Source organism: Sorex araneus, chromosome 11 (assembly GCF_027595985.1).
Source record: "Sorex araneus isolate mSorAra2 chromosome 11, mSorAra2.pri, whole genome shotgun sequence".
Lineage (NCBI taxonomy): Eukaryota > Metazoa > Chordata > Mammalia > Eulipotyphla > Soricidae > Sorex > Sorex araneus.
In genome coordinates, this window is record NC_073312.1 from 27173686 (window position 1) to 27229031 (window position 55346).

General features: G+C 48.4%; 1 protein-coding gene across 2 annotated transcripts; it reads right to left on the reverse strand.

Moving 5' to 3' along the window:
• Positions 1-2364: 2364 nt before the first annotated feature.
• Positions 2365-45245, reverse strand: ENTPD7 (ectonucleoside triphosphate diphosphohydrolase 7). Of its 2 annotated transcripts, none has more exons than XM_055119575.1 (13): positions 45108-45245; positions 44714-44872; positions 43033-43212; positions 31689-31894; positions 31333-31483; positions 29612-29715; positions 27075-27131; positions 23652-23785; positions 19726-19892; positions 17028-17352; positions 14371-14456; positions 11854-12015; positions 2365-9738 (listed from the first exon to the last, which is right to left on the reverse strand). In XM_055119575.1, the coding sequence occupies exons 2-13, from the start codon at positions 44719-44721 to the stop codon at positions 9507-9509; spliced, it is 1812 nt and encodes a 603-aa protein (XP_054975550.1). In that variant the 5' UTR covers positions 44722-44872; positions 45108-45245; the 3' UTR covers positions 2365-9506. The 2 variants fall into 2 exon arrangements, with proteins under 2 accessions (XP_054975550.1, XP_054975549.1); XM_055119574.1 differs by having other exon boundaries at positions 44714-44809; positions 45108-45218.
• Between the last annotated feature and the right edge of the window lie 10101 nt (positions 45246-55346).

Genomic DNA, 55346 nt, shown 5'->3' on the forward strand with positions numbered 1-55346 from the left:
TGTATCTCCAACTGATAACAAATCAGCTAAGTACAAGTAGTAGAAAGCCCCTCAGGCTAAGGCCAAAAGGGTGGTCCTGTGGAAAGTCCCTATTATATAATGTTATGGTATCAAAGCCCCTCACTTTTGAGACTCGGGGCCGTTCGTTCCTAGAAGACTGCCACTGTGTCAGTGAGGCAGACGAGGGCCCTAGCTCGAGGTAGCCGAGCTAGCCAATAAAGACCCTTTGCTTATTGCATCACAACTTGTCTTCGTGTGATTCCTCTGGGGGGATCTCGGCCCAGTTTAACAACTATTCTCAAAACAAGTAGACAGCTTGTCTTTGACATTTAAAAATCCCAGGTCCTGGTGCTAGAAGTGATTTCCCACTCATCTGATTCCAGACCTTCTTTAAATTCCAAAGCCCAAGCATCAACTAAGACTGGTCAAGTCACCATCTGTAGCAATGGTGGAGGTATATTTCTCCCTTCTTCCCTTACTTTGTCGTTGCAGTGACTGGTGTTACACGCAAGCTTGATGGGGATACCCAAGCACACAGCCACAGTGCTTGCTGGGTTTGGGGGTGTCTCACCCTTCCTCTCTGCTGCTACGGAGACTGCACAGCTGTGGCTCTGCACAGCCGAGCTGCCCGGGCCATGCTTGGCGCATGTGGCTGGCACTGGGGATCAAACTCTTGGCCTAATGCTCGCAAGGCATAGGCTGGTGAGCTAGCTCTTGGGCCTTAGGTGCATTTTTAAGTTCCCCAGGTGATTCCAAAATTTGAAGACAATTTTGGGAAGCACTGATCTAGCTTAGTTACCTTAGTTTACTAATGTAATTCCCATCGCTTCTAAATTTTCATCCCATTTAATTTCACAGGTTCTCCTAATTTTTTTAAATGCTTTTTTTTTGGGGGGGCGGGGGGAGAGGGAGCTTTCTCCTGGCTCTGTGCCCAGGGCATCACTCTTGGTGGTGCTTAGGGGACCATCCACAACACTTGGGATGTGGGTTCACTGTGTGCAAGACAGGCCCCTTGACCCCAGTACTCTCTCTAGCTTGGGTCTTTTGTTTTGATATTCTATGTTTAACATACTATGACCTTGCTTAGACAGAATTTTCTTTGGCGGTGCTGTAGCATGAACCCATAGCTTCATGTTTTCACAACATGCACTCAAGTACTGAGCCACATCCTCATCCCAAGCCAGGATTAGGTAAAAGAAATGTTCCCGATTCCATCCTCAGTTCCCAACTGAGGTTGTCCTTAGTAACATCTCAGCCAGCAGAGGGCAGTATGGTCTAAGACAGAGAATCACACGCTGACGCTTCTACCGGTTTCCCCCAGTAACATCACCAAAGGACTCATAAAGTTCGAATTTCAGGTGTTTTACTTAATTTTTCTTTTATTAAAGATGATGAACAAAGACAACATATCAGGTTGCATTTAGCAATATAACTAATTATGCAACAAGCTCCTGGTGGATGGAAATTATCTGAATTTTAAGATTGTTTTATTCCCAGCACCAAATATTGCATGAATGAATGGAAAATAGACTGATGCTAGACTGATATTCCCAGACATCAATTTCGACATAAATCATCAGACATGTGTAAGATTAAGTGAACTTACCATATTTTCAAAATGTCTTAACAATTCCATTATTTTTTGTTTGGGGGCCATACCCAGGAATGCTTACACGTTACTCCTGGCTCTGAACTCAGGAATCATTCTGGGTGACTTGGGGGGCCATATGGGATACCAGAAATCGACTCCAGGTCAGCCATATGCCAGGCAAGTGTCCTCACCACTGTACTATCCAGCTCCAACAATTCCATTATTTTTAAAGAAATTGAGGGCATCTGCTATCTAAAGAACTCCTGAGTCTTTCTATAGACCAAACATGATGGCCACTTAATACTTCTATTACAAACCACAACACCCAAAAGGAGAGAGAGAGCAAAATGGAATGCCCTGCACTGAGGCGGGGTGGGGTGAGGGGACGGGGTGGGTGGTGGAAGAGATGCTGGGACCATTGGTGGTGGAAAATGGGCACTGGTGGAGAGATAGGTACTCGACCATTGTATGACTGAAATGCAAGTACAAAAGTTTGTAAGTCTGTAACTGTACCTCACAGTGATTCACTAATAAAAAATTTTAAAAAAGCAAACTCCAGGGGCTGGAGCAATAGCACAGCGGGTAGGGCGTTTGCCTTGCACGCGGCCGACCCGGGTTCAATTCCCAGCATCCCATATGGTCCCCTGAGCACCGCCAGGAGTAATTTCTGAGTGCAGAGCCAGGAGTAACCCCTGTGCATCGCCAGGTGTGACCCAAAAAGCAAAAAAAATAAAAAATAAAAAATAAAAAAAAAAATAAAAAAGCAAACTCCTGAGTCTTTCTTATTTTACTTTGTTTAATTTGGGGGTCACAGCTGTGGTGCACAGGGGCTATTGGAAGTTACTCCTGACAGTGTTCTGGGGACCCGTGTTACAAGTGCTCAGGATCAAACCTGGATCCCCTACATGCAAAGCACGTGATCCGGCCACCGAGCTCTCTCTCCATCTGGGTGTTTAGCCTTTAAGTTAGATTGACAAACGCTGTCCTTTGAGGCAGGGGTTATGATTAACTACTGTTGCTTGCAACGACAGGACACAAATGGCGTGACACATGGGCCCATGTCCCTGCATGAAGGAATATCGTCCCTTTTTGTGGGGGCACTGTCTGTCTAGCTCAGCAGAATCCACAGTATCAGTGAGGATCTGGGGGAAACTGTTCAGCAAAAATGAACGTGAGGCACTAGAAAAACACACAACCTCAGCAACTCCCCAGCTCCCCAGGGGAAATTAGACGGTGAAACGCCTCCCACACACTGCCGCAGAGTCCTCCGCTCACGGCAGAAATCATGGCGAAGACGAGACATCTTGAGGCTGCGGGTAATGGGGAACTGGGTAGTGAGAATCTCACAGACAACAACGCACTGACACATCAGCAACCAAAGCGTGTGTCTGGGATCCTTGCTGGCAGAGGCAGAGTTTTAAGCTAGTAAAGGAGCAGCCGTAATGGGCCCAGCCCCGCAGGACAGCCTGAAAAGGGACATTGCTGGGTCAGCTGGGTGTGAAGAGGGACGAGAGTCACTGAGAGGGGATGCCAGAGAGGGAGAGGCACAGGAGAATACAGGCTTCATTGTTGCCTATGATCACACACACACACACACACGCACACGCACACACACACACACACACACATGCACACGCACAAGCATGGCTGAATATAGCCTGTGATTCAAAACTCCAACTTTGGTTTTTCTAAGAATGGCAAGAAATTATTGAATATATTTTAGAAGGAGAAAGCCCTTGTAGAATGGGTGATGGCTTGTTTTTACAAAACAGAGATTCTCCGAAGGATTAATGCACTCTGGAGAAGGCCCTGCACTCTTGACAATGTAGGTCCTCTTTCTGTTTATTTCTCTAATTAAATTCCTTTCAATAAAAAAATTTTGCTTTACTGAAAAAAAAAAAGGTCTCTAAGGGGCTGGAGCAATAGCACAGCGGGTAGGGCGTTTGCCTTGCACACAGCCAACCCGGGTTCGATTCCCAGCATACCATATGGTCCCCTGAGCACCGCCAGGACTAATTCCTGAGTGCAAAGCCAGGAGTAACCCCTGTGCATCGCTGGGTGTGACCCAAAAAGAAAGAAAAGTCTCCGAAGACTCATACTTCTGAGAAGCAGAATGGAGAGGAGGTATTTTTCCTCCACTAATAAAATCACACTGTCGTCCCTTTGTACATCGATTTGTTCAAGCAGGAACCAGTAACGTCTCCATTGTGAGACTTGTTACTGTTTTTGGCATATTGAATATGCCATGGGTAGCTTGCCAGGCTCTGCCGTGCAGGCGGGATACTCTCAGTAGCATGCCGGGCTCTCCAAGAGGGACGGAGGAATCGAATCTGGGTCGGCCGCATGCAAGGCAAATGCCCTACCTGCTGTGCTATCGCTCTCCTCTAATAAAAATGCTGCCAAAACTGAGAAATATTGAACTGCAAGCGCAAAAGGAGAACACTCGGGTGATGCTACAAAGGGAGTCTATTAGGACATGAAAAGGAGTCACTAGAACAAGTATTTCTCATGTCACTAACAAAATCCTCAACCTGGCAGAAGCAGATGGTTCTGTGATGGCATTCTCAAACTCCTGCCATCTGAGAGACTCATTTGGGAGAATTTTAAATTGTTACTTCACAGCAAAAAAATGAGAAATTATTTAGACACTCCTTCTGAACTGGTATGAAAAGAAAGTCAAAGAGAACAAAAAAGATACGCCAGCACTGTTTCCAGAAGTCTGGAAAGTACCCAAGAACCACAACCAAGTTTCTGAGATGGATCTAATGGGCATTTATACCTTAATGATTTAGATGGTTTCCATCCCATGGATTACAATTTCTGGCTAAGGAAACTGTACAAAATTAAGTTAATTGTTTAAAAGATATATCTAAAATCTTCGATGTCTTAAAAGATAAGTGAAAATAGATGGTAGTGAAAACCTTGGTACTATTTCTAACAGAATTTCTTTGGCATCTTATACCGATACATGAGCAGAACAGTGACAGATGGACAGCAGCAGACTGGGCAGCTGTGGCTGGCTGGGTCACGCGGGAGTAGGTTCTTATTGAAAGTCTTTTGGTTTTTCCATTTGGGGGACACACCTGGCAGTGCTCAGGGCTCCCTCCCAGTGGGGTTTGGGGGAACCCCCCATGAGGTGCCAGGGATGCTAGCACCCTGCCCGCTGTACTCTCTGCTCTAAAAGACCATCCTGTGGGACCCCATCCCGGAGGGTTTCGCGGGAGCTGTCCAAGCAGGGAGTATGTCTGTGGTACAGCTCACCAGCACCGCTCTCAGCCTCGGTTTCATCATTCACAAAAGCAAGGGTGCTGATGCTCTGGAAACCCTCCCCATCAAAGTCCTAATTTCTGAAATTCATGAATGACAGCGGCTGGAAGCTTGATTCCCATCAACCTTAATGTCAGGGAAGACCAGGCGACTACTGGCTCTCTTGCACAGTCTGGTCTAAAGCAAAAGCCGTATCCCCCTGGCTTGAAATGGGGTTTTCTACCATCTCTCCTGCTATTAATTCCCTTGCTACGGGGGCCTCATCTTGTCTTGTCTAAGCAACTGGTTTGCTAGATGATAAATGAGCCAGAGAGGTTCAGTGACTTGGCTCGACCACCAGCGCTAGTTAATGACGGGCAGGGACAGAAGCCACGTCGTCGGCTTTTGTCAAGTCCACCTAGGTGCCCTTCACTCCTGATAATGAGCAAAACATAGAACCAAGAAAAAGAGGGGCTGAGGAAAGGGGCACGTGGTGGGAAAGGCGCACCTGCTTCTAGGAAGCGGTCATGAGGGGTGGCTGCTCTGTTCCAGAGACATGAGTATGGATATGAAAGTCACAGGCGCAGGGCGGGCTTCCAACCAGACACGTTTCACGCCTCCAGTCTAAAGCCTTTGAAGTAAAAGAAAGTCTGAGGCCGAGGAGGGGAGAGCCCAGCTAGTCTGGATGACATCCGGAGAAGAAACAGAAGGTTGGGGGGAATGTGAGTAAAATTTCCTTGACCGAGAAAAATCAATCTTAGGAGAGAAGGATGGTGTAAGTCAGCCCTCTGCGCAGCTAGCTCGGCGACTGGAATGGCATGTGGGCAGCGACACATAGTTTCTTGACATTCTAGTGAAAAAGAATTCTGAGGGAAGTGATGGTTGTGCCAGCACTGACGAATAAAGTCTGTGATGGGTCTCAGGAATAACAAAAGTGCTCACACAGTGCGGGTTCACTGTTGCTCCGATCAGCGTGGGGAGGATTCAAAGGCACCAGTGGAATGTGAATTTTATGAAAACAATCATCTTGACAGAGGAACCACTCACCATGCAGGAATGTACACAGACATCTTAAAACACCTTAGCAGAGGCCTAAAAGAGGATTCGAAGCAACACAAGATGGTCTGGTTTCTATGAGTTAAGAACGTTTAATTATGAGAAAACAATAGATGACTGGTTCTCACAGGAAATAAATGATATGTCTTTAATGAAATGTCACTAAATTTCACCTAAAATGAAATGTCGCTAAAAAATCTGTTCTTTAGGAGAAATGGAAGAAGTGCAGAAACCAATACGAATAACAAAAATTAGGTTTTTCTGGGCCAAAGAGACAGCTCAATGGGCTGAGACTATGCTTGGCACTCAAAAGGCCTGGGTTCCATCTCTGCCACATGGGCCCCTAAACACTGCAAGGAGTAACCCCAAGTACCACTGAGTATGGCCCCCCCCAGAAAAAAAAGGGAAAAAAATTATTTTTCTCCTAAGAAGCATTATCAAAACATAGTTGATTTTTATAACATGGAATTCTGAGAAATCATATTCATTTACCATGAATTTGTCTTTATTACCTAAAGACAAGCTTAGATACAGTATTACTGAAACAATATAACACACAAATTAAAATATATTAGGAAAAAGGAATGCACTTATATTGAAAAATAATGAACACGGGAATCCTGAGTTTTCTCAGCTATAAAAAGAACACAGTATTATCCATCGGAAAGGTTGTCATCATGATTAAATAAGACACTTAAAATTCTTAAGACCGTTTGATACACAGTGCTTAACAAACGGTAGTTGCTAGGATTATAACCAAGACGAAGAATGACTTTCTAACAAGGGCTTCAAATGAACAGTCATCACCCCTCCCCGTCAATTCCGGTTGGGGCATACCACATGATCACGACCAGCCAATCAGCGAACTCCGGGTTATTCTCTAGGTTACCCTTTCTCAATTGGGGCCATATGGCTTCATGTGCACCCCCAAGATGATTCCCGGGGGGGAAATCCTGTAGATGGGATGGGGGCTGGGGGCAACCACAGCACCAGACTAGGACAAGAGCCCGCAGGAAGGAAACGAGGCTGGAAGAGGGCCAGCGCTGGGCAAAGGTTGAGAAACCCTGTTCTCGATCTCGCCAGGAAGTGACGTATCTGGAAACCGAGGTTTCCAGAAAAGTTTCCTGAGTAGGCAATGATTAGCAAAAAACATATTTTGATGTTATCAATGAGTAGTGCTGATTACAGGGCTCATTTACAGGGACACAAAAAGTTAAAAATGGGGGGGGGGGACAATGTAAGTATCTTAAAAATTAAAAGTTGCTATGACGCAAGTCCTGATGAAAAGTAAGAAATACTTCTAACCAAGACTCCGAAATTGAGGCCTGAGCAATACTACAGAGGGTAGGGCATTTGCCTTGCACGCGGCAGACCTGGGTTCGATTCCCGGCATCCCATATGGTCCCCCACTCCCCCAACACTGCCAGGAGTAACCCCTGAGCATTGCTGGGTGTGACCCAAAAAGAAAAAAAAGAAAGACTCTGAAATTGAAAATCACCAAAGTCCATCACCTTCTCACCTGCCAGCCAGGCCCAGGCACCAACCACTGATTTCCAGCCCACTTATTATTGGAGAGTCTTGATTGCTTGTTGTTTTTTTGGGGGTTTTGTTTTTGTTTTTTTTTTTGCTTCCTGTTTTATGAGGCATCAATTCCTTTCTGCTCCCAGTATGGACTTTATTTTTAATTCAGCTACCCCCGGCCCCCTTTAGAGTCAGGGACAGTTTTCCCTATTCACTTAATCCTATAAATCAAAGGCAACAAAAACAAAAAACAAAACATGAACTGGGGTCGAGGGGGGATGTAAGGAGGGGGGTAAGGTGACAAAAAGGAAGCAAGTTGCTCCAGCCCTGGGAATGTATTCTTGAGCAGAGCCATCAAGGCTCCATAAGGAAAGGCAGAGCAGAAAGACTCCATGGAGGAGTACGAGTTGAAAGAAATGAGAAACAGGGGCCGGAGTGATAGTATAGCACTTGCCTTGCACTCGGCTGACCTGGGTTCAATCCCCAGCATCCCATATAGTTTCCATGCAACCCTGAGCATTACCAGGTGTGACTCCAAAGAAAGAGAGAGAGAGAGAGAGAGAGAGAGAGAGAGAGAGAGAGAGAGAGAGGCAGAGAGGGAGAGAGAGGGAGAGAGACAGAGAGAGACAGAGAGAGAGCCATCTGCAAATGGCCATTCCCATACAAAGGAGAACAAAGCCCCTGAGGGCTGGTGGATGGAACAGGACTATTTTGGCTCTTCTCACTCCTCATTTGTGGAAATGCTATTAACAAAGCCATATCTTTACAAAGGTTCTGAAAGTTGCCAAAGGGTTTATGAATCTATATTTCTTTTTATTTTTTTATTTTATTTTCTTTTTGGGTCACACCCGGCGATGCACAGGGGTTACTCCTGGCTCTGCACTCAGGAATCACCCCTGACGGTGCTCAGGGGACCATATGGGATGCTGGGAATCGAACCCGGGTCGCCCGAGTGCAAGGCAAACGCCTTACCCGCTGTGCTATTCCTCCAGCCCCTATATTTCTTTTTAAAGTGTAGATTTGGCTTCCTTTGATACCATATGGAGACCATATGTTTCCTACTTCTCGGGAAAACATTAATAAATAAGAACTTGGGTTTTGTTACCATGTCCTCTGTCCTGTTACTGTTCTTTCTGATCCACAGCCCCACAGTAACGATCCCCGTCCCACCTACATACTGATCTTAGCAGTAGCATAAAGGATCTCTCCTTGAATCATCCCAGATAAGGGCTCGCAGAGATGCCTCGGAGACCTGAAACCAGACAGATCCAGCTCATCCATCCCATCTCAGTTTCTCCATCCGGCAAGTACGCTAATGGCTCAGAAAGAAAAATGAATGCCCAGACAGCCTGTGAGGCACATAAATAAGAAAAAAATTCCCATCTTGGTCATTCCAGGCACCAGCGACGATGTCAAAATCCGCAATGGACCATTGATTCACAAGAAGTTTGAACCTTTTAAAATCACATACAAGTAATCAGCAACTTGTATGCCAGGGATCCCGGGCCGCACTCAGGATGGCTTCCTTTGTCAAGTAAGCGAGAAAGCTGTATCATTTTGGTTGCCTGGCAATTCTTATCTGTCCCATGGAACCGCAGAGTGCTCAGATCCCTGTTAAAGGCTGTGGAAGTCCACAGAACTGGTATCTCTGTTACAGAGAAGAAGAGGGGCAGCTGCTCTTGCAAGAAATGTCTTTATCAGATGCTCCCGGTTTGGTCCCAACCAGCCCTCCGGTGTGCCCACTGCCGGGAAGGATCCCAGGAACACACCGGATCTGCCACAGAAAGCCGAGGCCGCAGGCTTCCCGGGACTAAGATTGGTCCCCCTGCGTTAGCACCAATCTCTCATTGTTTAATCCTCCACCGGTGAAATTACAGCTTCTCTCAGGAGGGAGAGTGGAAACTGAGATGGAAGACGCGTTGATTCGGAAGTGGAAGCTCTAAGGCCAAATATGCCCGATTTGTTTTCGCCAGGCACGCGCAGCATCTGAGCCGTTACAGGAAAGGGGTGGTGCGATCAATTTCAACGAGCAGCAACTCTGGGGTCCTGGGGGTCCTGGGGGTCCTGGAGCTCCCGGAGTCCACGCTCCGCCTTAGGGGCCCACCTGTACCCCCATCATGGGCACCATCTCTTCGATCCACAGCAGGTCCAACGGGGCTGAGGCGCGCGTGTGCCGGTGGTGGATCCGGCGCAGCCGCAGGAGGTACAGGATGATGGCCAGCAGCACCACCAGGATACAGGCGAAGAAGAGATAGTGGTTGTAGACAAAGGAGAGGCGGAGCCAGCTCCCGTGGGCCTGCCGGACCCCTTCTTGCCGTAGATCCCTAGAGGCGAGTCGGGAGGTGGACACAAGTGTTAGTTTCAGAAGCAGAGATGATAGACAGTGGCTTGGTCCATCTGTGCCTGCACCCTCCTCACCTGCCTACAGAGGGAGCCTCTGAGCCATCCCCGCTCCCAATTCCAGAAGCAACCCAACCACCAAAAAAAAAAAAACCTAAGGGAGCCGGAGCGATAGCACAGTATAGTAGGGCGTTTGCTTTGCACGTGGCCCACCCGCATCGCTGGGTGTGACCCAGAATGCCAACCCTCCCCCCTCAAAAAAAACCTAAAACAAAAACAACAGTGAAGACAAAAATTAAGCATAAAGCTAAGCAATAGCTCTGTCCCTCACTGGCCTACAAATTTTGTAAGTATGGTACTTGCAGGATAGGGTGGCCCTGAATCCAAGAAATCTAAGTCTATTTAAATTTAAAAAAAAATAAATGAATTTAAAGGCTGGCCATTCTTCCTGGGATATTTAGGAGATAACAAGATAGCCAGGTCAACAGCTGGAAAAAATAAATGCAAAACAGAGTTCAGGTGTCTGCTGCCTGTCCAGGACGAAAGCGGCTCGTTGAGGGGAAAGACACCAAGATCCATTTTTGTTTTGTTTGAGCCATCACGCAGAGTTTAAGTGCAAGAATCCAAAGGTGATAACATTATAAGACGTGGATTTCTGGTTTCTCTTGACCCATGCACAAGAACTGGCTAGGTGCTGGGGCCAGAACATCTGTGTGACTGAGATCAGAGAAAGGCACTCGTCCGAGGCATGAGCTTCCCGGGTCCTCTCTCAGTACTAGCCAGCTGCTAACGGTGCCAGGCCAGGATTTCCCTTTGGTTTATCAGAAATAATCCTGCACTGAGAGTCTGTAGAAATTATCCCAAACACCTTACAGTATATAAGAGTGGATGACCACAGAAAATGAAAATAGCTCCCAAAAAACATCTCGTGTCTCCTGTTCTGTTTCTGACCCATCAAAAAGCTTTCAGGTCCCCAACGACACGATCCGTGTCCAGAGGCACTACCACGAGAAACCATCCCTCTGGACAGAAAACAGGTGCCCAAGTCAGATATGTGTCCCAGGGTAACCTAAGAACGATGCCTGGGTGAGGAAGGGGTGCGGAGGTACATAGGGAAATGGGTCCAGAACCTGTATAAGAACCGAAATCCTAAACTCCAAATGACCACACACATCCATGGAATAGAGGGTGACGAATGACAAATCATGGGAATTGGCTGATAACAAAGGCGAACCCTTGGCCTGGGATGATAAAACTAACACAGAGTGGGAGTTGAGAGGGGACTGGGTAAGGGGGGATGAAGATAAATCAGAGGTGACAGAGGGACAATGGCAGAGAATGTCGTGGGCACTTTGGTGGTGATGGGATGCTGTGACTATGTATATCGAGAGAAGTTTTAACATGATTATAACCAGATGACCTAAATTAAATATTTTTAAAGGGCTGGAGAGATCGTTCAGGGGTTAAGGCACTTGCTTTGAAGATGGCCAACACTGGCTTGACCCCTGGCACCACATATGGCCCCTGAGCCCTGCCAGGAATGATCCCTCAACACAGAAAAAAGAGTAAGCCCTGAGCACCGCTGGGTGTGGCCCAACCCCCACCTCTAACCCCAAATTAAAATTTCTTTTCTGGAAAGACCAAATTCCATCTCTCACACTACAGACCACCACTCCCACCGCCATCCCCCACCACCTTCCAGCACCCCTGGGCAGAGGAGCACCCAGACTGCCAGGCTGAACACAGAACTATTCAGTCTACTTAGCCAAACATCGCCAGGAGTAGCCCCTGGGCTCCCAGACACTGCTTGGCAGTCCCTTCCCCCAAAAAATGGAATTTACCAGTCAGTTTACCAGTCAGTAGGGCAGTAAGAAGAGCTCCATCCTAAAGGCTGATCTGCTGTGGATTTCTGAGATTGCAAAAGCTAAGAAACAGACTCCACCCTATAACTTTCCGGAGACCTTTCTGCTTCGACATAAGTCGCCAGTTACAACACTTCATGTGATAGTGACAGGGGCTCAGTAACTTGGTGGCGGGAGGGATGTGGATCATTTACACCTCTGTGGTGCCAATGAACACCCGAACTCCAGGGTGTTTACCTGAGTGGCAAGAAGCGTGTCTTGTAGAGAATGGCTCCTAGGGTCCACTGGACCTCACGGTCATACACCAGCTGGGCTGTCCGCAGGTTTGGATAGTCGTAGGGAAAATGGAATCCTTCATGAAGGACTTGGTACACCCAAGCCGATTTGAAACACTGATATCTGTGTGGTGAGAAAGGGGACAATGTTTTCTCAAAGACGGAAAGAATAAGTTCTCGGGTGTTCCTTTGCACAATCCACGCGGATGTCAAAGGAGTCCCTTTTCTCCCCACTTCACAACTCGGCCAACACTTCACGCTTCACACTTCAGAGCTCTGCCAACTGAATCATCTCAGTGATGAAGAGAAGCACCTCCAAATGATGATGAACTTATGGCTGTTCTTTTTGCTGGGTTTGTTTGTGCATTTCTGCAGTTCCAGGGATGGACCCTCAGCCAGGAGAAACATGCGCCTTACCATGAACACACATCCCTAGGCTAATCTTTAATATATACATATATATTTATTATTTTTTTAATGTGCCATTATTTTCAAAGAACACACTGAAATGCTACAGATGGATCATGTGGTTTCAAGGACCAGCTTCAAAATAACACACATGGGGCTGGAGCAACAGCACAGCGGGTAGGGTGATTGCCTTGCACATGGCCGACTCAGGTTCATTCCCAGCATCCCATATGGTCCCTGGAGCACCGCCAGGAGTAATTCCTGAGTGCATGAGCCAGGAGTAACCCCTGTGCATCGCCGGGTGTGACCCAAAAAAGAAAAAAAAAACCCACAAATGGGTTTGAGAGAGTTTGGGAGTGGGACAGCAGAAAAAAAGATCTGCCTGGAGTTGGTGGTGGCAGCTGGTAGTGAAAGTAAGATGACAGGAATTCATTCTACAGTTTTATTATTTTTTAAAAAACAATTTTCTAACTAAAACACTCCCGCACAGCAGAGCCTGGCAAACTACCTGTGGTGTACTCAATATGGCAAAAATAGTAACGACAGTCCTCATTCCCCTCACCCTGAAAGAGCCCCCAATACGCCATCAGGCTACACTAGCATTCGAAAGGGATGAATGGAGATGTTCCTGGCCCGCTTGCACCAAATCTATGAACAACGGGATGACAGTGATACAGTGATTCAGTGAAAACACTTACAAAATGAGAGGACTGGTGAACCAAATCAGCAAAATACTGCTGTTAAAGTTTGGGTGGTGGGCTGAAGCCATAGCACAGCGGGTAGGGCGTTTGCCTTGCATGCAGCCAACCCAGGTTCAAATCTCAGCATCCAATATGGTCCCCCGAGCACCGCCAAGGGTAATTTCTGAGTGCAGAGCCAGGAGTAACCCCTGTGAGTCGCAAGTGTGACCCCCCCCCGCAAAAAAAAAAGTTTGGGTGGTAATGGGGGACAGAGCAATAGTACTGATAGTAGGGCATTTGCCTTGCATGTGGCCAAGTGGGGTTCAATCCCCAGCATCCCATATGGTCCCCTGAGCACCACCAGGAGTAATTCCTGAGTGCAGAGCCAGGGTAACCCCTGAGCATCGCCAGGTGTGACCCAGGAAAAGAAAAAAAAAGGTCAGGTGGTAATAACCTGAGAGTTTATGTTCATGCTTTATAAAAATCTACACTTTTGGGGCCGGAGCGATAGCACAGCGGGTAGGGCGTTTGCCTTGCAAGCGGCCGACCCGGGTTCGATCCCCGGCATCCCATATGGATCCCATATGGTCCCCAAGCACTGCCAGGAGCAATTCCTGAGTGCAAAGCCAGGAGTAACCCCTGAGCATCGCTGGGTGTGACCCAAAAAAAGCAAAAAAAAAAAAAAAAAAAATCTACACTTTTGACATTTTAATGAAAGGGTGTGTTTTTCTTGGTAAAATACCACCTCTTGGGGGCTGGTGCGATAGCGCAGCGGGTAGGACGTTTGCCTTGCACACGGCTGACCCAGGTTCGATTCCCAGCATCCCATATGGTCTCCTGAGCACTGCCAGGAGTAACTCCTGAGTGCAGAACCAGGAGTAACCCCTGTGCATTGCCGGGTGTGACCCAAAAAAAGCAAAAAAAAAAAAAAATTAAATTAAATAAAAAGACCACCTCTTTTGATTGTGAACAACTCAAGAGAACTTTCTCTGCTAACCACTGGTTTTCCTGGACTTATGCTAAAGCAGGCTCCATATTTTGGGCTCCTGTTCTACAGAAAATCAAAATCCAAAATGATCACATTTTCCCTCCATATAAAATCCAATCTGGGGCCACAGAGTCAGTACTGCAGGCAGGGTGCTTGCCTAGTGCACACCCCACCCAGATCTGACCACTGGCACTCTTCACCTGAGCCCTGTCAGAGGCGATCCCTGAGCCCTGAGCCAGGCGTAAGCCCTGAGACCTGCCAGGTATACTCCCCACACCACCCCTGCCTTGATTTTTTTCTTTCAAACACTAAAATCCACTCCGCACAACTGCTCTGTTTCCACCTTCCATGTAAAGCCTCATCCGTGGCAGGGCAGGGGCTGGGGGGGCAGGCAGGTACTCACTTGAGTCGATGCTCATCTGCGTGTGATGAAAAGAGACCGTTCTTGAATCTCTGCGTCAGAACTGGCCATGCCATGCCACAGTAATCCTGGAACAGTCAGAGAAACAGCGAGAAATTTAAATCGTGGCAAACTCTCACTTCCCCTGGTCCCAGCTTCCCCCCCATCCCCACCCCCTCCCATCCCTGCGCCCCCCTCTCCCGCCCTGGGGATGGAACCCAGAGCCTCACACAGCTTCAACCACACCTCTGGTCCTGAGCCCTTTTGTTCTGGCTTGGTTTAGGCTGTTTGGGGCCATACCCTGCAGGTGCTCAGGGTTTACTCCTGGCTCTGAACTCAGGGATCACTCCTGGCAGGCTCAGGACCATAGGTCACTGGCGACCAAACCCAGGTCGGCCAAGTGCAAGGCAAGTGTCCAACCCACTGTACTATCTCTCCTGGACCACTTTTAAAGTGACTCGTCTGCAACTAGGTGATTAAAAAAAAAACAAAAAAGCAGAAATAGTAGATGGCCTCATGGACCCTGTGCTGACCCTGTGCAATGCAGGTCCCGGAGCCTGAGGTGCTGAGTGGCCACAGCGACCGGGACTCTTCCTGTGTGTTCCCATCACCTCCAGATCCCTCACAAAGCCAGCCAGGCTGTGGCCCAGGGTCCTCTCTTGCTTCAGAGAAGGGGAAGGTGAGACCAGGCACTTTACTCTGCTCGACAGGGGCCTGGTGAGCCGAGACGGGAGAGCAGGAGGGTGCTGAGCGGCCAAAGGCCGACACTGGCCTGTCTCCGCCAGGAGCTGCACCCAAGGAATTGCCCGTGGGCTTGCTCACGGAACATCTCTGCATGTCAGCTATGTGCAAGGCACTGTTCTCGGGGGGTGCACAGTGAGGGAGACAAAAGGCCCCCGCGAAGCTTGTGGCAAAAGATAGATGGTAACTGTGTGTGTCCACATGCACAGGACACAGAGCACCGGACGGCAGAAACACTTGAGAAGAAATAATAAGGTTGGAAAGAGAGGGCGAAGGTGACACTGGGGAAGCCACACTCTCACCCGGGCGGCCAGGGCGCGTGTCCCGGGGAAGAGAACACTTGGTTTCAAAGTGAGAATAAAGGGCCACAGAGACAGGACGGCAGGGAGGGCACTTGTCTTGCACACGGCCGAACCAGGCGGAGTCCCTGCCATCCCACATGGTTTCCTGAGCCCAGCAGAGGTGATCCAGAGCACAGAGCCAGGAGTAAGCCCTGAGCACTGCCAGGTGTACCCCCACAAAGAAAGGGACACAATAGTCTCTTTGACCTGGGAAAGAGCACTATCAACCATGAGCATCTTGGCAAGAAGTAACTTGAGCCCATTGAGAGATGAGAGAAGACCCAGGCCCCAATCACACAGGGGGCCTGGAGTCTGCCCGGGAAAGGCAGGCGAGGATACTCCTGGGGAACTGGACGCTGGACAGTCCCTGTGAGCAGAGTGCCGCAAGGCTGACCCGAGCTAGCCTACCAGAAGACTTCTACCAGGACGGGGGGAGGAGGGGATGGCATGAAAGCACCAGGGCAGAGTAAGACATAGGAAGGGCCAAATTCTCCCCAGGAGATCCTGATCAGAGAAGATGCCAGAGGCTTAGGTCCCATCCATGCGTCAGGTGGATTTTTACTTTTTATGCATCTTGAATAGGAACCATGCTTCCATCCTCTGCTTTCGGCAACATTTTTCTACTATTCCAGGTGACTCTAGACCACCTGGACTCTTCCTGGCACAAGCTAAGGAAAAGAAGGTGGACTTGTCCACCCCTGCACACCCACTCCAAAAGCACATTAGAACTGGAGCACCCGCTGAGGGGAAATATCCCCAGGTGACCCCCACCGCCAGGCAGGCTTTCCGACAGTTATCTGCACCCAGTGGCACCAAAGGTGCTCTTCCCTCCCACACAGCCCGAGGGAGTGTCCTCAGCCCTCGACTGGCACAGGCCACCCGAAGGAACCCTGTGCAGGGGACATTCCTATCTGCTTCCATGTCTTAGATTCCAAAGAGTCCCTGGGGGGTGGGGGTGGGGGGCCTGCAGAGCACACGGTGGTCAGGGTCCACACTGGAGAAGCCAATGTCCATCCACACCGGACTTCAGAACAAGGAGGTCATGAGTGAGGCTCGAGGCCTGGCCAAGTTCAAGTTCAAGTTCCCTGGCACCAGGAAGGATCCACATCTCCAAGAAGTGGGGCTGAGCCACATTGCACACAAATGAGCTTAAAGGCAGGGTGGCTGACCAGCAGCTCGTCTCAGACGGCCGTGGGGGCTCTGGGCAGAAGGTGGGCACTGTGTTCCTGAGAGTCTCAGAATCTGCCCCTCTGCTCCCTAAGTCTCCCCCTCCCCACCCCACACACACAAAATCAAAATGTTGGCAAGTGGGAGGAAAAGCTATTCACTGCCGTGACATACTGAGGCTGGGACATGGGGTGTCAGGACACCCGGCGGGGGCAGAGGGGAGGGGAGCAGAATCACACGGCAGCTTCTGAGCTTCTCTAAGCCCCCTTCCTCACCAAGACGATGAAGGTTCCGGGGCATGGGCCAGGATGCCAGTGGCACCATTCCTTGGGAGCAAAGTGTCCAGCACAAAACTCAGGCATCCAGAAGCGAGCCACGAGTCCTCCCTCCCACTCCAGCCCCCCCCCGTACCTGAGCGGCCTTGGCAAAGGTGGGCCCGTGGTAGCGCCCGCCAATGCGCAGCACGTCCTCCGTGCAGTAGAAGAACTCGGAGAAGCCGTAGAACTCGCTGTTGTTGAAGTCGATGGGCGACTGGTAGATGCCGTTGAGCGAGGCCTGGCTGGTGTTGGAGCGGAGGAGCAGGGGGCTCAGCTGCGCCCCGCACGCGGCCCAGTCGCCCTTGCCCCGGATGTGCAGGACCCGGTCGCTCCTCTGCACCACGTCGGTGAGGCCCACGGGCAAGCAGGGATCCAGGAAGGGGTTGTCGGGACTCAGACCCGTTTTCTGGCCCAGCAGCCTGTGACCACAACAGGGACCGCTCATCAGACAGCCACCCCGGGGCTCTCCTCGGCTCGGCCTGTGAACGTGCCCCCCACCCGGCCCCCAATCTCGTTACGTTGTTATGTTCATCTCTGCCATCCAGGCAGAAGAAAGGGGGCACCCAGCTTAAGGACGCTTGATTGGGCCGAAAGGAAAGGAGAAAGGGCGGGAGGGCGCAGGGATGGCCAGCAGTGGTCAGTTCCCAGGCCATGTGGATTTCCACACGCGTGGTCACAATGAAATAGGACGTTGGGGCTGGAGTGACAGTATAGCGGGTAGGGCGTTTGCCGTGCATTCCCGGCATCCCATATGGCCCCCCAAGCACTGCCAGGAGTAATTCCTGAGTGCATGAACCAGGAGTAACCTCTGTGCACCTCTGGGTGTGACCCAAAAAGCAAAAAAAAAAAAAAAGAAGGAGGAGGAGGAGGAGGAGGGGGGGGGGAGGAGGGGGAGGAGGAGGAGGAGGAGGAGGAGGAGGAGGAGGAGGAGGAGGAGGAGGAGGAGAAGGAGAAGAAGAAGAAGAAGAAGGAGAAGAAGAAGAAGAAGAAGAAGAAGAAGAAGAAGAAGAAGAAGAAGGACGAAGCTCCATCCCATCTCTCTTCCCACTTGCCTCTTGAAAAAAAAAAAAATAAGGCTCTCACCAGACTGACAGCAGTTCTAGCATGTTGAAAAGACATGTGGGAGAAGATGACGAGAGGCCCGGGGTGTCTCCTGAGGAGGCAGGGCAGGGCTCCAGGGCTCCAGGGGGAAAGGAAGGGGGACAGGTCATGACTGCCACGGAGGCTGGGCAGAGTTTGGGTGGTCTCGAGTCTATACTGGCCCGGAAGCAGAATTCTCCTCCCTGAAGACACAAGCAGGGGCCGAAGCGATGGGACAGTGGGAAGGGACAAGGCTGGTGTGACGCTTTCCTGGTTTCTCACAAGCCTCGGGGCCAGCAGGAGCAGCCTGTACGCGGCCCCCGCTCCAGGGCCACTTACATGGACCTGAAGGTGTTCTCAGAACACAGACACAGCGGGCCGGAGAGAGCACAGGAGGTAAGGCCCCTGCCTGGCACTGGCCGACCCCTGAGCACGGCCAGGGATCACTCCCAGGGATCACTCCCGAGCACAGAGCTGGGAGAGCACTGGAGAACCACCAGGCATGGCCCAAACCAAACCAAAACTGACAAAAGGAATAGAAACATAGTGCTTGATGGTAACGTATCATCTGGAACAACAGAATTCTCCCAAAGCGCCTGGAACTCTAAATACTTGGCTCACATAAAGAAAAACAAAAACAAAAAACCTCATGAGACAATATTTTCATTAGCATGTTCCCAATCGACAGTAACTGAGTGCTGTAAGGAAATCACTCCAAATGTTACGTCATTCTCCAAACGAGTGCTTTCGGCTAAAGGAATGGAGAGAAACAACCAGAATAGGAAGGAACGCAGACCAGAAGAGAAGAGAGGGGTGAAGAACTCGTTCTGCCTGCTTCCCAAAGCATTTTAAAGACGAAAAGTAACACAACTGCTTGTATTTTCTGGTGTATCTCACCAGGATGTGCACTCAGCAATCTCGCCACACTGGAGCACAGGCTGGCTAGGCCGGACTTGATGCAAGTAAGACTGATCTGGGGGAGCCTGGAGGACGCCAGAATGACCCTCGGCAGTGACTGGGAGGACATGCGGTGGCAGGGACTGAACCTGGGGCCCTGTGCGTGCCAGTCAAGTCCTCTCGCCCTCAAGCTCCTCCCTCGGCCCCCAAAGATCGGTTTCTGAGCACAGTGCGCTTTGGAGCTTGTATATGCACGATGGACCCCAAGTCCTTCCAAAGATTCGGCTCCTGTGCAATGCCACGGACGCAGCTCCTGGCTTCCGTGCAGAAGGAACAAGGGGGAAGTGACCTTCCATTGCTAGGGCTTCAATCAGAGACTTAATAAGCCTCATCTGATGCCACAGAGTCGGCAGTGACAGGTTATGACGATACGCAGTTATACTTTTCCAAGTCCTTAAAAGAGCAGAGCACCTACTGGTGAAGGGATGGGTGTTTGAGCATTGTATAACTGAGACTTAAACCTGAAAGCTTTGTAACTTTCCACATGGTGAATCAATAAAAGAATTAAAAAAAAAAAAAGAGCAGAGCACCTGCTCAGCCTGTAACCTCCACGCAGCCAAGGGTCTCTAAGAAGTCACCCTATTGGCAGGGGCAGTCAGGCAGGAGAAACCGGCAAGTGAAGGTATCTCTCGTAGCAGGATGAGAATACGGCTTCCTAATTTCTGTAGCACAAGCTATGCTCTGCATCAGAAACACAGACAGCCCCCCCCGCACACACACACACAGACACACACACCCTCCCAGCAAACAGATACCTGTTCTTGTGAAGCGTTTCATTCAGCACCAGGTCCTCATAGCGCTGCCGAGCATAGTTGCCTCCAAAACCCAAGAAGGTGGTGACGTAGACCCGATACACGTGTTCCGTGTGCTGCACGTCACAGCCCAGGTTGAACTCGGCCAGCAAGATCTTCGCAGCCTCTTCCTGTGATAGGATGTAGAGAGGAAGAAGCCAATCTGAGTGTTGGTGGCTTTCTGGAGAGCTGTGACACTGCTAACGTACCAGGCTTGTTCGCTATGACTGCTTTTCTCATGCAGCATTTTCACCTCCATGGCATTATTTGTGTGTGTGTGTGTGTGTGTGTGTGTGTGTGTGTGTGTGTGTGTGTGTGTGATGCCAAGGATCAAACCCCCTGGGCTGTGCACTCAAATTTACCAGTGAGAGCTACATCTGTGTGTGTGTGTGTGTGTGTGTGTGTGTGTGTGTGTGTGTGTGTGTGTGTGTGTGTGATGCCAAGGATCAACCCCCCTGGGCTGTGCACTCAAATTTACCAGTGAGCCACATCTTTGGCCCAAGAGAAATGAAGACTTTTTCCTGTCTTTTACTTTGTGGTACCAGGGAGAACCCAGGGCTTCACACTTGCAAAACAAGTGCTCTACCTCTGAGCCACATCCCCAGCCCTTTCATAACGTTAGCTTAACAAAGACATAAATGAGGCCTTTAAACAAAGACATATGTGGTGCCTTTACATACAAAAGCACAGACATGAACAAATCAGAGACTAAATATCAAATTAGAGACAAAAGCACCATCTTTAAGACACACAGAAACAGAATCATTACGGAGGCTGTCATTCTCTGGCTAGTACCCGCACCCCAAAGTGGAAATGTTCATTTCTTAGGTGCAGGAAGGGGGGGAGCCCTTGATAAAAAATAAACCCAAAGAATCTGGGAGATGATCCTGAGAGCTCTTCTAGGGTCTTCTCCAAAACTAATCAAGAAACCCTCATGTGGGGCTGGAGCGATAGCACAGCGGGTAGAGCGCTTGCCTTGCACGAGGCCAACTCAGGTTCAATTCCCAGTATCCCATATGGTCCCCTGAGCACTGCCAGGAGTAATTCCTGAGTGCAGAGCCAGGAGTAACCCCTGTGCACTGCCGGGTTTGACCCAAAAAGAAAAAAAAAAGCCTCATGGTCCCTATGGCAGATTTGAGGATTGGAAGTCCAACATCACTGCACCTCCAATGAAAAGGGGCTCTTTGGGGCAGGGACTTTAGATACAGAGGCTGGATTAATTAGGTTCTTCAGTTCATGCCACATTATCATGACAAAGTCCCCCGTGGGTTTCCTCATTTACTCCCTTTCGCCCTCAGAGTTCTCACTCCCATTCCTGACCTTTGCCCGGGCAGCTACAGCTGTGCTACTGTGCATAGAAACCGCTCAAAGTGGGTAAAGGACCAAACAGGATGGCCTCTCAGTATCTCTACTGCAAACCAGAATGTGCAAAAGGTGGGGGGAGGGAGGGAGAGAGAGAGAGAGTGAGAGAGAGAAGGAAAAGTGCCTGCCATTGAGGCGGACTAGGGGAGGAGGGTGGAGTGGCAGGAGGGATACAGGGAATATTAGTGGGGGAAATGTACACTGGTGGAGGGATGAGTATGACTGAAACCGGATCATGAAAACTTTGCAATGGTATCTCAAGGCGATTCAATTAAAAAAAAAATTTTTTTTAGAAAGGAATGGTTTGCACGGGAGCCAGAGTGATAGTACAGCAGATAAGGCATTTGCCTTATGGCTGACTGGGGTTCGATGCCCAGCATCCCAAATGGTCTCCCAAGCACCGAAGCAAAAAAAGAAAAAAGAAAAGAACGATTTGCATGGGGACAGGAGAGACAGCACAGGGGTTAAGGCGCTTGCTTTGTTTGTAGCCAACAGAGATCCAATCCACGATGCTGCTAGGAGTGACCCTTAAGCAAAGAAATAAGAGCTAAACATCACTGGATCTGCTTTTAAAAAAAAAAAAAAAGAACTATTGCAGCACACATGTGTTTGGTTTTAACATGCTTGATTGTATTCTCTTATATACATTCTCTGTCCATCTCGGAGAGTCCAGCAAGCTACTGAGAGTATCCTGCCTGCACGGCAGAGCCTGTCAAGCTCCCCGTGGTGTATTCGATACGCCAAATACAGTAACAATAACGGGTCTCATTCCCCTGACTCTGAAAGAGCCTCCAATATGGCACCATTGGGAAGGATGAGTAAAGAGAGGCTGCTAAAATCTCAGGACTGGGATGAATGGAGACGTTACTGGCGCCCACTCAAGCAAATCAATGAACCACAGGATGACAGTGATACAGTGATTGCTGTATTGAGTACACTATTCTTATGCCCAGCTATTCTTGTCTACACAAGAGAACTTAAAACTTAGGTCTACAGACTCTCGGGTAAGTGCAAATTCATATCTCCAAGAGTCCTGCTAGCTGTCTGGATACACACTTCTCAGCTATCTCAAATATAGTATTCCACAAACTGAGTCCACGAACCGTAGGACTCCAGGGCTCAGCTCACGACCAGGAAGATGGTCTCATCCAAGCCATCCAGGCCATGTAGGTTTGCTCAGCATCAGTTCTGCCCTTTCCAGGTGGACTGTCTCTCCACCTGGTTAGAACCAGTTATCTACACAGGACTCTCAGGGTTTTCCCAGCCTGTATCATTACTCTACAATATCTCCTGAACTCTACATCCTCCCATATCCAGTTCACATGATCTACTATTCACTCCTTGCCCAAGGTTTTCTGATTTCATTTTTTCTCCTACTGACTCCAAAATTACCTTCCTAAGAAGAGAGACTGCAGGACTAGAGCAATAGCACAGCGGGTAAGGCATGCATGCGGCCAACCCAGGTTCGATTCCCAGCATCCCATATGGTCCCCTGAGCACTGCTAGGGATAATTCCTGAGTGTATGAGCCAGGAGTAACCCCTCTGCATCACCAGGTGTGACACAAAAAGTGAAAAAATAAAAAATAAAAGAAGACAGACTGGGTCACAGTCCCCGTATGCAAACTCGGTGCCTTGAGTCAATTTCTCCAGCTCTCAAAATACACTTTGTAGGGGCTGGAGAGAGAGTACAGTGGATAGAGCACTTGCCTTACATGTGGGCAACCTGTGACCCCCAGCATCCCAGTGAGCACTGCCAGGAGTAAATCCTGAGTTCTATCGCCAGGTGTGGCCCAGGTGTAGGCCAGGTGTGGCTCCAAAACCAACCAACCAACCAAAAATTATATTCTTTACATTTCAGTCAAGGAAGAAAATTAGAAGCAAAAGAATACAGGGTAAGGAGATTAAAAATGTTCCTAAAAATATTAGCTAATAAGGATTTATCAAATATATGCTCTGCTATTTTATATGTATTATCATGCATCTTATGTGTATTATATGAATACATACAGTAACTCTAGGAGATTTGTGGCACATTTTGAACTCCTAAAAGCTATTAAACTTTATGGCACCAGAGAAGACAGTCCAGCGGGTAGGGCAGTTGCCTTGCACGCGGCCAACCCAGGTCCGACCCCTGGCATCCCCATATGGTCCCCCTGAGCAGCGCCAGGAGTCATCCCTGAGCAGAGAGCCAGGCGCAAGCCCTGCGGTTACCTTCTCCATCCCCAAAGTAAAAAGAATCAAAGCTATTAAACATTACATGCTGGACAACTTGCTGCGGGCTTTAACACACAGCATCTGTAGCACCCTCGCAACCGAATGAAGCAGGAGATAGTATCTATTTCCTTTCCACCCATGAGAAAATGAGACTCCGAGAGGGAACCGATCAAGAGCTTGAGCTTCCAAGCCAAGAAGGAAGACCTGAGCATCGCTGGATGTGGCTCAAGGAAGTGGAGTTGGTCTGTGTCCAAAGACACGTGCTCCCGCCTTCTCAAGTACCGCCAAGTGAACCTCCCCACAGCCAAGATACCTGCTTCGGAGGAAGGAGCGTGGTGGAGGGAGGAACCTCGTAAGCAATCTGGAGGGAGGCTCCTCCCATGTCCAGTATCCCTACAGTCCTCTTGCGCCCCGATGTCAGCTCCTGGGGAGCTTCAGCACCTGATTCTAGAAGGGAACAGAAAGGGTCTGGCATGTGACAAGGAAGTTAGAAGGGGGCGGGGGGGGGGGGGGGGGGGAGGTGGGAACCAGGAATCCTTAAAAAAACTGAGAGTGACTCGCTCTGCAAGCCCCTGCCCGCCCTTGGCCATGGACCTTGCTTGCTTGGCCCTGGGCTCCTTTGCTTATCTCCATTCTGGAGAAGCCTGAGTGCTCTCCTGAACACATTTCCTCTGTTTCTCTCCTCACATCCTGCTAAGCAAGTTTTCCTCAATAAAAACTATCTTGCTGGGGCTGGAGTGATAGCACAGGGGGTAGGGCATTTGCCTTGCATGTGGCCAACCCAGGTTTGATTCCCAGCATCCCATATGGTCCCTCAAGCACCGCCAGGAGTAATTCCTGAGTGCAGAGCCAGGAGGAACCCCTGTGCATTGCCGGGTATGACCCAAAAAGAAAAAAAACTACCTTGCTTCACTAAAAACAAAATGAAACAAAACAAAACCCGATCGGTAGCTACAGTACAGCAGGTAGAGCGTTTGCCTTGCATGCGGCCAACCCGGGTTCAATCCCCAGCATCCCATATGGTCCCCCCGAGCACCACCAGGAGTGGTTCCTGAGTGCAAAGGCAGGGGTAACCCCTGAGCATTGCAAGGTGAATCCTAAAAATCAAAAACAAACAAACAAACATGAAAGCAAACTGGAATAATTAAGCTTACTCTATCAACTGTATATTACAGAGAATAATTTCAAGTGTCTTAGACGTGATATTTTGAATATATAACCCCCAAAAGATGTACCTTAGTGACAAAAGATATTTTAAACTGTATTCTACTAGTTTTATTTTTAATAATACAGTATTATCATTTTTAAACGATCATATGCTGTGGGAGAAAGCAACTAAATGTTTATGTTAATATCTTTAAGAAAAAATATCTGACATAAGAAAATGGGCATAAGTATGAAATCGATGAAATTAAACAATAACCATATAATAGGGTGCGGGGGTCACACACTCAGGGGTGTTCAGGAATAACTACCACAGTGCTCAGGGGAGCATGTAGTGCCACAGATCAAGCCTGGATCTCCTGTGTGCAAAGCAGTGGTCCAGCCTGCTTAGCTGTCTCCCCAACTATCCATGTAATCTTAAGTATGTATTGAAAATATCACTTTCTGGGGCTGGAGTGATAGCACAGAGGGTAGGGCATTTGCCTTGCACGCAGCCGACCCAGGTTTGATTTCCAGCATCCCATATGGTCCCCCAGCACTGCCAGGAGTAATTCCTGAGTGCAGAGCCAGGAGTAACCCCTGTGCATCGCCGGGTGTGATCCAAATGCAGAAAATATCACTATAACCCATAATTTTTCTTTTTCTAAAAAGACACATTTCCAATCCTGCCACTGGAAAGCTAGAAACCACGATAATCCAGGAGTGACAGCTCTCTGTGGTGTCAGGACCACCGCCTCTGTCATTTTCTGCTAAATGAAACCAGGACTTTAAAAACTGGCTTGGGGCTGGGATGCTAGAGCAAGGGGCTGGGCACAGGCTTTGCTTGCAGGCTCTAGATTTTATTCCTGGCACCACATGATCCTCTGTGCACTGCCAGGAGCAACCCCCAAGCACAGAGCCAGGAGTATCCCGCAAGCACCACCAAATACAGGCCCCACCTCCCAACCATGCGGCACCCCACCTGGTGCTGAAGCCCTGCCAGGGCTTCTAGGTGTGGCCCAAAATTAAAATAAAAATCCAATAGGAAGTACTACATTTTGTTTAATTTAAGAGAAAAAAATAGGTCACACAATAGAATACGGCGAAAGTTCTCCTATTCATTTTAAATGGGGTTATTCGTTTTGTTCTGTTCTGGGGTCATATAGGGTGCCAGGGATCAAACCAAGGTCTGCGACGTGCATGGCAAGAGAGAGAGGGGGGTGCAGGTTTTTGCCTGGCACAAGGCCCTCAGTGTTTCGATAACCAGCACCGCATATGGTCCCCTGAGCACCTCCATGAGTGGTGACCTCTGAGCACAGAGCCAGGGAGTAGTCCTGAGCACTCCCTGATGAGGCCCAAAGCTGAAACATTCAATAAACAGGATGAACTGGGGCTCCCAAGCAGTTGGCAGAGGGCCTGGAGACCCACTGCCAGTGCTACTCAGCCATCTGGCCAGGACAGTGACAAATGAGGGCCCAAAGACGTGGGCATTGAGCTGTCGGGGACCCCAAGACCAGCCCAATCGTGCTTGGGAACCTCAGGCGTCACACCCAGCAGGGCTTGGGGGGGGCCATGTGGTGCCAAGGGTCAGGCCCCCAAAGCGCATGCGCCCAGCCCCCTGCTACCTCTCCAGCCCCTGGAATGACGGTGCCCTAGTTATGGTGGCTGCTCAATGTACAGACCATTCTTTGCTACAATTCAAAGCCATATATTTAACTCAATTATTTCCCAGAAGGTACAATTAAATGGTTCCTTAAAAAATAAAGTAAAATATCAATAAAGAAAACATAAAATGAAGAAAAAAAATATGAATAGAAAAAAAATCTGTAATATGTGAAAGAATGGGAACCCCAAAATGGCAAAACAGGGGCCTGAGCAATAGTACAGTGTGTAGGGCATTTGCCTTGCATGCAGCCGACCCAGATTCAATCCCATATGGTCCCCTGAGCACAGTCAGAAGGAATTCCCGAGAGCAGAGCCAGGAGCATCTCGGGGCATGATTCTCCCCACCTCCCTCAAAAGAAAAGAAAAAGAAAAAGACATGTCAAAAAATTGAGCCTGGGTCATTTACTCACAAAGGTTCATTTAATCCTTAACATTAACTTTTGTGAATGTTTAGAATTTTCCATATCAGGACCTTAAAAATAAAGAATACATTTTTGTCCATTTTGGTGTCCAGGAACCCAACCCAGCACCTCCTACTTGTGAAGCCTATGCTCAACTACTGAATCTTGGGCAATAAAAAAGTTTTAAAAGTAAATTAGACTTGGGGAACGAATTAAAAATTAAAGGTACATGTTTTTTAAAGAACCACTTGAAATCAGAACTACTAGGGGCCGGAGCGATAATACAGCAGGTAGGGTGTTTGCCTTGCTCGTGGCCAACCAGGATTCCCCGGCATCCCATATGGCCCCCAAGCACCGTCAGCAGTACTTCCTGAATGCAGAGCTAGGAGGAACCCCTGAGCATCACCTGGGTGTGACCCAAAAAAGGAAAGGGGAAAAAAAAAAAAAAAGAACCAATATGCTACTAAAAGGTTATGATTTACACTTCCAATCCTTAAAGAACTGTCACATAAGACAGGATTACTTACCATCCTCATGGTCGAATCTTCCCAAAACAAAGTTGATTCCAATCCACGCATAAACCCCTAGGAGAAAGGGAAGTGCCTCCACTTAGCTCTCTCTGCTACACCAGGCCAGAGCCTCCCCCAGCGCCTGCTCTGCGCCACTCTTACAGAGCACATGACGATGAAATTTCACCCCCCCACTCTTACAGAGCACATGACGATGAAATTTCACCTCCCCCCACTCTTACAGAGCACATGATGATGAAATTTCACCCCCCCTCAGAGCATGAATCAAGAATGATTGGTTTCGCCACATCTTTTCTTTCTCTTTTTTTAAAACTACTGAACGGTTCTAAACTGCCTCTGGTGAAAAGGAAAAAAATGTACAGAAGCAGGAGTTTAAAAAAAAAGTTTAAAATTTTAAAAATCAAGGCATCTTGGGGCTGGGCTAGATGGAATAAAACACATTTCCTGTGATTTCCCCAAGGGATGATGAAAGACCAACAAATACCCAGACTCTGGGTGGAAAGCATGGTAGGGCTTTCTGGAAATTCTGAAGGAACATGATAACAGGAACCCGGGGACAGAGAACAGGAGTGAAAGCACCAAATGACCAGTAGCTAGCCTCCCCTCCCTCCCCTGTCCTGAAATTGCCTGGTCGGCGTGGAACTCAGAGGTGCACAGGTGGGGTGTACAGGAAGAATGCGAAGGACTTTGCTTCTTGCTTCAAGGAGCAGAAGAGGAACAGCAAAGTTTCCAAAGGAGTGAAAATCCTTTGATAGTTTGTTTGTTTTCTTGTGTGTTTTGTTTTGAACAGCAGGGGAGGAGGTTTGGGGAGCCCAGTGGTGCTCACGGCTTCCTCCTGGCTCTGTGATTAGGGAACCATATAGGTGCCAGCAACTGAACCCAAGTTGGCCATGTGCAAAGCAAGCGCCCTACCTACTGTACTATCACTTGGCTTCCACTTGATTTTTTTTTCAAGTTTTTGGGCCACACCTAGCAATGCTCAGGAGTAACTCCTGGCTCTGCACTCAGGAAGTATTCCTGGGGGTGCTCGGGAGACCATATGGGTGCCAAGGGATTGAACCTGGGTCAGCCGCGTGCAAGGCCAGTACTCTACCCGATGTACTATCCTCTCTGCCCTCCCCTGTTCCCCATTAAATTTTTTTTAAGTCTTGTCCCCTGCCAGGCAGCCTGCAGCAGGAGAGGTGGAGGCTGGACAGGTGCCCGGCACCGTGAGAATGAGGACTCCCTCTCTCTGCTCAGAGGAGCTAGCAGGCCTGCAGCTTCTTCTCCTCTCTCTGTCCTCTGTCGAGTGGCCTTCCACATAGACACGATCATGGACATGGATGACGACTTTCTGACCTGAATGTTAGTCTTGGGAGCAACAAATGCCTGGGAGATCGTGGAAGAAGGGAAGGATCAGTGGGGAACAAGCCGTAGTGCTTAGCTGCAAGCAACACGCACACATAGATCTGCCCTAAATGTGGGCCTAAGGGTCTGGGTGGGTGGGTGGGTTGGTGTCAGGGTCTGTCGACAACCCTGTTAAACGGGCTCTGCCCAGGTTTGAGACTGGCCACTGGCTGGCACAGACAAGTTGCAGTGCCCAGGCTTTAAAAATGAATCCATAGACTCACAACCCACTGAAGGTGGGTGAGAACTTGAGGCTTGACCCTAATCAGGTCTGCTGTCTGCTAGAACCAACGCCCCAGAATCCATATTCCCTTTAGGATTAAACAAAGAAACAAATGGATTTTTAGGATTAAAACATACCAAGCTAAAATTGCAAAAAGTAGATCTTTTCCCTTATGGGAACTGAAAGATCTTCTCTTTTTCACAAAACGGAAACTATTTCCTCACCCAGGCCATATTTGGGTGGAACTATGAGCACATGTTCAAGATGTTAACTCCAGACTCCACTAGTGTGAGTCTTCAGAGAAGTATCAATACCACAGAGTAAAATAACAGGAGAGCCCATAAAAACAGTAACTCACCATTCCCTGCAATGAAAGTGCCCCTTGCTTGAGGCTCAAGCCATTTGCTTTATATGCTCAGTACGTTGCCTAGATGCAAGTTTTCAAAACAACAAATAGCTCAACAAAGACCTATTATGGCTTATCACTGAATACTGAAGCATCCTAAGAAGCTCAGTGTTTCGCACAAAGCTAAAAACTGGGGCTGAAAAGAAAGTACAGCAGGGAGGGCACTTAGGTTGCACAGAGCTGACCAGAGTTCAATCCTAGCATCCCATATGGTCCCCAAGCACTGCCAGAAGTAGTTCCTGAGTACAGAGCCAGGAGTAATCCCTGAGCATCACCTACTATGGCCCAAAAACCCATAAGAAACACACACACACACAAACACACACACAAACACGAGTGTATCATTTTTAGAAGCCATGTTCTAGAGTAAATACCAAAGCAAGAATATGCAACTAACCACATAAAACAGTAGAGCCGAATCAAGAGAAATCTCACAAAAATTAAAATTAAATAAGTAAAGTAATCCTCTAGCTACAGAGGGTCACAAGCTGAGCCGGAACACCCCTCAGAGCCCAGTACCTTCCTGCTTCCCAGAGATCACTTCCGCCTGAGATTGTGAAAAGAGGAAGTCAAACTCCAGAGGTAAATCTTTCACGAGATCAGTCAGGATAGCCAACTGCTTGCTGCAAGAGAGAACACCAAAAAAAAAAAAAAAAAAAAGAAGAAGAAGCAAAAGTTAATTGTTAAACTCCTCACAATCATCCTGACCTTCGACTAAGCCTTGCCACCGTTCACTTTTTACCTGCCTTTTCCACCTGGTTCTTCCACCAGCTTCTCCCTGGTTCCAAAGGTTTGAACCACCTCCCCAGTCTAGCCTCTTACTCACAGGATGACAAAGTTCTAGCAGTATGTCTCCTCTCTCTAATGTTACAATCCAGATTGCGTGAAAGATGAAACTATATGGGGACCAGAACAATAGTACAGTGGGGAGGGTGCTTGCCTTGCATGTGGTCGACCTGGGTTCGATCCCCAGCATCCCATATGGTTCCCCGAGCACTGCCAGGAGTGATTCCAGGTACAGAGCCAGGAATAACTCCTGAGTATCACTGAGTGTGGCCCAAAAACAAACAACAACAAAAAGACAACTGAAAAGATGAAACTATGGTGTGAGACCTCTTATAAGGGTGAGAATAAACGAGCCACAGGAATTTGAAGTCCAGTTTCCTAATCTATAGAATAGATGCACTGACAGTGTTTTTACTGCGGAAAAAAGCTGGCATGTAGTCCCATTCTCAAATCTTACACAAGCCAGCAGCAATGCCTCACAATGCCACAAGAAGTGAGGTTAGATCCACAATCCTTCACACAAACTAACAATGAATGTTTTCATCCCTGTTTCCATATTTCTAGAGAAGTTCCATTTTTATCTTTATAAAACATGTTATCTGTTGAACCCAAAGAGGATTAAAATACAAAGGTGATAATATCTTAGGGATAATAGCTGAAGCTTAGTATATCTGTGACTCTTTTTCCTCTAAAGTTTTATGTTATCTGTGGTATGAGACAAAGGAAAGCAAGAAACAAAACCGGAATAATACAAATCTGGAGAAAATGTCGGTTAAAAGAGCAATCAGGGTCAGAGTGTTAGTACAGTGGGTAGAGTATTGTCTTTCATGCCAGCCTAGGTTTAATCCCCGGCATCTGATACGCCCCACCCCCACCCCCCTTCGAGCTTGCCAGGAGTGATCTCTGAGCACAGAACCAGAAGTAAATAAACCCTGAGCACTGCCAGGTGTGGCCCCCAAACCAAATAAATAAATAAGACCTATCATCTTGGATCTTTCACACTATTCATACGAAAACGTTCTCAGGGCCTCTCAGGGCTGGAGAGATAGTGCAGCAGGTAGGGCACTTGATTGGCGCGTGACTGACCCAGTTCAATCCCGAAGGCCCTACAGGAGTGACTCCTGAGCAAAGGGCCAGGAGCCAGTCCTGAGCACCACTGGTGTGGCCCCCGAACAGAAGCTGACAGAGACAGCCGCCTTCCCAGGGGAGCCCTCCTCCCCGCCCTCCCAGAGACGCAGCACCAGGAAAGCACTGGGCCTGGTAGAGGTGGGTGCACGGGGGCTCTGCCCGGCTTCTAAGCCACCGTGCCCTCTACCGCAGCCTCCCCACAGTGGCAAAGGGCAGGGATGGGAACCCCAACCCTCAGCCCCCACGGACCCAGCACGACCCACTTCTCACCTCCCAAACAGTGGCCCCCAGCCCTTGGCCCCACGTCCCCTGCCCGACCCCCTCACCTCTCGGGCAGCAGCCTCATGCCCGCCGTGCACAGGATGTACAGGGGCGTCTCCTTGTGCTTCCTCACGGGCACGTGAGCCGCCGCGAAGCTCAGCAGCGGGCGCAGGTAGTCACTGGCGTGCTCGGGGGTGTCGGCCATGGCAGAGATGCCTGCGGTAGAGAAAACAACCCCCCTTGGAGGAGGGGCCCCCCCACTCCCCAACCCTGGGCCAGGAGTACAAGGGACCGGGGTTCGTGGTCGAAAGCTGCAGACCACTCAGGCCTCCAGAAGCAGCAAGCGTGCCCGCCCCCTGCCCTCCTGGCCCCTGTGCCCACCGGTGCCCGGCAGGTGAGCGGCACTGCACTCGGTACGTACCTGGCTTGATCTTTTTCACCACCGGTTGGCTGTTGCGGTCCCTCATCTGTTTGATGTCCAGGAGGTCGTGGGGGTTCCCGTTGTGTTTGGGCCAGAAATAGACAAATATCCGGGAGCCGCTGCTGCCACAGTCCACAACCAGCCCGTAGCTGAGGTTCGGGTCTTCGGTGTCCGTGGCCTCCAGGTCCCCCACTCGAGCCAGATACCTGGGCCAGGCAAAGACAGAGCCCGGGCTGAGGAGGCCCCGCCCTCCCGCGCAGCCCTCTTCAACCTTTCGACTGACCGGTGAAAAGGGGAGAAATAACTCACGGACCCGCTGACATTTAAGATAGAAAGCAGGGGTCGGAGCGATAGTACGGCAGGTAGGACGTTTGCCTTGCATGCAGCCAACCCGGGTTCAATTCCCTCATGCACTACCAGGAGTAATTCCTGAGTACAGAGCCAGGCGTGACCCCTGAACACTGCTGGGTGTGACCCAAAAAGCTTAAAAAAAAGAAAGAAAAAAAGAAAACCAAACGTTTTCCACTTTTAGAATCCAGTGTTAGAAAATACAAGTTTTAGCTACTGCGGTATCTGCTGCTTGGAGCTGAGCTCCACGGTGGGCACGGGGGCGGCGGCCTCTGTGGCCCAGTGCCACGGATCCAACCATGGCGTGAAGAGCAGGCCCTAGAGGCAGCTCTGCTGAATTCACTGGTTCCTGGGTCTTCATCATCAGCCACATGTGCCAGGCTTCTGCCACCATGTCTCCTACTGACAGGCTGAAACAGTCCTGTCTGTGCTTGCTGACACAGCCGAGACAACAGCTGGTGTGTCTGCAGGGAGGCCACTAGCCTGGCGAACTCTGACTCCTCCACTCCGGGCTCTGTGCTGACCCTGGCTGGTCAGCAAATAATCTTTCACCACCCCACAGCACAGAGCTGGTCTGACCGTTTACGACCCTTTAAATTTGGGGGCACTCTGTTATGCTCACTAGAACACTAAAATAAGATGAACAACCTCCATTTTTGGGGGGGGATAAAAGGGAGAAGGGACAGCGGGTAGGGCGTTTGCCTTGCACGCAGCCAACCCAGGTTCGATTCCCAGCATCCCATATGGTCCCCTGAGCACCGCCAGGAGTAATTCCTGAGTGCAGAGCCAGGAGTAACCCCTGTGCATCGCCAGGTGTGACCCAAAAAGCAAAAAAAAAAAAAGAGGAAGAAGGGAGGTTGATGGTGTGGGGAAGAGGGGTTTAGGCTGAGTCAAAAAGTGCTTCTGAAATCATGAAATTCGCACATAAGTGGATCAACATGGAAAGTATCATGTTAAGTGAAATGAGTCAGAAAGAGAGAGACAGACATAGAAAGATTGATCGCACTCATCTGTGGAATATAAAATAACAGAGTGGGAGACTAAGACCCAAGAGTTGTAGAGATAAGGACCAGGAGGTCTGCCCCACAGCTTGGAAACTGGCCTCACATGCTGGGGGAAAGGCAGCTGAGATAGAGAAGGGAACACCAAGTAGAGGATGTTGGGAGGACCCATTCGGGTTGAAAGACTCGAGCTGAAAGCAGACTATAGACTGAACATGAAGGCCCTTCAATACCTCTATTGCAAACTACAACACCCAAAAAAGAGCAAGAACAAAAGGGAATGCCCTGCCGCAGAGGCAGGGTGGGGTGGTGCGGAATGGGCTGGGGGTGGTGAGAGGGATACTGGGATCATTGGTGGAGGAGAATGGGCACTGGTGGAGGGATGGGTAAATGATCACTGTATGAGTGAAATGCAAACACAAAAGTTCATAAGTTTGTAACTGTACATCACAGTGATTCACTAATAAAAAATTTTAAAAAAATTAAAAATACCACCCCCCCAAAATAAAATAAAATGCACTTGGTCACTGTTAAAAAAGAAAAAAAAGTTCTTCTGAGCCCAGGCTTTAATTAACACTCAAGTACATTCCAGCCCCTTTCAAAGGCTAGGGCCCAGAGAAACAGTACGGGGGGGAGGGCGCCTGCCTTGCATGCAGCTGACTGGACCCCCCCACCCCCGGCATCCCATATGGTCCCCTGAGCACTGAAGTAATTCCTGAGTGCAGAGCCAGGAGGAACCTCTGAGCATCGCCCTGGTGTGGCCCAAAGACAAACAAACAAAGGTTTTGGTTGCAGAGGGGCCTGGTAAGAACAGTTCATAGATTACTGCTCAAAAAAAAGGAACACACTTTAAAAAATTAATTGAATTAAACAAATTTTTTAAAGTAAAGGAGAAGGGGCGTTTGACTTGCACGAAGCTGACCCAGGTTCGATTCCCAGCATCCCATATGGTCCGCCGAGCACCGCCAGGAGTAACTCCTGAGTGCATGAGTGCATGAGCCAGGAGTAACCTCTGTGCATTGCCAGGTATGACCCAAAAACAAACAATCAAAAAAAAAAAGTAAGGGAGAGCTCTAAATTTTTGGTGCTGAGAGTACATACAAACTCTGCAGGTGGTTAGGCATGTTACAACTCTGTTTTGAAATTCCTTGAAATCTGAGTACTAATCTGAGTTGCTCCTAATAAGATCTCAACCCTACCCCCACCCCCCTCCCAATAAGCTCTAAGTTCAACCCCCTCTGCCACTACCTGCCCACGCTTTACATGCTGGGCACAGTTTCATAGTCTACAATACACAACACACTTGGGGGGACGGCCTCCTGGCAGAGGCTGGGGGCTGTGTGGCTGTAAGAGATTTCTGGTTTCTGCCTACAGGCACTCAGCTCCCCCCCACAGGCATCTGCTTAAGGGAAGAACAAGGGTTTGCATTTCATGGTAATATTGTAAATTATTACCCTAGATAAGGTGACAGTTTTTTTTTTCCTGGATCTGAAATGAGAGTGAGCTGTGGGAAAGGCAGCAGGTGGTGACCCCTGATTCCACGTCACCCCTCTTTCCCATCCTTAGCAACCTGCCACAGCCACCCACCACCCCGGGACGGCTCATGCTGACCTCACGACAAGAGGCCAGCCACCGGGACCCAGTCCCAGATACCCGCACAGAACGACCAGCCCCAGACGCCTGCACAGACCCACCACGGGAGATGCCCTGGACAGGTGAGAAACGGGCCGGCGGGCCCATCACCAGCCCAGTTCCCACTTCTTATTTCCTGCCCTCAAAGAGCCTTGCCCTACAAGGAGCTCTCTCGGAAAACCAGCCCTTCTGCTTCTCTCTCACCGTCTCAATGCCTTCCCTCCTACTTCTCTTCTAAGACAAAGGTTCTCAGACTATGGGTTGGGGGATGGGGGGGTTGGTTTTTGTTGAGCTTTATTTTATGTTATTTTCTTCCCTTGACTTCCCGTCATTATGGTGGTGGTTGTTGGAATGACTGGGGTGGGGGTCACACCCATGCCCAGCTGCAGGGCTCACACATTTTTAACTGAATGCTTGCAGGGGATTGGGGGTGGAGGGGGGGTGGAGGCGGGGAGTGACATCCCAGGTTGTGGTACCCAAATCCCCAAAGGGCTGTGCTCCTTTCACCGAGGTGCGTGCACCCTTGCTCGCCAAGGTCACACTCCTGAGTCTGTAGAACTGACCGATGGCGGGGGAGAGGTCTCACTTCCTGGCCACGACGCCCCTTTATGGTCTCCTGGGCCCTGGGGATCACAGACTGCACAGAGCTGCTAAGATTGCGAGTGACGCCGTGACAGCATTGGGGGTGGAGTCTGGACCTCGTGCTTGCGGGCCAGGCATGTTCGGTCACCGGTTCCGGCCACTGGTTCCATGTGAGGGGGCCTGAGGATGCCACGATGCTCAGGCCCTGCCCCGGTAGGGATTCTCCAAACCACCCTGGGGGTGCGTGGGGGCCTCCAGGTTACAGGCTGTGACACACTCTGACAGCTACCACTCTATTGTGACTTTTCCCAATGTCCATCCACTTCTCTACCTGCTGTTTCCCCTGTCCCTTCCTTGACCAGGGCTCCTAGTTCTCCTCCACTCACCAATGCTGATACTTACCAACACATAAACACACAACCCAACACTTCCGCACCCTTGGCCGGGAGACAAATCAAAAGGCTAGACTGATGAGTTTGCATGCAGGGGCCCTGGATTTCGACCCCGGGTACCACATAGTCCCCTGAGTATCTCCAGGGGAGGCTCTAAAACCAGAAAAACAAAACACACTAAAGCTGACTCTTAGGCTATCTAGAGGACTCCTCCTCTGGTCTAAAATATTGGGGGCAGAGAGATAGTACAGTGGGTAAGGCGTTCGGGCAGACCTGGGTTGATTCCCCAGCATCCCATATGGTCCCCTGAGCACCGCCAGGAGTGATTTCTCAGTGCAGAGCCAGGAGGAACCCCTGTGCATAGCCAGATGGGCCCCCTAACAAAAAATAAAATAAAATAAAATGCTGAGGGTCAGTATTCCTGAGGAACAGTTTGCTTACATTTCAGAAGGAGCCCCTGAGGATTATTTCAAAGCTGCTGACCCCCACCTCTTCATGTGAATTATCAGTTTCTCAAGAGCAGTGGCCTTATCACTATGGTTTTCTGATATGCACCAAGACCGGTTTGGTTTGGCTCCCAGCTCACGCTGGAAACACGGTGACTAAGAACCCCTCTCTGCACTTGTGTGGCTTGTAACAAAAATCAGCAGGTCTTAAAAAGTTTCAACAGCTTTTCAAAGAATCCTATAGCCCCCTTTGGCTCCTGTCAAGAAACCACCTTGCAGCTTTCATCTGGGGACACTTCTGCCTTGCGCTTCCTGTTCTCTTCAAAGTCTGCAGTGACAGAGCAAACGTCAGCTGACGCTAGAACAGGAGAGAGGAAGACACACGAGTGGCCACTTCCTATTTAAGGCTCATCTCCACCTAATCACTGCAGGCTGCAGGAAGTCACTACTCTCCTCATCTTGCAAACAAACCGGGGACTCAGAGTTACTTACCCCCAGGGCTGTGAGAGCTGGTCACTGCACAGCAGGACCCTCCTGCCCTGCAGATATTTCACTAAGCAATCCCTGAATGGACCTAAATCCCTAGGAAAACACACACAGACACACAGACATACAGACACACAGACATACAGACACCACACACACCCCTCCCACCACCCCCACCCCACACAGAAACATGATTCTCCAGACACACAGACACACACACAGACACACACACAAACACACACACACACAGACACACACACACACACACACACACACACACACCCCTCCCACCACCCCCGCCCCCACCCCAGAAACATGATTCTCCAGTGGTTTACTGCTGGGTCAATGGAAAGAAAGTGAGCCATCAGTACATTACCCGGGACAGAATGGGAAGACAACGGCTTTCCACTGCCATTATCCCGGAAACACTAACAGCATTAGAGCAGTAACTAACCAAACCTTTATCTACCCTACAAAATCAGCACAAATTATACCACTTTAAGCATTTAAACCGAGCTCAGTAATATGCCATATATCTATCAACGCAGCCCCCATCAGCACGGAACTAGCTTTTTGCTAAACGCCATCATACTCGTACCACCATTCAGGGGTCATAACCAACTAGACAGACACCACCGCCACCACATGACGGATGGCCCATACAGGCCCAGAAACGCTTTTGTTTGGCTATTGCCTATCTCCTAATAAGATGATTAGGCGCAGTCAGGAACATGCATAGATCAATGCTCTGCTTATAAACACCAGACCCGCCAATGATGCATGAATGTGAACTCACATGCAAAAAAAGTCTCTGAGTTGTTCCAGTGAACATAAGCACCCTCTGACTTCACCATATAGTCTACTGCTGGCAATTTTTTTTCTTTCTAACCAAAAGCACCGTTGCCCTTTTGACTTGATTTAAACAGAAGTGAAATTCCTCCCAAAGGCTAATACTAGGAACTAGCTGGAGGAACTACATTCACAATCTGCTCCCGGATGGCAAAGGAGTAGGAAGGCACCAGAGAGCTCCGGCAGCTGGAGGCAAGCGTTACACGCTGAAGCCCCATGCTAGGATCAGACCTGGGGTCCCCCTATGCAAAGCATGCACTCAGCCCATCGAGCTTTCTCCGGCCCCAGGGAAATCAGTTTAACAAAACATGTAGGACTCTTTGTCACCACTGCAATGGTTTGTAGAAACTGCTTTTTGCGAGGCTACCTTTTCATTTTTTTTTTTTCTTTTTGGGTCACACCCAGCGATGCACAGGTGTCACTCCTGGCTCTGCACTCAGGAATTACCCCTGGTGGTGCTCAGGGGACCATATGGGATGCTGGGAACCGAACCTGGGTCGGCTGCGTGCAAGGCAAACGCCCTACCCGCTGTGCTATTGCTCCAGCCCCAACCTTTTCATTATTTTTACTTTTTAAATTTTAGTTTGAGCTTTGGAGCCACTTGTGGCTTCCTTCTGGCTCTGGCTCAATGATCTCTTCGGGAGGAGCGCAGGGAAGCACACGCATGACGAGCACGCAAAGCAAGCGCCGAACTCTGCACTGTCCCTCCACCCCATGGACTCTACTTTTAATAAATGCTCTCTTATTTTTTAATTTTAATTTAATAATTTTTTTATTTTAATTTTGGGACACCCACCCAGGCTTATTCCTGACTCTACACTCAGGAAGCACTCCTGGCAGTGCCCTGGGGACCCTATGGGATACTGGCATTTTAGTTTTGTTTGTTTGGGTTTTGTGACCATACCGGTGGTGCTCGGGGCTTACTCCTGGCTCTGTGCTCAGGAGTCACTCCTGTTGGCTACAGAGAGGCCATATAGGATACCAGAGATCAAACTTAGATTGGCTGCTGGTAAGGCTGCCTGACCCATTGTACTGTCTCTCTAGCCCCATATGGGATACTGGTGATTGAACCCAGATCAGCTGCATGCAAGGCAAGCACCCTACCAGCTGTACTATCTCTCCAGCCCCAATAAATGTCCTCTTTCCTGGGGCCAGAGAAATAGCACAGCAGACAAGGTGCTTGCCTTGCATGTGGCTGACCTGAGTTCAGTTCCCAGCACCACATATGGTCTCCAGAGCCCCACCAGGAAAGATTCCTGAGCAGAAAGCCAGGAGTCCAAAAACAAACAAAGAAAAAGTCCTCTGTCCTGCCTTACAGTCTGGACGCTGGGAATTACTGACGACTGTCATCTCTGGGGCCATTGCTAATGACCACTATGCAGTCCCCACCTCCACACTCTTCTACTGTGCCGTCATTTGCTTTGTTCAGAGCCAAGAGAGAGAACAAATCTAATTAAAACAGCATGTGAAACAAATGCAAGCAATCTCCAAGCGAGGGCCTATCTTATCAGCAAAGTCCGTGAGCTTTAAGAGACAAGGGAACGCGAACTTAGTGAACTGGGCAATATCAAGCTTGGCCACACACGGGTCCTGATTAACTTCTGATTCTTAAACTATGTTCCTTAGTCTGGACAGTGCAGTTCCTGATTCTTGGGGTTTTTTTTTGTTTGTTTGCTTTTTCTTTTTGGGTCACATCCAGCGATGCTCAGGGGTTACTCCTGGCTCTGCATTCAGGAATCACTCCTGGCGGTGCTCAGGGGACTATACGGGATGCTGGGAATCGAACCCAGGTTGGCCACATGCAAGGCAAACACCCTACCCGCTGTGCTCTTGCTCCAGCCCCTCTTGATTCTCAGTTATACACATTCAATTATCTTATTGGGAAGTGTGTCTGTTTTTTGGAACTAGTCTAGGACCGCCATGAGTTCTGGGACTGATGTTTTGGCCATCCTGTACCCCAGTGCCTGGCAAAGCGGCATGTTCCTGGCACACTCTCATGGAGGTTTTGCTACTTCAGTGACCCACGAGTCTGCTGTGTGTGAATGCACGTAATTTTCCACAGCAGAGTATGCACATATAAGGGCTGGAGAGATACCACAGCAGGTAAGACACTTGCCTTGCCCGGTTCAATCCCAGGCACCATATAGAGTCCCCCAAGCCTCACCAGGAGTAAGCCCTGAGCACTGCCTGGTATGGTACACAGGGGAAAAAATAGTAATATGCACATAAATTTACACATAATATGCATATTATAGTTCATGAAGGAAGCAGCAGTTTTGGGTTACATGACTACTGATTGCTCAGCCAGAGTTTCACAGGGTGAGCAGACTCAGGTAAGGTGATCTCCTCAGCAGTACTTCCAGCTTACTTCAATTAATTCAATGTAACAAGTATTTAATGGATCCGATACCCTGGGGAGTAGTGGCTGACAAGAGCTGAACTATCAGATCCCTCTGCTCCTGTGGCTCTCAAATGCATCTATTACTTGTTTTTTGGGGTTTTTTTTTGCTTTTTGGGTCACACCCGGCAATGCACAGGGGTTACTCCTGGCTCGTACACTCAGGAATTACTCCTGACAGTGCTCGGGGGACCATATGGGATGCTGGGAATCGAACCCGGGTCAGCCGCAGGCAAAGCAAACACCCTACCCACTGTGCTATCGCTCCAGCCCCTATTACTTGTTTTTATGACTTCAGCCGCCAGTTCAGGCCACCAACATCATCTCCCTCTTGCAGTATTTCAATGTGTCTCCCAAATTTCATTCTTACTTCCCTTTAATTCATTCTCCACAATGATACAAAGTCAGCTTTCCTTAAAAAATCATTAAGAGTGCCGAAGCCATAGCACAGTGGGTAGGGCATTTGCCTTGCTTATGGGCAACCCGAGTTTGATCCTGACATCCCATATGGTCCCCCGAGCACCGCCAGGAGTAATTCCTGAGTGCAGAGCCAGGAGTGAGCCCTGAGCATAGCTGGGTGTGGCCCAAAAGCAAAATCATTAATCATATCCCTTTCAAAGACTTCCCTATGTCCTTAGGATAATGTCTAACTGCTTCGGAAATGGTTCAACAGGCCACTGATCTTCCTCTCTAATTTTATCACTCACCACCCACTCTCTGATACTCTTCATTACAGCCATATTAACTAACATAGAATTTCATAATGAGAGTACTCTATCTTCCTGTGGGGAACTGCTTAGGTCTACAAAAAAAATTCCAACAAACATCAAAGAAACTCAAATTATGGATTTAGTTATCCAAAGCTAACAAGCTTCTTAAGGACAACTGTTGCCAACTATAGTCTAAGTATAGCCAACTTTGTATTTCCTCTTCTAGAAAGAAAAGAGTTCAAAGGATAAATAGGACTGCTAGTACAAGCAGAAGGGTAGAGTTGGAAGCAAAAAGCTTATTGAAAACAGGCACGAAATTCTGTCCTAACACCTGTGATCACCCATAGTCAGAGTAGCTGCTCAATAAATGTCAAAGAGGGACTGGAGCGATAGCACAGTGGGTAGGGCGATTTCCTTGCATGTGGCCAACCCAGGTTTGATTCCCAGCATCTCATATGGTTCCCTGAGCACTGCCAGGAGTGATTCCTGAGTATAGAGCCAGGAGTAATCCCTGAGTATCGCTGGTGTGACCCAAAAAGCAAACAAATGAACAAAAAAAAGTCAAAGAAATGGATGACCAAAGTGATAGGAAATGAAAAATACTGGGGAGAGAACAGCCCAGACATAGAAAGGGGAGCAGGTATGTGTCCCGATTTCAAGCAAAAAAGTCACAGAAAGTGTCACCAGAGGTTACTGAGCAGGGTATTCTTTACCATGCGAGCCACAGAAAGTCTGTTTCTCTCCTGGAGGACTTAAATGAGGATGTGTGTATAGCGCTGGGTGCTACTAGCTGTGACTTTGCAACCCTTTAGTAAATTGTCACCAAGAACAACAGAGGTAAAGACTCATCCTGCCAGCCAAGGTGGAACTTATGGTCCCTCCATCCCTAACTACTAGCTATGTGAGTCAGCACACATGCATAGCTGACGATCACTCGCAGCCCAACACTGCCTAATTAACACATCTCAGAGAAGCAATAGAGAAAATCACACTGAAGACGCTGAACACAAACATGTTCCAAAGCCTGCACAAATGAATATAGCTGAGCGAGGATCATTAGCAAGTGGTGGGAAATAAAGCTGGTCAGATCAGGCTCGGCCTGTTAAGTCATTTTAGGAAACTTACACATTATCCTAAAGACAGAAAGAAACTAAAAATTCTTTTAGAAAACACCCAAGCAACCCAGGAAAAATAAATTGTTATTGTAAAGGAATATAGATCTATAAACTGACTAGACATGTGTAATGTAATGTGTCATACACACACACACACACACACACACACACACACACACACACACATACATAAAGATGCATTGATTGGCTTTCAACGGACAGAATTAACAGCAGTAATCTGAAGGACAAAGGACTAATGAAGTTGACATCACAGCAATATAAAATACCCAGAAAAAAACACACAGAGAGACAAAAAGAAACTGGAAAAAAATGAACAGCACTACAGTTGGGAGAAAACAGCACAAAACTGAACAGGGCCTCACTAGGGCCCCCAGTGGGCTTGGAGAAGACTGAATAAAAACATCTGAAGAATAACAGGGTCAATTTTCCCCTAAGTGTGATTTTAAACTATAAATCCATACATCCAATAATCAACAAATCAGAGCACAAAAAGTACAAAAAAAAAATTAAGGCAGGTCACATCATAATTAAATTTCTCAAAATCAGGGGCGAAAAGAACATCTTAAAAGCTGCCAGAAATAAAAGTTACACCACGTATAGAGAAAAAAAAGATAAATGTTTCAGAGGGCTGGAGAATAATACAGCAGGTAGGGCACTGGCCTTGCACCTGGCCATCCCCATATGGTCCCAAGCACCACCAGGAGTGATCCCTGAGCACAGAGCCACAAATAAGTACTGAGCAGAGTTATGTGACTCACCTACCCCCAAATAAATAAAAGTTAAGGACAGAAACAAACTAAAAACTGAAGGCAAGAAAAACATCTATTCTGCTAATACTAATAAAAAAAATCAAATAACTATATTCACACCAGAATAGTAGATTTCAGATTAAAGAACATAACCCAGGATAAAGAAAGTCATTTAATCATGATGAAAAGGTGAATTCTTCAAGAATACATAACAATTTTAAATATGCATCCACCCAGTAAGTCAGCCCACCATGATAAGAAACAGAAAGATGTCTTTCATGGTTTAAACACAGTATCAGCATTCTCGAAAGAAGGCAGCACATTGCTAAAACAAAGCTTCAGGCTTCATTCTCAGTACGTGGCACACAGTTTTACCAACAAGAGTAAAGGATGGCCCAAGATGTGACTCAGAGGCAGAGCACAGTTCCTGCATGCGTGAAGTCCTGGGTTTGATCCCCACACCACTCCAACCCGCCCAACTCCCACCTCCACAAATGGAAAAAAAAAAAACGTGCGGTACTCCCCAAGAGGGTCAAAGGTAGTAGTGTCTTAGTTTATCAAAAAACATACGACACTCATGTGAGAGCTGATCAAAATGATCTAGCATTGACTCACCTTTCATACTGCTTATCTCTTGGTAACGAAGCACCCCAGTGTCGAAAGTCCACAATCAACATTAGTAGCAGGAGGCAGGATATGAAGAAGAGTGCCAGGAAGGCCCGTTGACGGGAGAATGGGCTCACTGTGGGCACAGTGAAGTACCAAGAAGCTGGGCAGAGGTAGGAAAAACTGATCCTGAAATGAGACAAACATTAATAAGTGCAAATAAGAACAACCGAGTGCAAGAAAACCATCTTCTGAATTAATTATAATTAATTAATTAAGATGTCTTTCATGGTATAATTATTAATTATAATTAATTCAGAATAATTGCAATAAAGGCCAAACTTCCTAACCAAGGACAAAATTCACAGTATCAGATGTCTAAAGGTTCTTTTAATCTCAAATTATTAAATAAAGAACTTAAAAGGCTCATGGTGTTCCTAATGATATAAATCAGAAACGCCTTCTCTTTGGTGCTGAAGCAGGAGAGGCATTTGCCCTGCATGAGGCCGATTCAGGTTCAATCCCCATCATCCCATATGGTCCCCCAAGCACTGCCAGGAGTAACCCCTGAGCATTTCTGGATGTGACCCAAAAAAAGAAAAAAAAAAGAAGGAAAAGAAAAGAAAAGAGAAGTCTTCTTTGCCTTTTATCCAAATTGTACTTTTGAGTGCAATTCAAGTAATTAATCTCTTATTAATGAAAACATTACCAGTCTCCCTGGGAAACCTCAAAACATTGAAGGATTGGAACAATTTCAATTTTCACACACACAATACTGTACAAAACCTGCTAGTCAGAAAATACGTTCAACTGATTTATAAAAATATTTTAATAGGCACTCAATGAATCAGAGTGAATCAGTTGTCCTAACCCCAGCTTTTTCCTTTCAGAGTAATCATTACTACTTAGTTTCTATGTATTTTTTCCCAGAGACATTCTAAGTAGTTTGTACACTTATTTATAAATAACATCATATGCGGTAACAAAGCCCTGTGTGTGAGTCCATTCCTTTTGGGTTTACACCATACCTACTATTGTGTCTTTCTCCAGTTACTCTATTTGACAACTGCCCCATATGGGTAGATGATTGACTAATTTCTCCTAAAAGTTTCAGGGTATTATAAGGTATGGATAAACAAGGACTGCAATATGACAGTTCACTCTCTATACTGATCTGAAGAGACCTCAGTCTGTTTCCAAAGTTCATTTAAAAAGTATCATCTTTGTTCTGTCTTCTTAAGGAGACCCAGACTCACTTTAAAAGAGTGAGACTTATTTAAAAGATGACTTCAGGGGCCAGAGAAATAGTACGGCGGGTAAGGTGCTAGCCTTCAACACATTTTACCCAGATTCAATCCCCCTAGCACTGTCAGGAGTGACCCCTGAGCAAAGGGCCAGGAGTTTAGGGGTGGGGAGGGTTCATTTCAATTTAGAACTTTTCAAAAAGGAAATAAAACACTCCAGCACCCTAGAGTTAGGGAGTAGAAATCTGTTGTGCCCTCTTTCCCCGAGTCTCCACCATGCAACTTTGATGTTTCAGCATCATCTGATGAGGCTACAATGTACAAATGCAACCCTCGGGCAAACCTCACTGTAACTGCTCCCCAGGATCCCTCAAACAGTATATGTCACCCGCTCCGGAGACACCCACCCCTCCTCCAACTGGAGGGGGGAAAGTGTGCAGCCTTACCTAGCCATGGGTTACCTTCAGCGGTCTCAATGCCTGTCACCTCCTTTTCCTTTTGCCCTGAGAAGGTGGTCTCCTTGGCCCAGGCATCTCCTGAATCTGCAGCATGCAAAGAGTTGGTGGGATTTCAGGCTTACCCCCGGCGTGCCCTCGAGATGAGACCTGCAGAGAAGGAGCCCGTGCTCTGCCGGAGCTACCAACTGCAGACACGTCGGTTCTTAGTTGGGGCCCAGTAGATCCTACCCCGGCTCCTTGGAGGGAGGACAGGAAAAATTCTCGAGGCCAGTGGCGTGCTCGAGGTGCCGCCGATGCCCATGGGGGTGGCGGAGGTGGCGTCCCGCCGCTCCTCCCTGCCCACCCCGGGTCCTCCAGCCCAGCCGCGCGCCCGCTCGCTCACCGGCTCCAGCCGCTCGCCGGGCTCCCTCTGCACCTCTAGGCTCCGGGACAGAGCAGCTGCTCCGGCCTCTCACCCAGCCGGAAGAAGGCCCGGGCCAGTGGCGGCGCCACGTCCCCAAGGAAACCGCCGGGAGCCAATGACTGGCAGAGGACCCGCGGCAAGGGGCCCGCCCTCCAGCCCGCAGCAGCGGCGCGCGAACCAGCTCTTGCGGGCGCACGTCCGTCCGCCTGGAAGGCCAATCCCCAGAGCACGCTGTCTATAATGCCCGCCCCCTATCTCCAGCGCGGTCCAATCCGCAAGGGCGGCGTGCGGGGAGGCCCCGCCTGCAGGAACCGGCGTGGGCACACAGGTGAGCGCGCCCTGGGCGCACAGGTGAGCGGGTTGGTGCTGCGCCCCAGTGCCAGGTGCCCGCTTCCTTCTCGGTGGCCGGAGTCCGCTGCGGGCTGCTGAGCCGCCTCCCCCTCCGGGACCAGGCAGTGGATCTCGGATTGTTGGCCGCTGTGTATCTCTTGCCCGCACCCAAGAGGCTGTGTTCACCCGCTCTACCCTTCCCCTACCTGATCTAATACCTCCGACTCCGATGCCGCGACTTCATTGCCTAGGTCCGAGAAAAAAACAAAACAAAACTGGGGGCGACGACGTCAACACCGAAAGGCTTAGATTCATTCATCCATCATCCATCATTCGTGGACGGTGTGCTGTGTGCCAGAGAGGAGCGGTTGTGTCCCTGCCCTTCCGGACCTGACAGTGGTGACACACGAGGAAGGTGTTTCCTTAAAGCTGTTCTTCCTTCCTGCTTACACCAGCCATACCAGGAAAAAGAAAAGCGCTTTAAAGGTGGAACATCCAAGGCGTTGCACGATGCCTCTAGACAGCACGTGCCCTCCTCGCCACCCTTGCTCTCCAGCCACTAACTCAGTGGTTTGCAGCATCTCCAGCTTTGGTCATTTTGCCTCCCTTGCCCTTCCTGCACCTGCCTTGAACAACCTTTCCCACCTCTATCCAGACCAACTCAGCCCTTTCCACTTAAGGGCTCATCTCATCTCCCCTAACAGCTTTACTTAACCTACTTTATCTATCTATCTATCTATCTATCTATCTATCTATCTATCTATCTATCTATATCTGTGTGATGTTTCATTTAACCACAATGAATTAAAATTTTGTGTATGTCCCTATAGACAAAATATCCTTAAAGTCAGGAGCTATGTGTCTCCATATCAATGTTGGGCACAATGTTGGCAAATAAAATACTCATCTATACGTAGATTAATGGCTGGGAAAAAACAAAGACCACGTGGGGCTGGAGCCATAGATAGGGCATTTACCTTGCACATGGCCAACCCGGGTTCAAGCCCCAGGTATCCCATATGGTCCCCAGAGTACCACCAACAGTAATTCCTGAGTGCAGAACCAAGAGTAACCCCCGAGCATCGCTGGGTGTAACCCAAAAAGCCAAATAAATAAAAGTACCATGCAAATGAGACAAAAGGAGGCTATTAGCCTATGTCTGCTATAACAAGGCAGATGGCCACTCTCACTTGAGAGGGGACTTTCACGTAATACTTACATATAAAAATAAGGAATCTCGGGTCTCAGAGTAATAGTACAGCAGGTAGCGTGTTTGCCTTGCTTGCGGTTGACCCAGGTTGGATCCGAGAACCCCATATAGTCCCCCAAGCACTGACAGGAGTGATCCCTGAGCATAGAGTCAGGAGTAAGTTCTGAAATCTGGCCCAAAATCCAAAAAATAAAATAACGAACCTGAGCCTAAAGAGCTAGAGCAGGCTTAAGGCGCCTTATACCTTGCCAATCTCCATTTGATACCTGGAACCATATATAGCTCCCTGAGCACTGCCAAGAATGATCCCTGAGCACTTCCAGATGTGGCCCCACACCCAAAAAAATACACATAAATAAAATGAGGACGCTAATGAAGAGCATCTTACATGAATAACTTGGGAGAGCTGGTTGGCTTTTTCTAGTTAGGAAGGGCTGTCACTGTCACTGTCACTGTCACCCCATTGCTCATCGATTTGCTCCAGCTGGCACCAGTAACATCTCCATTCTGAGACTTGTTGTTACTGTTTTTAGCATATTGAATATGCCAGGGGTAGCTTGCCAGGCTCTGCTGTGCAGGCGAAATACTCTCAGTACCTTGCCAGGCTCTCTGAGAGGGGCAGAGGAATCAAACCCGGGTCGGCCACATGCAAGGCAAATGGAGGGCAGGGACAAAAAATAAAAATCGGGAAACTAAGAGTTCCTCCTAGTAGATGGCCACCAACATGGTGGCTCAGACTTCCAGTGGACATACATGGTCTGACATTTTCTGGTTTGGATTTTTGGTCTTCTCTTTCGGTTTCCCCCCTCTATTACACTCTAATCTTGTTGAACTTCTTTCTTTTCTCCTTCCATTCTAAGATCTCAATTTCTACTCTGTCCCCCAATCCTTACTCTGCTCCAAGTGTTCTATTTCATCCTGCTACCAGACATCACTTGAACATAAGAACAAAACTACAATTAATCACAAAGTCACTTGATATCAAGTACTTTTATCATTTCAGAGTCCAATTCCATGCTGAGAACAAGGTAGACAGAAAAATGTTTTGAAACATTCCTTTCTTCACATATTTCAAACTCCAATATTCTACTAAATGGATGTTTTTGAGTTGAAATGTAATTTCTATTTCTATTTAAACTAGTTTATGTGATTCATAAATTATATTGATTGAGATTTGAATTACATTGAAATATCTTATAATTTGTATCTCAGAACTGTACTCTGCACCAGGCTGTTTTCACTCGGGTCACCACAGAGCAGGACAGGTGAGAGCCCTCCCCACCCCAAGGGACCCAGCCCCAAGAGTTGACCTCCACTACCCAACCACCACCAAGCTCCAGGTCACTTTCTGGACTGTGCGGCTGCATTGCGGCAGCGCAACACATTATAAGATACTTCCTACCCATTTTTCATAAATAACACACCATATTTGATGGAGTTCAGACAGTAGGCAACAAATCATAGAGAGTTGTGTGTATGTGTGTGTGTGTGTGTGTGTGCATACACACATACCTCTCGGAGAGCCTGGCAAGCTACCCGAGAGTATCCTGCAAGCACAAGCAGAGTCTTGCAAGCTACTCGTGGCATATTCAATATACCAAGAATAGTAACAGCAGGTCTCATTCCCCTGATCCTGATAGAGCCTCCAATCATTGGGAAAGACAGTAAGGAGAGGCTGCTAAAATCTCAGGGCTAGGAGTAATAGAGATGTTACTGTTGCTCGTTCAAGTACATTAATGAACAACGGGATAACAGTGACAGTGACAGTAACTGTTAATAAAATAAAAGAAACCTACATTTTAATCCCAAAGCCTTATTACCTCATTGTACTTAATTTGTTGACCTGTTTGGACAATACTTTAATATGTCCATATACTGGCAGGCACTTAAAAGCATGATTTGGGAGGTATATGCGGGTCTTCCAGGAGGTACACTGGGACTCTGAGGGGCCCTCCCAGCAATTTTCAGCCAGTCAGATGGATGGTTCATTGTGAAGGGCCAAGCACGCAGTGCTACCTGGGCCACGGTGAGCCCTGGCAGTGCTCACCTAACAGTGTTCAGGGGCCTCTAGGGTGCTGGGAACAGAGGTCAGTCACATACAAGGCATTTTTATCCCTGTACTCTGTCTCTGGTCCCCTGTAAAAATCAGAATTCTTTATAAAAGCCTGCAATGCTCTGCTTCTCTGATTAGCAGCATACAGGGCTGAGTTCTGAGGTTTCCAGTCAGGATGTTTAAAAAAAAAAAACATTGACATCATTTCTCCATCTCAATTAGTGTAATTCAACATGTTGAAACAAATTAGATGTCTGTATTTCAAAACAGGTTTTTAACTGCGTTTTTTTTTTTAAAGGCTTGTCTACAATTACCTTTGCAAATTCCTCCAAAAATTTCTTGGCTTTCTCCTGCACTGAACAAACTCAGACCACACTAGGTATCAATTATCTGCATCACTTTTTTTTTCTTTTTAGGTCACACCTGGCGATGCACAGGGGTCACTCCTGGCTCTGCACTCAGGAATTACTCCTGGCGGTGCTCAGGGGACCATATGGGATGCTGGGAATCGAACCCAGGTTGGCCGCGTGCAAGGCAAGCTGGAGCGATAGTCCCTGCTGTACTATCGCTCCAGCCCCTTATTTGCATCACTTTATTTGTCTTCATCAGTTCCTTGTGTACTCCAAGTCCTGTAGAGGTGAGTTTTAGCCCTTACCTCTAAATGATTTTGAATACGATGCTCATAACTCTTCCTTTCAAGTTTATTCATTTCTCTTGGTGTGTTGTAGGTGCCTCAGTGTTGAAAATGAACAATGAAATCATTGTCTATTCACTCTCATCTTATCCATCTAAGCCTCCTCCAACCATATTCCCCACTTTGATGAAACAGCCTATGATTCACCCGCAGAAATTTCTAAGTCATCCTACGACTTTTCCTTCTTCCGTTCCCCAACTCATCACATTAGTCAGTAGGTGTTCTCAATTCAAATGCCTCAAATTCTCTCTAGTATCTTCTGAAAAAGCCATCTTTATATACGGTGGCACTCTCTCCAGATCCATGTCCCTCCATCCTGATAGTTTGAAATGTAATAATGCAACCCATTTTAGGAAGGTTTCCTAAGAATTCTCAACATAGTGTAGCAGATTCTGCTGGATGATAAGAAAAAAAGCCAATACCACTTCCATCTTGTTAACATAATTCCAATTATATTTGAGAAATTATACTCCTAATTAATTTTTAAACATTAATCATATGTCTAAAAAGTGGTATAATCCCATGGGGCTAGAGAGATAGTACAGTGAGTAAGGCATTTGCCTTGCATGAGGCCAACCCAAGTTCCATATCTAGCACTCCATACAGTCCCAAGTCCCCCCGAAAATGATCCCTGATCACAGAGCTAGATGGGTTTACTACTAAACAAACAAAAGTAAGTGCAGGCTCCAATACCAGGCCAGGAAACAAACCATGATTATATTGTCACTAATTTGTTGAAGAATGGACATATGGGATCAGGAAGATGGTTCGAAGGGCCAGTCACTTGCTTTGCATGCAGGAGGCCTGGGTTTGATCCATTCATTGCAGGTCTCCCAAGAACTTCTGGGAGTGGCCCCACTCCAGGCATGTTCAGAGAGTAGTCCAAATGCATGTGCCCAAAAATCAAACAAAAGAACCTGCATATTATGCAATTCTAGTCTTTGATACTGAGGGGAAGTTAGTTGTTGTGAGGAATGTGAAGCGGAAAGAAGACATTTCTGAAAAAGATTTTTTTTTCCTTCCTAAATAGATGCAAGTATAAATCAGTAAGACGTTGACATAATAATGATCTGGGTAAACTGTGGTGGGAGCACATGCTGTTATGGGCTTATGGGCCTGGATTTAACTCCTGGTGCCACATGGCCCCCATGCACCTCTGGTCTGCACCCAGCCAAACTCTGCCAGGGTTGTGCCTATATTAATGTACAACTTGGACTTTAAAAAAAGCTAACAGGATGAGAAAGAGAAGGTCCCTCTTCTGTCTTTAAAAGTAATTATAGGTCTGGAGCAATAGCACAATGGGTAGGGTGTTTGCCTTACATGCAGCCGACCCGGGTTCAATCCCCAGCACCCCATATGGTCCCCCCGAGCACCTCCAGGAGTAATTCCTGAGTGCAAAGCCAGGAGAAACTCCTGTGCATCACCAGGTGTGACCCCAAAAGCCAAAATATAAATAAATAAATAAATAAATAAATAAATAAATAAATGTAATTGTCAAGATATCAAGATATCTTATAACCTACTTCTCCCTCTGGGAGAAACTGGCAAGCTACTGAGAGTTTCCTGCCCACATGGGAGAGCCTCGTAAGCTTCCCATGGTGTATCCATATGCCAAGGCCAGTAACAATCTGGATCTCATTCCCCTGACCCTGAAAGAGCCTCCAATGTGGCATTGTTGGGAAGGCCAAGTAGAGAGAGCCTTCTAAAATCTCAGGGATAGGACGAATGGAGATGCTACTGAGACCACTCGAGAAATTCAACAATCAACGGGATTTCGTGATTCATGATTCGTGAATTGTTGACTACATCACCATTTTGCCTATATGGGCAGATAAGCTTGGGACTAGCAGCACTGAGATACAGACAAAACAGAAGGTTGTTTTTATTATAGAACATCATGATTAGCTAAACTAACCAACATAGGAGCCCCGTAACCTGTAGAGAGGTTATTATTATGTGAAAGACTACGTATCAACATTGTTCTTGTTTCTCCATAAGTTGAATCTGCAGTCTACTACCTGTGGTCTTATGTGTGTGATATGAATTACCTTGTATGATGTGCTCCAGCCCACATATCCTCCATGATCCCCAATAGGTAATCCTCCCCCACAACCTGACATAGTCACAGATCCCAGAATTAAGACTTTTCTTACCTCTGAGCCTTTGCCTTCTCTGTTACCTATGTATAATGACTCCAATGCACTTTTCTACCAAATAAACTCTTATTCTTTAAATTTTTAAATTTTATTTTCATAAGGTTGTTCACATTAATTGATTACATTCAATATTTCAACACCAATTCGACCACTATTACACTTTCCCACCACCATTACACCTTCTCACCACCATTATTTCAAATTTTTCCTCCACTGTCCAATCCTGCCTGCCATAGAGTCTAGATAATTTATTTTCTATTGCTTAATTTGAATACCATGAGAGATCTCGCAGCTGCTTTTGTGGCCACGTGCTTCTGGAATTCTAAATATGTAAATGGCTGGGGTCCAGAGACATCCCTGTAGGGAACTAATCCATTTTGAGATTCATATGTGAGACTCTGGATCAAGGTTGATAGTGCGCTTAAACATGGCCCAGAGACAGTGCGTGGGCATGACAGCCAGGACCCCAATGGGGTGGACGGGGAGACAGGAAGGGACAAACTGTCTCTGCCACCTTGTGGCCTGGCATCTTCAGATCCTGTTCCCGAGTACATGGGTTTTTCTTCTGAAAGTTTGTGGCCACTCGGGGTTCATCTGGAGTGGGTGGGGAGGGGATACCCACTCCATCTGAGGAGCCTCGGTGAGAACAGCTCAGCCAGGGGTTGGTCTGGAGAGATCTCTGACTAGCTGTTGTCTTCCGGGCTTCACTATGAGTCTCTGGATCAAGCTGGTGGTGTGCTTAAATACACCTCAAAGGTAGTTCATGGGTGTGACAGCCAGGACCCCGAAGGCATGGGGAGACGGGGAAAGACAAATCATCTCCACCGCTGTGTGGTCTGGTGTATGAACTCTTATTCTTCAAAACTCGGTTCAGATGTCCTCTACTCCATGTACGCCCCATCGGTTTACATGTTTCTAGTCTTGCATGGAATTTTGCTCATTTGCACTTCTGTTCTGGCAAGAACTGTCAGTGGTTTGATGGGACTGGAGAGAGAGTGGAGAGGGCTGCTACCCTCAGTCTTTCTCCACTGCAAAGTGACCTTTTCAAAACGCAAAACTAACCCTGTTACCAGCTCCAAAGCAAAAGTCTTCCAAGAGACCTCCTTGTTATTAAGATACAAATTAATTCCCTTAATCTAGCCTTCAAATTCTTTCTTGCTCTGGCATCAACTTACCTTCCATATGTCCTCTAAAAGAATACTTTTTCTGGGCCCCAAATATTGGCTTTGTCCTCGTAGACTTCTGCAATTATGTTCTCTTTGTCCAGAAAGTTCTGCCTCCATGAACCCATCTGATTTACGCTATTTAATTCGTCTTGTCATTAGGATTTCATTTCAAGCATCACTGTGCTTTTGTGACCTAACCCTCCAGACTAAGCCAAGACCACTGGAGATGTGCTTTAGTCTCCTAGGCTTCCTTTCCCGGGCTACATCTCCATGGTGATTTTATATTTGTGAGTCTCTGGTTAAGGATTATCTTTCCCAGAAGACCCTAAATGCCACCAGAGACAAACCTACACCCAGTTTTGCTCTACCAGCCTATTCCCAGCCCCTGGTTTGGGAACTGGTCTGGGTGTTTGGAAGAACAAGGCTTGACTGGCATTATGACACTTCACTGCCCCCTGCTGAGAGGACACTGTTAGCCATGTGTCTGAACTGGGATAGTGGCAATCAAGTCCCAGTTCCCTCCAGCGGGTGTGTGGGCCACCTGCAGCAGAATAATCTCTTGTGAGGGCTGGAGCGATAGTACAGCAGGTAAGAGGCTTGCCGTGCATGTGGCCGACCTGAGTTCAATCTCTGGCATTCCATATGATCCTCCGTGTACTGCCAGGAGTAATTCCTGAGTGCAAAGTCAGGAGTAACCTGTGAGCATTGCCGGGTGTGGCTCCCAAAGTGGGGGAAATAAAAAAAGAATAACATCTTGTAAAATGCAGGTTCCCATGCCTGACTCCTAGAAGCATGACTTGACAGGTACAGGGAGGATCTGGAAATTTGCCCAACAAGCTCCCCTCAGTGATTTTAGCACCATGGCTAAGAAACCAAGACCGGGGAAAGAGGCAGGAAAGGAACTCAATTGTAACCCAACTTCTTTTCAAGAAACACGGAACACTAGCAGGATTCTCTTTCTCATCTGTGGCTCCTGTTGGGAAGTCACCAGGGTGGGGGGGGCACCTGTCCCACCCATGAGAGCTGCCCCAGATGAAGGCCAAGGTTAGCAAAGGGAGGTGACCCACTAGCTCCAGCTGGGGTGGTGTCCCAGGTTATGAGGACAGGACAGGAGAGTTCCGTCTCTCACTGGAGGGAGCATGAAGCAACTGGAGCTCCTGTGATGAGTCATCGCCAGACCCTAAGGGGAAAAGGAGCAGCTCACTCAGGGACAAGATCCACGAGTTTCTCATCCATTAAATAATTGATATTCATGCCAATCTGACCAGGAGCTTGCCATGTTTCAAGGTAATATTGTCAGTGCTGAGTTATTTATTGTAAAGATACAATGACGGTGTATGTGTGTGGGGGGCGGGGGAGGCTGTAGAAAGTTAACCTCATCCTCCCTGGGCCACAGCTTTCAGTGATGAGCGAAGCCACTGCTTCCAGCTGCAGAAAGAGGCCATGCTCAGGTCCATCGGGGAATTGGGCGGGAGGGGAAGAGCAATGGCAGCTTTCCTGGACACAGTAGGGTGAGGGCCAAGCCTCAGGGGACATCCAATCTTTGGACGCCAACCCTGAGCATCTCCAGAAGAGATTCCTGAGTGCATGAGCCAGGAGTAACCCCTGTGCATCGACAGGTGTAACCCAAAAAGAAAAAAAAAACCCGCCAATCTCTTGATGCCAGTGAGTGACTTCATGAAAGTGGGAAGGGCCATGTGACCTTGCAAAACTGGTGTGGTGACAAATCGCAACTCAGAGGTTTGGGAGGTCCAGGGGTGAGACCCTTACCCGCTCCTGGGAAGCTCATGAGGTCCATCCCTGGAGTAAGAATCCTCTGGCTGCACACTGGGGGCTGGGCCTGGAGGAGCCGTCTGGAGCGTGGACTTGATTGGGATGGGGAGAAAGGGGGACAGCCAGGGATTTCACACCCAGGCTGGCCCTGCCCCCAGACTTGGGGCTGAAAGAACCTCTCCACAGAGTGACCTGGGATCCCTCTAGCCCGAGGCCTCCAAGTGCAGACAGCAGCCTACAGAGCAGGGCCCTCTCTGTGACCCCCACCTCGGGGCAGGCCCAGTGCAGAGCTAGGCAGGCCTGTGTGGTCTGTGCTGTGTCCCACCACCTTCTCCCGGGCAGTGCTGTGCCCTCTGGCACCCCGGCCCTGCTGGTTCCCACTGGCCTTAGGAGGCGGCTGGAGCCTGGTCCCGCCTGGCGCCATCCTGGGGCAGGTCCTGGCTCTTGGCTATGGGCTGCCTGCCCAGAAGTACAAGTGTCACCGAGGGAGCAGCCAGTGGCATCTGCTTCTCACTGCACCCTCACGTGCATCCCGTGAGGGGACCAGACTGCAGGGCTGCGTGTCCTCCATGTCCTCTCCAGCGCCCGGACTGGCTCACTCTCCCCGCCATCCCGGGAGGGAGCATTTGGGTTTCAGGGGCTGGGTGTAGATGGCCAGCAGGGGACCATGCAGGGGGAGACGCCTTCTGGGCCGCTCTCCTTTGTGCTCTCCCCCTCAGGTCTAAGCTGCGGGCACGTCTCCCTCCCGTTGACACGGTTCTTCCCGGGTCTGCGGTGCAGTATCTCCCTTCTTTGCAGAGTCTGCAGGCTGCTCTGCTGTCTGGCACCGCTGCTGG

Excerpts from the sequence above, each read along its gene's own strand:
- ENTPD7 (XM_055119575.1), bottom strand. Across the intron at positions 31,895-43,032 it reads AGAGATAAGCAGTATGAAAG|GTATCTGGCTCGAGTGGGGG; the intron begins GTGAGTCAATGC and ends TGCCTGGCCCAG. Across the intron at positions 31,484-31,688 it reads GGTGAAAAAGATCAAGCCAG|GCATCTCTGCCATGGCCGAC; the intron begins GTACGTACCGAG and ends TCTCTACCGCAG.